The sequence below is a fragment of the Mangifera indica genome, chromosome 10, assembly GCF_011075055.1.
Source record: "Mangifera indica cultivar Alphonso chromosome 10, CATAS_Mindica_2.1, whole genome shotgun sequence".
Taxonomy (NCBI): domain Eukaryota; kingdom Viridiplantae; phylum Streptophyta; class Magnoliopsida; order Sapindales; family Anacardiaceae; genus Mangifera; species Mangifera indica.
Genome location: NC_058146.1, coordinates 14,004,285 through 14,076,373, shown reverse-complemented (window position 1 = coordinate 14,076,373; position 72,089 = coordinate 14,004,285). Strand labels below are relative to the sequence as shown.

At 29.8% G+C, this 72,089-nt stretch overlaps 2 protein-coding genes across 2 annotated transcripts; one reads left to right on the top strand and one right to left on the bottom strand.

Annotated features, from left to right (window-relative positions):
* The first annotated feature begins 32,124 nt into the window (after positions 1-32,124).
* On the top strand, positions 32,125-33,786 carry LOC123227369 (berberine bridge enzyme-like 8). The gene has a single exon (XM_044652142.1). It carries the CDS (start codon positions 32,125-32,127, stop codon positions 33,712-33,714), a length of 1,590 nt encoding a protein of 529 aa, XP_044508077.1. The 3' UTR covers positions 33,715-33,786.
* Positions 33,787-35,969: 2,183 nt separating this feature from the next.
* LOC123227414 (berberine bridge enzyme-like 8) lies at positions 35,970-37,614 on the bottom strand. Its single transcript, XM_044652204.1, has one exon. The coding sequence runs from the start codon at positions 37,612-37,614 to the stop codon at positions 36,025-36,027; it is 1,590 nt and encodes a 529-aa protein (XP_044508139.1). The 3' UTR covers positions 35,970-36,024.
* Positions 37,615-72,089: the final 34,475 nt, after the last annotated feature.

The following is a 72,089-nucleotide window of genomic DNA, read 5'->3' as shown; positions in this document are numbered from 1 at the left end:
CGGCTATCTACTTGAAAATATAGCTAAAGTTGGCTTTTTAAGAGTTTCGAAGTGGTTAATCCTAAATGCCTTTATCATCTTAATGCATGAATTCAAAAAAATGTGGTCTCGAAATGCATAACAGAGCAGATTCTAGAATAACAAGCCATGTTTGATAAACACTCAACAAAGAAGATAATTAGAGCAAAGTGTAATGAAATGCTCATGGGCTCAAAAGCTCACATTGGTGTTCAACTTGTAGCAAACCTTGCACATTTTCATTCAATTCAATCATTAAAATCAATGAGACACTCGAAACATTTGAAGCAAAATCACTAATCATACTTGTCTCTTTCATGCATTCAAACTCGAACCAATAATGCATACTAACTTAGAGCAAATTCTAGGATAGCTTTCAAGAGAGTCAAAGGTTCCAAAGAGATTGAAAATTATACATTCTCTCCTCCACACCTGATCTTTACATTGTCCTCAATGTAGAAAAATTGAAGCTCACATATAAAAGAAAGAATGAAAGCAAAGTTAAGATGACTTCCCTGAATAAGAGTGTTAGCGCAGTGGAGGAGTGATTGAAGCTGTCGGCGTTTGATTTGGGCCTGTAGAGATGAAAAGAAATTGAACAGGGAGGAAAAGAGATTAGAAAAATAAAAGAGAAGACACAAAAATGAAATTTGCTCTCTTTTTTTTTTTATTGTTTTGTTTTGGTTTTAATTTAAACCTTAATTAAAGACAAAAAATGATTAAAAATAATGAAAAATAAGATCGATTGGGTTGCCTCCCAATAAGTGCCTTTCTTTAACTTCTTTGGCTAGACGCAGCGAATTTGTCAATTCAGAGGAGCCAAAGATATTTCCTCTACATTGTAGGCCTGAAATCCCTCATAATAAGGTTTTAGACGATGTCCATTAACCTTAAAAATTTTATTGGTAGAGGTACTTTGAATTTCAACTGCACCATAAAAAAAGACATTAGTGACAACGAAAGGACCAATCCAACAAGATCATAATTTTCCCAGAAACAATTTAAGTTTAGAATGATATAGGAGTAATTTTTGTCCAACATGAAAGGTTTTCCTAGAAATCATTTTATCATTAAAAAGTTTAGTCTTTTCTTTATAAATCTGGGAATTTTCATAGGATTCATTTCTGATTTCCTCCAATTCTTGAAGTTGTAACTTTCTATGATTACTTGCCTTGTTCAAGTTTGTATTGCATTGCTTGATTGCCCAATAAGCCCTGTGTTCCAATTCAACTAGGAGATGACAAGATTTACCAAATATTAAGTGATAAGGAGACATACCTATCGAAGTCTTGTATGCAGTTCTATAAGCCCATAAGGCATCATCCAAGCGAAGGCTTCAATCTTTTCTATTTGGATTTACCCTTTTCTCAAGTATAGACTTAATCTCCTTATTTGAAACTTCGACTTGTCCACTTGTTTGTGGATGGTATGCGATGGAGACTCGATGAGTGACATTGTACTTCTTAAGTAATGCCTCCATGACTCGATTGCAAAAATAGATTCCACAATCACTTATAATGGCTCTTGGTGTTCCATACTTGGAAAAAAATGTAAGTCTTGACAAATCCTACAACAGTTTTAGCATCATCAATTCTTGTTGTCTTAGCTTCAATCCATTTAGAAACATAATCAATAGCTAAAAGAATATAGGAGTTACCAAAAGATAATGGAAAATGACCCATAAAATCAATTCTCCGAATATCAAAAATTTCACAAACCAAAATTGGGGTTAGTGGTATTTGATCCCTATGTCCTAAATTCCCACTCCTTTGATACTTAGCATAAGACTTACATAACATGTATGCATCTCGAACAAAGTAGACCAATATAGCCCACATTCTAGAACCTTTCATGTTGTTCTTTTCAGGCCAAAGTGACCTCCACATGCATATGAGTGGCAAAACTCCAAGAATTAATTGGTCAGAACATTGCTTCCATAAATACGGATCATCCCATATATAGTACTTAGAATCACTTTTAATTTTTTCCTTTTGGGCTCTAGTGAGATCATTCAACAATGACTTAGTGACCACATAATTAACAATATCAACATACCAAGGTGTAATACTATCTAAGTGAAAGAGATTCTCATCTAGAAAAGCATCTTAGAGAGACATGGGGTCTTCGTTTGTCACCAATCGACTTAGATGATCAGCCACAAAATTTTCGGCTCTTTTTCTATCTCGAATCTCCAAATCAAATTCTTGCAGCAATAGTATCCATCTAATTAGCCTCAACTTTGATTCTCTCTTAGAAAGCAAATACTTTAAAGTTGCATAATAAGAATAAACAATTATCTTAGTGCCTAATAAATAAGAGCGAAACTTTTCTAAAGCAAAAACTACTGCCAACAATTCTTTTTTAGTTGTGGAATAATTTTTTTGAGTATTATCAAGAGTTCTTAAAGCATAATAAATCACATAAGAAAGTTTTCCACTTTTCTGGCCTAAAACGGCCCTTATAGCATAATTGCTCAGATCACATATAATCTCGAAGGGTAATTCCCAATTGGGTGGTTGAACAATTGACGCAAAAATTAGATGTTCCTTCAGCTGATCAAATGCTTTCTTGCACTCTCTATCAAACTCGAATTGGACATCCCTTTGTAGTAGTCTTGAAAGTGGTTGGGTAATTTTTGAAAAATCCTTGATAAATCTCCTGTAAAAACCTGCATGTCTAAGAAAAGAATGCACTTCCCAAACACAAGTTGGGTAAGGTAAGGATTTAATCAAATCAATTTTTGACTTATCTACCTCTATCCCTTTAGAAGACACTATATGCCCTAATATCAAACCTTGATCAACCATAAAGTGACATTTTTCATAGTTTAGCACAAGGTTTGTTTCAATACACCTTTACAGAATATTAATTAGATTATTTAGACAAGATTTGAATAAATTATTGTAAATAGTAAAGTCATCCATAAATAACTTATTGATATTCTCCATATAATCTGAAAATATACTAACCATACATCTCTAAAAAGTGGTCGGGACATTGCAAAGTCCAAAAGGCATGCATCTATATGCAAAAGTACCAAAGGGAAGTGAATGTCATCTTCTCTTGATCTTCGAGAACAATCGGAATTTGGTTAAAACCTAAATATCCATCAAGACAACAATAGTGAGATTGACCAGCTAATCTTTCTAACATTTGATCAATAAAAGGTATAGGGAAGTGATCTCTTCTAGTAAAAATATTCAATTTTCTATAGTTAATACAAACCCTCCATCCATTTTGAACTCTAACAGGAACATACTCACCATTATCGTTCTTTTGAACAGTGAAACCGATTTTCTTAGGTACTACTGTACTGGACTTATCCAATCACTATCTAAAATAGGATAGATCATATTGACGTTCAAGAGCTTTATTATTTCTTTCTTCACAACTTCTATCATTGGAGAATTCAACCTTCTTTGAGCTTCCCTTGAAGTCTTAATGTTCTCCTTCAGCAAGATTCTATGCATACAAAGTGATGGGCTCAAACCCTTGATGTTTGCGATAGTCCATCCGATGGCTTCCTTGTAATCTCTAATGACTCTAATGAGTTTTTCTTCCTCAAGAAGAGTGAGTTTGTTAGAAATTATCACATGAAGGGTTTCATTATCTTCCAAATATACATATTTGAGATGGCTTGGCAAAAAGGCCTAAGTTCCAATTCAGGTACCTGCATAATTGATGGAAGTAATTTTGAGTTAGTACGGGTAATGAAATATAAGAAACATCATACCTGGTTGTTTTGAATGGTTCTAACTCATAAACCGTATCACTTAATCCGTCATCTACCACAAGTTTCTACTTAATTCTTGGCAATGTTCTTGTGTTAAGTCCTTTATTAAGGACAACCTTCAAATTATCATAATTTTGTAACTCAAAAATTTGTTGAGCTAGGAATCGATTACATCAACAACAAAAACTGAATTGACATCACTAAGGAATCTCATGGCTTCATAAATATTGAATCTAATTACTTCACCATTAAATTTCATAGTTAAAGTACCTTTCGAAACATCATTTTTGTTCTAGATGTCTTAAGAAAAGGCCTTCCTAGCAAAATTGAGACTGATTTAGATGAGTTATCATCTTCCATGTCAAGCACATAAAAGTCAGCAGGAAAAATCAGTTCATTAACTTGAACAAAAACATCTTCTAACACCCTTTTGGGATATGCATTGGACCTATCAATTAATTGGATTATTACACTGGTAGGTTTTAAAGGTCTTACATTTAAAGAATGATAAAATTGAGCTAGGCATGACATTAATAGATCCTTCTAGATCTATCATAGCTTTCTCAACTTTAACATTACCAATCTTGTAAGGGATTGTGAACATACTTGGATCCTTACACTTTTGAGGCAATTTTCTTTGGAGAACGGTTGAAACATTCTCACTAACATGCATTTTTTCATCTCCTTTTAGTTTTCTTTTTGACGTGCATAATTCCTTAAGGAATTTAGCATATCTAGGAACTTGTTTAATAGCATCTAAAAGGGGAATATTTACCTCAACCTTGCGGAAGACCTCAAGGATCTCTTGTTCTTGTTGTTCCTTTTTGTTCTTTGTAAGTCAACTCAAGAAAGGAGGTGGAATGACCATAAAAGGTGGCATGCACTTCTCTACAGGAGGGGATAAATTTTGGGCTTCTTTTGGCTCAATTTTGCATTCGTTCTCATTTTCTTTTGCATATTTTGGGATTTTCTTTTTAGGATCCTTTAACTCTTTACCACTCCGCAGGGTGATTGCATTGATATTCTCAGTAAAATTTATATTTTTCTTTGGATTTACCACAATATAAGATGACAATCTACCAGAATTATGAGTTTCCAATCTTCCTACAGTAGTAACCAATTAGCTTACTTGATTTTCTAGATTCTGAATGCTAGCCCTTGTCTCCTAGTGAAATTGTTGTGTATTATTAGCAAGTGCAGTAACAATTTGTTCAAAAGACATACCTTTCGACTAAGGTAGGGTGTTGGATTAAAAGCTTAAAGAGGGAGAGGCCTATTTTGGTATCCGAACTGCTGGAAGTTGTTATTCTTTTGGCCATAACTAAAGTTCGGGTGATCTCTCCATCCCATATTATAGGTATTCAAGTACGAATCATACCTCTTTTGGTTCTAATAACCCTCTATGGCATTAACATCCTTTTGTGTGTCCTCCTGAAGTGTGAGGCATGCGTCTGTAGAGTGCTCTATGTTCGAATAGATCCTACAAGCCTTCATTTGTTGGTGATTCACTACAAATTTTTCTAACAAGAAGGTGAGTTTATCAAGTCTTTGCTTAAGAGGATTATTATTGCTTACCTTATTAACCCTTCTCACAGTTACATCTTGTCCAACGCCAAATTGTTGAGTATTGGCGATAATTGTTGAGATCAATCTTTTTGCTTCTGTTAAAGTTTTATTAACCAAGCTCCACCACTTGCTGCATCGATCAAATTCCTGTCAGACAACCATAAACCTTCATAAAAATATTGAATTAATAGCTGATTAGAAATTTAATGATAGGAACAACTGGCACAGAGCTAATTAAACCTCTCCCAATACTCATAAAGTATCTCCCCACTATATTGTCTAATCCCACATATTTCCTTTCTAATTGAGGTGGCCCTAGAAGCAAGAAAGAATTTTTCTAAGAATTGTCTTTTAAGCTCATCCCAACTATTGATAGAACATGATGGTAAATAATATAGCCAATCCTTAGCCTTATCAGTTAAAGAGAAAGAAAAAGCACGCAGTTTAATTTTCTCTTCACTTACCCCTTGTGGTTTCATAGTGGAACAAACAACATGAAATTCTTTCAATTGTTTATGAGGGTCCTCACCTGATAATCCTTGAAAAGTACGCAATAAATGGATCAAACTTGATTTGAGTTCAAAATTGGCATCGATCTTTGGATAGGCAATGCACAGAGGTTGTTGATTGATGATAAGTATAGCCATCTCTTTCAAAGTAAGCTCTCGTTCGACTATTGCTGCTACTCTCATATTTGTTAAATTCTCTCCTAAATTAATTCCAGAAGATGAAGATGAAAAAGCTTTACTTAATTTAGTTTTCTTGCAGAGTTGTCTCGCAGTCTTCTCGATTTCAGGATCAAACTGAAGTTATCCTACAAGGTTCAAACGGGTCATAAAAAAAATTAAAAAAAATTTCAGACAAATTATCAACACCAATCCCCGGCAACGGCGCCAAAATTTGATGGGTGTCAAATCCACCAAAAATAAAATTTTCTACTATCTCAATAAAAACTTATAGATAGGGTAAGTAGAGTCGTATCCATAGAGATTAGACTATTTATCTGAAATCTAACAAAATAAAGCAAGAGGGATTTTGTTATTTCGAATTCTACTAATAAACAAAAATAATTTAATTCAAAATTAAATAATCAAAGCAATCAGGAAACTAGATTGAAACAATAATAAGACAACTTCTAGCCAAGTAATTCAAGTATAATTCAATTCAATTGATCATCGATAAAAAAATTAATCTTTCCTTTTAAATAATCTGGTTATGAAACATCAAGACGCTTGTTGTTCTGCTTTTCCTTGGGTGTCGGTAATTAAGAAACATTCTTTAATTACTTCTTTTGTTTTTCAATCAGTTCTAGATACGATCTTAAAATTAAAATTAAAAACAGAATTAAGAATTAGAAAAGCCACCGATTCTAACTAACAAAACACAGACGTTGTTTTTGTTTAAATTAGATTAACTTATTCCACTAACATACAATAGTTATTCTACTTCACCAAGCATGCTAGTTAGCCACTTATGATTAAACCATCAAACAATTACGGATTTAATAATTTAATCTAGCAAAGTTGTATTTAATCCAAAGTAAATAAGACGTCTCCTATTTAATTGAACAAGATAACAATAAATAAAATTAGGAATAGATTAAATATTTAAAAGAAAAGAACAGGTACAGAAGATCTCACAATTGTTGTAGAATCATGATCCCGATTACTTGACTAAATAAAAGAGTTAGCCACTCATGTTCATGTTCATGGCTTTATAGAAAAATAAAATAAAAATCCTATCCTAATTGAAGAAAAACCAGCGAAAGGTTGTGACTGTGTTTATTTTTGAAAGAAAAAAATGCTAAAAAAAACCAGTCTCTAAAATAGAGAGCAATTTTCCTTTTTATAGTGTCAGGTCTGTTTTAGTCATTGAGAAATTTTTTGTGCCAAATATCATCCAAAAGACCTAAACTTCCTCAAAATGTCAATTAAGTCTCCAACTGTGAATTTCTTAATAAATAGTGGGATTCTATCCTTTCCACAATCAGCCATTTCCTATGTATTTTGCTGTCTTTCCGTCTTGATATATGACAACTCTAAATTCCTTTTATTTCGCTTATTTTCTCATAATAATGCAATTAATGCCTAATTTCCTAAAACAAGAAATTAATCGAATAATTAATGAATTAAATACCACAAATCAAGGAAATTAGATGCCAAAAAATATGGAATTTCACACATTAACACATGTCCACATACTTACCAACAGAATGAACGTAACTATGGCATAAAGTAGAGTTGGGACTAGTGTTATTATGTCAAGTTAGTATGCCTTTAGGTTTTTAGTGGGAGTCTTTCCAAACTACTATTTTTCTAATAAATAGAATGCCAACTCTTGTCTTAGGAAATAACAATCCTTATCAATTGTTGTTTCACAAATTCCCTGGCTATTCATTCTGAACTGTGTTTAGTTGTGTTTGCGACCCTTTCCTTCACCCATACAATAAACATAAATTTGATTATCATACTAAAAATGTGTCTTTATAGGTTATAGCTTAATTCACAAAGGGTATAAATGTCTAAGTAAGTTTGGGGGAGTTTAAATTTCAATATCAGGAAAGTTTAATGAGATAGATTTCCCTTTTCAAACATATAAAGATTTTCTTAACCTTTTTAAATCTGCTTCTACATAGGTAAATTCTTTTTCAACACTTACTTTTACCTGCTACCGTGTTAAGTGATCTTGTTCTTGAAGTTAGTTTTGGTTCAATAGCTTAGACAAACTCAAACATTAGACAACCCTTAAATGTTAATCCTGGCCATATAAGTCTTTTACCACACACAAACACTACACCATTTGTTTCAAATTTCATCCTTAAATCCACAAACCTTTTGCCCTTGCCAAACATTTTCCCTTCTTCTCAACACAATCCTAAAAAATGTCCAAGTTATCCATTGTGTTGTCTTGTCTATCACTAAAGCTAAATCTATAATTGTAATTGGAATTGGTTAGGTTTGAATCAAGATGAGTATGTGGTTGATTATAATAGTCAGAGTGCTTTGGATTTGAGCAAGAATGTTACATAACATAGTCGCACCAAACATATTGATGTGAGATACCATTGGATTTGTGAAGTAGTGAACAATCGAGAGATTTTATTGAAAAAGTTCACACTGATAAAATCTGGTTGACATGTTGACTAAAATAATGACCTAAGACAAACACCAATTCTACACTAAAATGGCGGGACAAAGCTCCAAGTGATGTTGAGGAGCTAACACTCTTCCATGTGTTGAAGGGGAAGATTGTTGGCTCAATGGGCTTGAAGGTCTAACCCACATTATTAAATAATAATAATAAATTTACATTGATGCCCTCATTATAATGATATGTAAATATGTCTCTTTTAGGTTTTTTATAGTGACACTAAGACGAAGCAAGAATAACATATTAGAGATTTTGTTTTTCTTACATATGTAGATCAAAGATAGAAAATGTTAAATTTTTCCTTGGTTTTTAATTCATCACTGGATATTATCAAAATCACTAGGGTTTATTTCAAGAATTATTTGAAGGTTAATTTTTTTTGTATTGATCCATAATCACTGAGTATTGTGGAATTTTGGCTAAGGAAATAATTTGGGTACGCATTTCTTGATTGTTGATGTCAAGTTCATAGAAACTTGAGAATGATTGTACTTGTTTTTCTTGAACAGTAGATTTTATTCAAAATTTGGCCTATGGTTTTTTCCCTTTCACAGTGGAAAGTTTTCCACCTAAATCCTATGTTCTTGTTTGTGGTTGATTTGTTTTATTTCCTGCATGCAATTGATATTTTCTATGATTAATTGACTTAATTAATTTGCACAATTAGATATAAGGTTTGTGGCCCCAAAACAAAGGACAGTATTTGAAGTTGCTATACATGTGAAACAAATATTAGCTTAATGTTTTTTATCATTCAAGTGCTTTATTTTTACTAAATTCAGGTAATAATTACATATTACCCTTGAAAAAACAGTTGCTACATTATAAAATATTAAAAGTTTAACTTGTTAGCTAGTAAGAGAGAGGAGTAAAATGAATTTTGAAACAATTATGTTTATATAATTTTATAGTTCAAGGAAGATAGTTTTATGTAGTTTATGTGTTTAGAGTATAGAAGTATTAGAGTTAATGGAAGAGTTGTGTGATTGAAGTTAAAAAGGAAGGAGTTGTAGTTAAGGGAAAATTATTATTGCTTTATATATTAGATGGTGAAAAGTGAGTCATTGATTGTTGGTTTTCCAATGCAAATCAAAACATTGCATATTTGATTTAAGAGAAGATGTGAAAACCAACTCTCAAAATAGTGTGTTTTTTGTTTAAGTAAAATAGTACGATTTAGGGATTATTCATGTGATATTGTTTTGATGGAATAAAGGCACTGAAAAATGAACAGAAGAAATGGAAAATGAGTCGATTGTCTGGGCAACTGTTTCATTATCTTCAACTCACTAAGAAGTAGAGGTAAATATCTTACCTCAGCGGTGAATAGAGAAATCATTGTCAAGAGGGATGTTTACCGAGAAGAAATGAGAATAACAATTCTTGTGTAATTTTTCTAGAAATCTAATAAAAGTTTAGAGGTATTTTTTTGTAGTGTCTTTTGTCCTTGCATGTAAACAATTTTCACTTTGGAAGTGCTAATATTTATCATAACTAAGCTCGAAGAATGTGTGAATTGTTATTGAATAAAAAACAACATATTCAAATATTTTTTAAAGGATGAATTGAGTATCGAATTGGTTTAAATGCTACAGTTGATTGTGTTCGTTTTCTTCTAAGACAAGCACTAGCATTTTATGGTCATGATGAATCCGACAATTCAAACAATCAGGGGAATTTTCTTGAGCTTCAACAATTTCTTACTAATCATAATGAAGATGTCTGTGATGTTGCTTTCAAGAATTATCTTGATAATCTGAAACAATTTAAAAAGACATTCTAAGTGCTATCTTTAGAGATTTAGGAGATTATTTATTCTCAATATTGATTGATGAATCTCAAGATAACTCTACAAAGGAACAAATGGCTATTGTCTTGTGTTATGTTAATAAGAATGAGCTTGTTGTAGAGCTTCTTCTAGGTGTTGAACATGTTATCAGTACTACAAATCTCTCACTCAAGACAACACTTAACAATTTTTTTTCTAGGCATGGGTTGAATTTTTCTAAAGTTTGAGGACAAAATTATGATAAAGCTAGTAATATGGAAGAGAATTCAATAGTTTAAAGACATTAAACTTGAAGCATAGTAGATGTGCTTATTATATTCATTGTTTTGCCCATCAACTCTAGTTGGCTCTTGTAGCTTTAGTAAAGAACCAAGATGATGTTAATGATCTCTTTAATATCGTAGCAATTATAATTAATATTATTGGTGCTTTATCAAAACCTTGTGATATTTTTAGACATAAGCAAACTTATAAAGTTGTTGAAGCTTTTTCTGATGGTGAACTTTCAAGTGGAAGAGGTCTTAATTAATAGACAAATTTGAAACGTGTCAGTGATACTTATTGGGGCTTGCATTATGGTTCATTAATAAGCATAACTTTGTTATTTACATCTGTTATCGATGTTCTTGAAACTGTGGTAAAAGATGGGGCAAACTTTAGCAAAGATTCTAAGCAAAAAAAATACTGAAATTGATGCAATCATTTTACTTTGTGTTTAGTCTATTTATGATGAAGGATATACTTGGCTTTACAAATAAACTTTTTCAAACAGCACAAAGAAAATGCCAAGATATTGTAAATGCTATGAATTTAATTGAAGCATGTAAGCAAGTTTTGCAAGTGATAAGAGATAATATATGAGAGATTTTACTTAACAAAGTCTGTTCTTTTTGTGTCAATCATGACATTGATGTTCCAAATATGGATGACAAATTTTTTATCTAAGAGCAATTGCAACATAAGATTCAAGGTATCACAAATGCTAATCATTACCGCATTGATGTATTTTATATAGTCATAAATATGTAACTTCAAGAGTTGAATAATCGTTTTAATAAAGTAAAGATGAAGTTTATTTATTTGGCATGTTTATGTCTAAATGAAAATTGGGTTGCTTTTAATAATAAAAACTTAATTTGTCTTACTAAATTTTATCTTGAAGTATTTTCTGACTTATATCTCATTGCACTTGATTCTCAATTTGATGTTTACATTTTGAATATACTCTCTAATGTCAAATTTATAGGACTGAAGATCTTACAAGAGTGATGGTTGAAACTAAGAAGGATAAAGTGTTTCCATTAGTTTTTTTGTTAATGAAATTAGCATTGATTTTACCAATTACCACTGCTAGTGTAGAAAGAACTTTTTCAGCAATGAATTTTATGAAAAATCCATTGCAAAATAGAATAAGTGATTAATAGTTAAATGATAGTGTAGTTGTATATATAGAAAATGATATATTTGATAGTATTAATAATAAAATCATTATACAATATTTTCAAAAGATGAAATCACATAAAAAACAATTATAAATGTATTAGTTCATGAATATTTTATTAATATAAATGTTTGTTTTTGTTTTATTTTAAAACATATTTATATTATTATAATATTGACCCCCCTAAGATTTATTTCTAGGTTTGTTACACAATAGTCAATATTATTATTAGTGAAAACTACAGACAAAATCTCAAATTTTTATTAGTATGATTGACATATAATAAAATTATGTATACTTATAATAAGTAATAATTTCAGTATCAATTATGATATGAAATCGTGATTAAGTATTTATTATAAGACCAATCACATGGTAGTACATCTTCATTAAGATTCAAATTTATATAATCATGTGGCATGTAAATTTAATTATAAAACTGTACAAACAAACAAATTATACATTTTTTTTGTACAAATTGAGGTAACAGTTTGTAATTGAGTGATATGATTGTTTGTTTTTTTCTCTTATTTTACAATTATTTCACAATCATCTAATCAGATGCAGACACATTTGGTTATATACAAAAGTTTGTATAATTTATTTGTATACATAATATTAATCCTAAATTTAAAAAAAAATGTTTATATAAGTAGTCTCTTTATATCATTTTAATGTAATGATAAAATTTTCTAATAATACAGTAACATCTGTATAATGTTAAATTCTATCTTTCATTCAATTTGTCATCAAAATTAAAATTTATATTCAGTAATTACAACCATGATAAATAGTTTTGAAAATTAAAATTTAATTTATTAATAAAACCTTGCATATATATTTTTGATATATAATTTAAATACATAAATGACCTATCATTATATAGTTGGATGATTTTTAATTAAAAATAAAATAATATTCACTCATATGATAACACGTCATTTGTATATCTAAATTATATATATAAAATATGTACACATAACATTGTTCTTAACTTATTAAGTGACATCATCGTATTAATAAATAAGATATTGATACAATCTTATATGCAAGAAATACTTCTATAAGATGTTTCTTTAATACAAATTTCAATTATTAATAAGTCTTCAATTTTAAAAAATTCATAAAAATACCCATATTGAACAATTGAAATTTAACTAATCAATTTATTATCCACTAATATTTAATTTACCGATGTATCCTCTAATAATTATAATTTATTATTTTCCCTTTTTCTAAAAAAAAATATTTTTTCCTATTTAATCTTTTTTCTTTTATCATGTTCAATTCTTTACCACTAACTGTTGGTTATCATTTTTCTCCTCTCTTCATTCACCAACATTTAATACCACCATTAACCATCTTTTTCTCCTCTTGTTATCTTCACCACTAATTATCAGTCATCCTCTTTCTCCTCTCGTCATCTTCACTGGCCACACCACTTTCAACCGTCCTTCTTCTATAGAAATCTTCACCACCAACAAGAGTAGTCATCCTTCTCTTTCATTCATTCTTACCATTGATCATCCTTCTGCTTCTATCTTCTTCACCACCACTTTTCACTCTTCAATTTTCTAGGACAATCTGACAATAACCCTTTATTTATATTTACTTGAACAGAAGAATCAGCTAGATCAAAATTTAGTGAAAAGAAATGAGTGGGAGAAAAAGGAAGAGGAAATCAAAGGTAGAACCAAAATTTTCGCTAAGGGGGGCCTCCATGCTCAATCATTGTTCACTAATCAACATATATTTTACCTTATAGTAACACTCAATCTAATATTAAATCTATAAAAAAAATGATGAATATGTTAAACCCAAAATATCAAAATATATCTAAGAAATTAATAACTAGTTACACCGAAGTTAAGAACAAAAAGAGGGATTTGAATTATTCAATTTCAATAGAAAATATAAATGTCAATTCTCATATCTCAATTGCAGCAATAAACTTTCTTTAAATCCCTCACTATCAAAATTTAATTTACAGGCGAGACAACAAAAAGCAAAATTGAGTAACTCCCAGGTCCCATCTCTATTTGACCTCTTAAGTTTCTACAAAATCTCAAGAAATTAACAAGCCTAGCCCAGACAAGATGAAAAAACAATCGGATATAAATATTTTAGGGTAGCATTTGTGCTATAACAAATGATATAAAGAGACTATTTATATAAACATTTTTTTTAAATTTATGATTAATATTACGTATACAAATAAATTATACAAACTTTCGTATATAACCAAATGTGTTTGCAGATGATTGTGAAATAAAAGAAAAAAAAAAACAATCATATCACTCAATCACAAACTGTTACCTCAATTTGTACAAAAAAATATGTATAATTTGTTTGTTCGTACAGTTTTATTCTTAAATTTAGATGCCACACAATTATTTTGTCACTGAACAATGCAGTGTGTATTTGTAATAAATATAAATTTGAATCTTAATGAAAGATATACTACCATGTAATTGGTCTTATAATAAATACTTAATCACGATATCATATCATAATTGATACTCAAATTATTACTTATTATAAGTATACATAGTTTTATTATATGTCAATCATACTAATAAAAATTTGAGATTTTTTCTGTAGCTTTCACTAATAATAATATTGACTATTGTGTGACGAACCCAGAATTAAATCGTAGGGGGTCAATATTATAATAATATAAATATGTTTTAAATTAAAACAAAAACAAACATTTGTATTAATAAAATATTCATGAACTAATACATTTATAATTGTTTTTTATGTGATTTCATCTTTTGAAAATGTTGTATAATGACTTATTAATACTATCAAATATATCGTTTTTTATATATACAATTACACTATCATTCAACTATTGATCACTTATTCTATTTCACAATGGATTTTTCATAAAATTCATTGCTAAAAAAATTCTTTCTACACTAGCAGTGATAACTAGTAAAATCAATGTTAATTTCATTAAGAAAAAAAACTAATGGAATATTTTATCCTTCTTAGTTTCAACTATCACTCTTACAAGATCTTTAGTCCCATAAATTTGACATTAAAGAGTATATTCAAAATGTAAACGTCAATTTGAGAATTAAGTGCAATGAGATATAAGTCAAAAAATTCTTCAAGATAAAATTTAATAAGACAAATTAATTTTTGATTATTAAAAGCAACCCAATTTTCATTTAGACATAAACATGCCAAATAAATAAACTTCATCTTTACTTTATTAAAACGATTATTCAACTCTTGAAGTTACATATTTATGACTATATAAAATACATCAATGTGGTAATGATTAACATTTATGATACCTGGAATCTTGTGTTGCAATTGCTCTTGGATAAAAAATTTGTCATCCAAATTTGGAACATCAATGTCATGATTGACACAAAAAGAATAGACTTTGTTAAGTAAAGTCTCTCATCCACTATCTCTTATCACTTGTAAAACTTGGTTATACGCTTCAATTAAATTCGTAGCATTAACAATATCTTGGTCTTTTCTTTGTGCTATTTGAAAAAGTTCATTTGTAAAGCCAAGTATATCCTTCATCATAAATAGACTACACACAAAGTAAAATGATTGCATCAATTTCAATATATTATTTTGCTTAGAATCTTTGCTCAAAGTTTGTCTCATCTTTTGCCACAGTTTCAAGAACATCGATAACAGATGAAAATAACAAAGTTATGCTTATTAATGAACTATAATACAAGCCCTAACGAGTATCACCGACACATTTCAAATTTGTCTATTAATTAAGACCTCTTCCACTTGAAAGTTCACCATCATAAATAGCTTCAACAACTTTATAAGCTTGCTTATGTCTAAAAATATCACAAAGTTTTGATAAAGCACCAATAATATTAATTATAATTGCTACGATATTAAATAGATCATTAACATTGTCTTGGTTCTTTGCTAAAGCTACAAGAGCCAATTAGAGTTGATGGGCAAAACAATGAATATAATAAGCACATCTACTATGCTTCAACACTAATGTCTTTAAACCATTGAATTCTCTTCCATATTACTAGCTCTATCATAACTTTGTCCTCGAACTTTAGAAAAATTCAACCCATGCCTAGAAAAAAAATAGTTAAGTGTTGTCTTGAGTGAGAGAGCTATAGTATTGGTAACATGTTCAACACCTAGAAAAAGCTCCACAACAAGCTCATTGTTGTTAACATAACACAAGACAATAACCATTTGTTCCTCTGTAGAGTTATCTTGAGATTCATCAATCAATATAGACAACAAATAATCTCCTAAATCTCTAATGATAGCACTTTAAATGTCTTTTTAAATTCTTTGAGATTATCAAGATAATTTTTGAAAGCAACATCACAGACATCTTTATTATGATTACTAAGAAATTGTTGAAGCTCAAGAAAATTTCTCAGATTGTTTGAATTGTCAGATTCATCATGATCATAAAATGCTAGTGCTTGTCTTAGAAGAAAACGAACACAATCAACTGTAGCATTTAAACTAGTTCTATACTTAATTCATCCTTTAAAAAACGTCTGAATATGTTGTTTTTGATTCAATAACAATTCACACATTCTTCAAGCTTAGTTATGAGAAATATTAGCACTTCCAAAGTGAACATTCAATTTTTCCTTTTTTTTTTTTTTTCCAATTTGAAACCTTTGGCCAACCAAGTGATCACCACCCTCTTTATCGCCAAAGTCTAGCTGAAAAAGATGAAACAACAAATTGCCTTGAAAATCTGCCAAAATCTTTAAAAGGAAATACTATTTTTGATTCAATAACAATTCACACATTCTTCGAGCTTAGTTATGAGAAATATTAGCACTTCCAAAGTGAACATTCAATTTTTTCTTTTTTTTTTTCCAATTTGAAATCCTTTGGCCAACCAAGTGATCACCACCCTTTTTATTACCAACATTTGGCTTAAAAAGATAAAACAACAAATTGCCTTGAAAATTTGCCAAAATCTTTAAAAGAAAATTGACGATCTTTAGGTTGATAAGAACCCCATTTTCACATATAATCTTCTTATTTGATCTCAAATAAGAGGATCATAATATGAAATTCGTGGTCATAAACCTGAATCTATAGGATGATCTTACAAATTGACATCCACTTTTTTATTTAAATCATTAATATTATCCTCTTGTTCAAAAATGAGATCATAGTTGACTTTGTTTTGAAAAATCTTTCCATACTATTTCAAAATAATAATATATTATAACTTGATAATGAAAATGCAATAAAAATATATTATAAATAAAACAAAAAATTTATTTGTCTTGATGAAACAATAAAATAAAACTCAAATTAAAATGAAATTCACACGAGTAAAAACACAAACACCTTAAGCACAAAACTACCACAAATTCATACAAGTCTTTCTTTAAACACCTTATAAACAATTAAGAAACAATAAACAAGTCTTCTTCAAAATAATCACTCCCAAAACTAACCAAACAATCGAACAAACTTTATAAACAATCCATTAATTATAGCAATTTAGGCGTTTATTCATGTAAATCTGAAAAACGTAATAGTGAATATTATTGGCCAAAGGATTATTTCCCACCCAAGTTTTAATATAAAGACAAATACACACTCACAGAGTTTTAAAAACCCAAACACTCACTCATGGATTAACATCTGCTAAACTTTTCTGTTAGAAGTAAGGGTAAAACCATCATTTTACCTTTCATATTAAAAAATATATAATTAATCTCATTTTGCCCTCCAAGTTTTGAAAAGTAACATTTCACCTTGACTTCAAACTTTGAAAAAGTGACACTTCACCCCAACAAACCCTTGGTTTTCTTCTCTTTGGCAACGATGACCACACAATAACAAAGACAACACCATTCTCTTCCCTTTTCTCTCTGTTATGACTAACAATGTCTTATAATAGATGAAGATCGATCGATGATGAAAATCGAAGTTGAAGCCTTAATTCTTTAACGACGAAAGCATCAGCATGATGAAGCCTCAATTCTCTAGCACTAGCTTTGTTTCTATTGATTGGGCTTCAAATAAAGATGAATCGCACTACTAAACCTTCATCTGGAGTCAATTTGATGGATCTGAGAATTGGTCCAATCTTCTTCCTCTTCGATTTTCATCATTGACTAATCTTTGTTTGTTGTGGGACATCGTTGACCATGGCAAAGAGAGAAAAGAGGAGAATGGTGGCCATCTTCATCACCACAAAATTATTATTGTTGAAGAGAAGAAAACCAATGGTTTGTAGGGGTGAAGTGTCACTTTTTCAAAGTTTGAGGTTGGGATAAAATGTTACTTTTCAAAACTTAGGGGGAAATGAGATTAATTATATATTTTTTGATATGAATGGTAAAATGATGATTTTACCCTTGTCTATAATAGAACATTCTAACAAATGTTTGTCTATGGGTAGGTGTTTAGGTTTTTGAAACCCCGTGGATGGATATCTGTCTTTACATTAAAACTTGGGTGGTAAATAGTCCTTTGGCCAATATTATTATACTATGTTAAAATTTTCAATTTGTATTTGAATGTATAATGAATTGAAGGGACCACAAACTCATCAAAAACTAACTACTTATGCAAACATTTATGGCTCATTATTGAACATATAATAATGAAAAGAATAAACATGAAGCTGGAAATTAATTGGATACTAAATGCGATTAAAATTACATAACTTAGTTGAAATTAATAAGGGGGGAAAATAAATCAAATTAACATAACATAATAAAACTTAGTCAAAATGGAATACTAAATCAAATTCAAACAAAACTTTAGCAACCCAATATAACCTAAACTCTAATTTAAACAATCAAATAATCATAATAATAAGAGGGATGAAATTGATACCTGAAAAGAATACCCTAAGAGTGATTAATGATATGAAATAAAGATAGAGCTTGGAGAAGAGTTGATAATGATATGAAATAAAGATGAAGCTTGAAGAAAAGTTGATAATTTGATGAACAAGCGAAGAAGGGAAGGATTGAGCAAAGGATAGGAGAGAAAACTCAAATGGACTAAAGAGAAGAAAAGTTGAAGAAAATAATGAGTTTATAATGTTATGAGTGTGTGAAGAAAAGAATGGATTTTATTTAATAAAATATTAAAATTGAATATTTAATGTCATGGCATTATTGTAAATATATATAAAGTTTCAGTTTTTTTTTTAAGTCACGGAGGGTCAATTCACCTTGTTGACCCCAGTTCCCTCCGCATTGAATTTGATCTAAGTTAGAATAATATCTAGTTTGAGAATAGTTTAAACTCAAAAGAATAAGTTTGAGATCAACTAAAAATTGATGAGTTGAGACTCAAGTTTCATTTGAAAATAATTTAATAGTTGATTTAATCTAGATCGACTTGAACTTTAACAAACAAAATGAAAATGTGAAAATTGTTTACATGCGAGGACAAAAGACACTACAAAAATATACCTCTAAACTTTTATTAGATTTTTAGAAAAATTACACAAGAACTGTCATTCTCATTTCTTATCGGTAAACATCCCTTTTGACAATGATTTCTCCATTCACCCCTGAGGTAAGATATTTACCTTTACTTCTTAGTAAGTTGAAGATAATGAAACAGTTGCCCAAACAATCGACTCACTTTCCATTTCTTCTGTTCATTTTTCAGTGCCTTTATTCCATCAAAACAATATCACACGAATAATCCCTGAATCGCACTATTTTACTTAAACAAAAAACACACTATTTTAAGAGTTGGTTTTCACATCTTCTCTTAAATCAAATATGCAATGTTTTGATTTGCATTGGAAAACCAACAATCAATGACTCACTTTTCACCATCTCATATATAAAGCAACAATAATTTTCCCTTAACTACAACTCCTTACTTTTTAACTTCAATCACACAACTCTTCCATTAACTCTAATACTCCTATACTCTAAACACATAAACTACATAACACTATCTTCCTTGAACTATAAAATTATATAAACATAATTGTTTCAAAATTCTTTTTACTCCTTTCTATTACTAGCTAACAAGTTAAACTTTTAATATTTTATAATGTAGCAATTGTTTTTTTGAGGGTGATATGTAATTATTATATGAATTTAGTAAGAATAAAGCACTAGAATGATAGAAAACATTAAGCTAATATTTGTTTCACATGTATAGCAACTTCAAATACTGTCATTTGTTTTGGGACCACAAACCTTATATCTGATTGTGCAAATTAATTAAGTCAGTTAATCATAGGAAATATCAATTGCATGCAGGAAATAAAACAAATCAACCACAAACAAGAATATAGGATTTATGTGGAAAACTTTCCACTGTGGAAGGGAAAAAACCACAGGCCAAATTTTGAATAAAATCTACTATTCAAGAAAAACAAGTACAATCATTCTTTAGTTTCTGTGAACTTGACATCAACAATAAAGAAATGTGTACCCAAATTATTTCCCTAGCCAAAATTCCATAATACTCTGTGATTATGGATCAATACAAGAAAAATAAACCTTCAAATAATTCTTGAAATAAACCCTAGTGATCTTGATAATATCCAGTGATGAATTAAAGGGAAAAATTTAACATTTTCTATCTTTGATCTATATAGGTAAGAAAAAAAAAATCTCTAATATGTTATTCCTGCTTTGTCTCAGTGTCACCATAAAAAACCTAAAAGAGACATATTTACATATCATTATAATGAGGGCATCAATGTAAATTTATTATTATTGTTTAATAATATGGGTTAGACCTTCAGGCCTATTAAGCTAACAATCTTCCCCTCTAACACATAGAAGAGTGTTAGCTCATCAACATCACTTGGAGCTTTGTCCCGACTTTTTAGTGTAGAATTGGTATTTGTCCTAGGTCATTATTTTAGTCAACATGTCAACTGGATTTTTATCAGTGTGAACATTTTCAATAAAGTCTCTCGATTGTTCACTACTTCACAAATCCAATGGTATCTCACATCAATATATTTGGTTTGACTATGGTATGTAACATTCTTGCTCAAATCCAAAGCACTCTGACTATTATAATCAACCATATACTCATCTTGATTCAAACCCAACCAATTCCAAAGCATCTCTTTACCTGTTTCAATTGCAATTATATACTTAGCTTTAGTGGTAGACAAGACAACACAATGGATAACTTGGACATTTTTTAGGATTGTGCTGAGAAGAAGGGAAAATGTTTGGCAAGGGCGAAAGGTTTGTGGATTTAAAGATGAAATTTGAAACAAATGGTGTAGTGTTTGTGTGTGGTAACGGACTTATATGGCCAGGATTAACATTTAAGGGGTGTCTAATGTTTGAGTTTGTCTAAGCTATAGAACCAAAACTAACTTCAAGAACAAGATCACTTAACACGGTGGTAGGTAAAAGTAAGTGTTGAAAAAGAATTTACCTATGTAGAAGCAGATTTGAAAAGGTTAAGAAACTTTTTATATGTTTGAAAAGGGAAATCTGTCTCATTAAACTTTCCTGATACTGAAATTTAAACTCCCCCAAACTTACTTAAACATTTGTACCCTTTGTGAATTAATTATAACCTAAAAAGACACATTTTTAGTATGATAATCAAATTTGCGTTTATTGTATGGTTGAAGGAAAGGGTAGCAAACACAACTACACACATTTTGAAATGAATAGTCACAAAATTTATGAAACAACAATTGATAAGGATTGTTATTTCCTACGACAAGAGTTGGTATTCTATTTTTTAGAAAAATAGTAGTTTGGAAAGACTCCCACTAACAACCTAAAGGCATACTAGCTTGAGATAATAACACTAGTCCCAACTTTACTTTATGCCTATATTTGCGTTCATTTTGTTGGTAAGTATGTGAATATGAAAATCCAAAATTGATCTCATTATCTTGAAATTATGGAACAAATGTTCTATACTTACCTTCTCAATCAATTTGTTTGGTTTTAAGTTTTTTTTTAAGTTGCTTCCTTACAAACTTATGAAACTGTCTAAAAACATACACTACCTCAACTTTATTTCCTAAGGGAAATAGTTAGATAAACTTGGTATAAACATCTAGAAAGTGCAAATAATATTTAAATCCCTCTCTAGATATTATGGAAGTTGGTCCCCACAAATTACTATGAACTAATTCTAAGAATTTTGATACTCTAGTGTTAGAAACAAGAAAATACTATGCTTGTGTTTCCTAAAGTGTCAATTCTCATAGAAAAAGAGATCAAACAAATAAAACTTAAGATTCAAAGTTTTAAAACATATTTCATAGTTTTCTCCCATGGATGATTGAATCTTTTATGCCTAACATAATAGCAATTTTATTAACTTGTAAAATAACTTGTATGTAATTCAACAATTTTATCATGATTCGAAACCAAATTTTCATATGCTTTGTTAACAATAAAATTCTCAGTTTTGTCAAAAAACAAATAAAATACATCATTAATTTGAAAATTTACTATATCGTACTTATCAACAAGAAATTACAATTGATATAACCTATTTTTAAGTGTCATTTCTAGCAGCATAATCCTGATATCCTTATCCTCAACAAAGCAACAATCACTTAGGAACTCAATAATGACATTATTATCTTTAGTAAATTTTTATATGCAAGTTTTTAGTTATTCTAGTTACCAATAATACTTTTTTAAGATGTAGAAATCTATTGGAATATGAAGTAGGTATAAATTTTGAACCTTTATGAGAAATCCTTAAACACTCACCACTTCCCACATGTAGATGTTGATTTCCCACATACATTTTTTTGACAACAAGTTGATCCACCATGTGAGTGACATGGTCTAAGGCTCCTAAATCCATATACCACGTCATGTCTTGGCCTATAAAGCTTTTAGACTAGTTCTTGAATTTTGTCCATAGTATTAAGTGTAGGACATGCTATTTAATAAAGGTACTTAAGGCAACTGAGGGGTATAGGGTGATGTGTTTACTTAGGGAGTGTAAAGGGTGTTTTGCTAGTTGTGGTGATATGTTTGTTGTGAGACAAAGCCTTGTGGATTAGGTTGGTTATACTATGAAGAGTGATTTTATGTATTCATTGAAGGTTATTTGGTTGTAAGAGAGTATGTAGGCAAGTATGTTGTGCTTGGAACAGTATTAGCAATAGAATGTTGCCTTGGGGTAATATATGGGTTATCTAAGAAAGTGATATCAAATGTGTGATAACATTATAAGATGGCATGCCCTATCTTACCACAGAGTTGATACACAATTTAGGGTTTAAGGTTTTGTAAAGACTGTCAAGAAATAAAACGTTAATATTAGGCAAAATGTATGTGTCAAGAGACTATGACTCCACAAACATTTAATTCAAATTTAAAGTTGACCACTTTAGGTTTGAGGTAGAAAGCAAATTTCTTTGACATTTAGAAATAGTAAAATTTGGTTTATTGCGCTTTATATGATAAATTTGGACACTAGCATTAGGGTTTATTAATATTTTGATTTTTATATTTTCATTATTTATTAATTATTATAAAATTATGAATCATTACTAACTAGAGCGGGGTTTACAAAATAGAGTTAATAGAAGTGGACTTTGTATTATTATCCATACTAGTTAGATGAGGTTTATAAATAAGGTTGAATTCAGTTTAAGTTATTTGATTAAATTTGGTTCAAATTAATTAAGTTTGAATAGAGGATTTTAACCTTTGCAGTCAATTGATTAAAGGTAGAAAAGATTACACTTGTATATAAAATTCCCTTTAAGGTCATTTGACTTATTTAAAAACCCGTATATACTATGCATACAAGGTTCTTGTTGCACATGTCATACATCTCACCACTGATTTGATACGCACAACTAATGCAGAAAAATACTATATTACATACAACTCATACCTTTGACAATATATTATACTGTATCACATCCAACCATATATAACTATTGTGTGTACTATATATTTCAAAAGTTAATGTAAATAAGATATGTCTTGGAGTGCAAATATTATTTACATGGTATCAAAACCTTTCAAGGCTTAACAACTTTCTTTCTTTTTTGTTTCCACGGTTGACAGTAGGTTAATCAGGAATATAGCAAATTCTTTCACACCTTTTACTCCTCTTCTAGATATAACTCACCTTTTACCCCTGAACCTAACCTTCTCTAATTACCTATTATGGTAGACTTAACTCTTGCCTTTGTTCATGGAAATCACTTGGCTCACCATATTGACAACAGTTAATCTCCACCACCAAAATTAAATAATGAGACAGAAGTCAATCCCGTCTACACATCATGATTCAACCAAGATCAACTTGTTTTGAGCTGGATAATCAACTTATTCTCTTTGAAATAGTTTTTCCTTAGGTTGTTGTCATTTCCTTAGCAAGGGAGGCTTTAGAAAAACTTACACAAACATATGCATCTAGCTCTAGAGCATAGGTGTTACAATTGAAGACTCAAGTGAATAGTCTTCGCTAAGACAATGTTCCTATTCTAAAGTATATACGATGGCCTAAAACTCTTTTCAATCAATTGCATGCCCTCAATCATTCAGTAGATGACAAAGACTTTATTAATGTGAGATTATCAGGCCTTAGACCAACATATCATCTATTTGTTCTCAATGTTGAGTTGCATCTTACTGTTGTATCCTTCAATGATCTCTACGGTTTGTTACTAAGTGAAGAATCTTAATTGGTGAAAGACTATGCAATCTAACATCATTCCTTCAGCTCAACACATTTCTTGTCAGTCCAATAATAGAGATAGAGGTTATGGACACAATAAGCAAATCTCATATAGACAAGTTTATAAGGGTCGATCCTCATTTGGTATGCCCATTCAATTTTTCCAATTAGTTTTCAGGTGGCAGTGCTTACCATGATTTTTCGCTCATGTGCTATAATTGTGATGGTGTTGAACATGTTTCAAAACGATGTCCTTCCCTATGCATACAAGATACCCATGCTTCTAATACATTTTTAAACTACAACTCGACCTCACCACGTCTTCCACTGTCTACAAACCATGGGTTATTGATTCTGATGTCACTCATCACTTAACCAATAACATGGAAAATCTAGCCATTAATCTAAGAATACTAGACTAAAAAACGTTTTATTAGCAGTAGTAAAACACTTCTAATCACTCATATTGGTTCTAATGCATTCTCTCTTAATTCCAAGCCCTATTTTTTTCAAGATATTCTTTATATTTCATTTGCTTGTCAAAATTTACTTTTTGTAAATGCATTTACCCATACTAACTGTGTTTCTCATGAATTTTTTCTTAACTATTTTTTTATTAAGGATTCGACATTTCGAGCAATCCTATACAAAGGCTTGAGTGACAAGGGGTTATATTCTTTTTCATTAGAGTTGTTTCAGTCTTTTTCTAGTGGTCACAAAGCCTTTTCTTTTGTCTTGTCAGTCTGGCATGTGTGCCTTGGGCATGCTTCAATCCTAACTGGTAAACACGTCTTACGACACTCTAATATTAATTTTGTTAATAATATCAATATTCATTGTCATGTTTGTAGCATCAATAAATCCTTTAAATTACTTTTCTAATCCTCTAATTTTAATGTTTTCGCTCCTTTAAACTAGTCTTGCACTTTTAAATCATATTAATTTGCCAATGCAATTCTAGAACTATGATTTTGAAACAACCGTTTACACTATAAATCATCTTCCCATACCACATCTTGGTTAACTTTCTTTATACCAAAAATTATTTCATGAAAAATCAAATTATGCAGAAGCTAAAATCTTTGGTTGTGCTTGTTACCCTTGAATGCGTCTATATACCACAAACAAATTATCTCCTCATTCCAAATAGTGTTTTTCTTGTTTATAGTAAAGTTTATAAGAGATATCTTTGTTTTGACACTTTTGATAACGAAATCTACTACTCACAACATGTTCTCTTTGATGAACCAGTATTTCCATTCAAAGGATCAACTGATAGTGGCGATAAAATCAACAACTCAACCATTCCCAATTAAATCAGTCTACCTTCAATTAGTCCTTTTAATTTCCCTTTGCCTATAACAAACACCACACTCTAACATTGCCCCAAGCCTTTGATCGCCATAATCTAAGCCCATCAAGTCTTTCACCACTGGCATGGTTATACTTGAATCACCAAAGCTTTCAAACACAAAATCTGGCATGATGCAATGAGTAAAGAAATTGAAATTTTTTTATCCCCAAGGCACATAAGACTTGGTCCTTTAAGAGGAAGCATTTAATATAGTTGTCAACAAATAGGTGTTTCAAGCTAAGAAGAATCCTGATGGTACTATTAATCGTTATAAGGCACAACTTGTTGCAAAAGGGTTTCATCAAGGGCATGGTATCAACTACTTTGAGACATTTAGTCTGGTAATTAAGCCATCCATAATCCAACTCATTCTCTCACTTGCAATATCCATTGGCTAGAATATCATGCAGTTAGATGTTTCTAACTCTTTTTTACATGGTCAACTTGATGAAACCATATACATGGTGCAACCTCAAGGCTATGTTAATCCACTAAAACATTATCATGTCTGCTGCTTCCACAAGTCTCTTTATGGCCTTAAACAATAACCAAGGGCATGGTTGTCCTATATTACCACTTTCTTACACCGGTTTTGCTTCATTAGTTCCAAAGTTGATACTTCACTTTACTGCTATAGACAAAGGCACAATATGACATATTGTCTCATCTATGTGGATGATCTTATTCTCACTGGTAGAAATTCCATTTTATCAGTCTCATGTCATCAAGCAGCTTCAACAAGACATTGCTCTTAAAGACCTTCGTTTGTTGAATTATTTTCTTGGTGTTGAGGCTAGTTGGTTGTACCATGGGCTTTTGTTATCTTAAGAGAAATACATTAAAGATCTTCTTAGTAAAGCCAACATGAGCATTGCCAAATTTGTTTTTACTCCTTCATGTTCTACCATTAAATTTGCTCATAAAGATTTTGAAGCCTTTGATGATCCAACATTGTATCAGTAAATGGTTGATAGCTTGCAATGCTTATGTATCAAAGACCTAAAATTGCCTTCTCTGTTAATCCAATGGCATAATACATGCATCGGCCTTGTAAATCTCACAAGCAAGGTGTTAGGAAAATCTTGCATTATTTACATGACATTATCGATCATTGCTTGCTTCTTTGTACACTAAGCAATTTTGATCTTGTTGGTTATTGTGATGCCAACTGGGGTGACAATCTAGATGATAGAAAAGTACCACTGGGTTTGTAATTTACTTCGGCTCTAATTTAATTTCATGGAGTTGTTAGAAACAACAAATAGTTGCTTGGTCCTCAACAAAGGTTAAGTATGAGGCAGTTGCAACATGTGCCTTGGAAATTATATGGTTCAAATCTCTTCTTCATGAAATTGGTTTTCCTATTACATCGGCTCTTATTATTTAGTGTGATAATTTATCGATTACATATCTCACCTTGAATCTTATTTTCCATTCAGAGTCTAAGCACTTTGAGATGGACTTTCATTTTGCTATAAATCAAGTCTAACAAGGGCTCCTCAAGTTGTGATATTTTTCCTCCACCAAATTGCAAATGTTCTCACTAAGTCGATGTCCAAAACTAGATTTCAACTATTAACGGACAAGTTAACAGTTTTTGCAAAAATCTATAAGACTTGAGAGAAGGTGATATACACAACTCATGCAAATAGATATAATATCATATATTCTATTGTAAATTATACTGTATCACATAAAACTCATAACTTTAACCATATATTATACTGTATCACATCCAACCATATATAGCTCTTATATGTACTATATATTTTAAAAGTTAATGTAAATAAGATATGTCTTAGAACACCAATATTATTTACATGATTTAAAGGTTGTGTAATTAATTGATAAAAAGGTAGTGCATTGTTTATTTCCATCTTTTATTGTTTAACGGATGTAAAAATTTACTTGTATTTGTATTGATAAGGGAGATGTTAGAGATATACATTTAAAGATTTTTTGTTCTACAATTTATTTGTGAAATAGATTATGATTTCGTTTAATTGTATAAGTGTTATTGTGATTAAAGAGGATTAGAATCTAACAATAGAAAAATTGAACATGAATTTCATTGATTTTTTATAAAATTTTACCATATGCGATTTGCATCCCATACGTGTAGTCATACATGATGCAAGTCGAAGCTATTTGATGGATTTCTTCTTATTTTCGGTGGAATGAAAAGATTACATTTTCTATATTGAACAATTGACCACATAAATATTATTCATGCATGTGCCCTAATATGAGATGAGAATCAAATCAAAATCCAGGTTAAGATTATATTATATTTCTTGGTCAAATAAAAACCAACATATATAATTAACCGACTTTATTTTTCTTTTGATAAAAGCTTACACATTTCTAACTTGTGGTTACATCAATAACCGAATTTATTTTTCTGTTGATAGCAATTTTAAAATAAAATGAAATTATATGGAGAAACAATAATTTATTTATATAAATTAAAATAATATTTTATAATTAAGTAATATGATTTTTTTATTTCAAAATTATTAAATCAGATCTTACTGCAGAATGTATACATGAATATGATTGTATAATTAATTTGTATATATTTCTCAATAATAATTTAAAATAAAATAAAAATTATCTATAACTTATTTATATAAATTGAAGTGATTTTTTATAATTAGATAATATAATTATTTATTTTATTTTTCACTATAAAATCATTAAATTAGATACTATCACATAACATATATATATGAATATAACTATATAATTAATTTACATACATAAAGATGGACCCATTGAAAACACCATATATAATATTATCTCAAAAAGTGGTTACTTTTCATGTTTGTATGTAAAGTTGGAAAAAAATAGTGAAAGTTGAAATTGTTCTTTTGTGTACGTTTTTATCATATTACTAAAAAAAATATGATAAAAAATATTTAATTAACACATGCACTGACATTTAATTAACACAAACTAAAAAAAATAAAAAATATTTAAAATATATAATTTTTTTCAATCCACAATATTTTTTTATTTATTCTTTTTTATTTCTCATTTCCCGTTAGTATTTCTGCGTCTTCTTCTCCTTCTGGTAAGCATTTCTTTAATTTTAGAGTTATTATCATTTGATTCGATATTATAATGAGTAATATTATATATATATATATATATATATTTTAAATATATAAAATAAATATATAAATAATATGTTATTATATAAAGTATTATTTTATTTTTAATTTAAAATCACCTAATTATATAATAACATATTATTTATATACTCATTTTGTGTATTCAAAATATGTACACATATTTTTGTTGTTTAATAAGTACCCAATCACGATGATACATTATTATTGATACTCAAATTAGTGTTCATTATAAGTATGCATAGTTTTATTATATGTTAAACCTAACAAAATTTGATATGATTCGTTAACCTGATATGATACGCCATGAAAAAATTGGGTTAGTGTTTTGATTTTCAACATGAAAAATAGTTTGAGTTAGATTCGGGTTGAGTTCCATAAAGTTAGATCGTGTTCAAATTGATATGAAGTGAACCCGAATTCACTCAAACTATTCTGAAAATTTTAAATAAAATATTACATAACATCATAACAGTAAAAAATCTCCAATATTTTTATTTTCTTAATTTGATAGAAAGAATATCAATCCACAAAATCTTTATTCTCTAATTCGAATCAACAAAAAAATCAATATTGTATTACCAAATACTAAATTAGCATTACCTAAAGACATTCATTTTAATTTAATAACTTTTTTGTAGACTTGTAAAAAACATATTTGTAGTTTTTTTGTTGAAATTATTACATTAGATGTGTCATATTCATATATATTGACTTATTTTTATATTTATGACAATCACATTCATCAAATGGATTGAAATTAAATTTCTTAAATATTTGACAATTAATCATTAAATTCATTGGGTATCAATCGTATAATTTTGAAGCTAAAGTTATAGACTTATTTAGGGTTTCTATTATGATATTTTGTTATTTTATCCCTATAGTTGATCATATAAAAAGATAATACGCAAACTATTAATATTAATTTGAAATAAAGTAGTTTTATTTTGATAAAATATCAATTCGTGTATTATTTTGTAACAAATCATGTTATTCTTTGAAATTTGACAAAGTGTATTGTTTCATAATAAATCGTTCATCATATGTAATATTTTGACACGATTTTGTTTATTATATAGTTTGGGTTAATTAGACTTAAGTCAACTAAAAAATATTTCAATACCGTTTTAGGTTAAAAAAAATTTAATACGATTCTATTTCAAATCGGGTTAGGGTTTAGACTATTTGATATGATATGAACACAGCTCAATGATATGAATTATCAAGTTTATTATATACTAATAACATTAATTAAGGTATAAGATTATATTTGTAACTTCCAATAATAAAAATATTGACTATTGTGTAGAATTGAATTTAATCTAAATTAAATTTGAAGAAAATTCTAATTCGAGAATAGTTTAAATTTAAAAGCATAAATTCAATGTCAGCTCAAGGTTAATGAATTAAATTTAAATTGCATTTAAATATAATATAATATTTGATTATCACATGTTGCACGATGTCAAAGACTAATAAAATACGGCTCTTCGTAGTTTGTAGACAGATATTCATTAGACATTTCTTGGTCAATTTGGGCGGAGATGACTTGCGCCGTCTTTCGTAGTTTGGGCGGATATTCATTAGACATTTCGTAGTTTCCGTATTATTATTAAAATGCAACATCAAACAGCTACAAGATAAAATTCCGGGTAATCAATTCTGAATATTTAAAATAATATATTATATTTGATTAAATAATTTTTAAATTAATAATTTAATTTAATTTAATCATATAATAATATAGTATAGGAGTATTTAATTAATAGTTAAAATTGAATATATATAATAGACTTAATAATTCATGTTATTAGATCATATTTATGACGTGTCAGTTTAGTTTTTAGATTGAAAACTTTGCTCCTTAACTCAGAAACAAAATCGTATCAAAATCTTTCAATCTTAAATTGATTCCAAATATTTACAAGTTAACCTGACTTGACCCAAATTAACTTAAACTATGTAAAAAGTAAAGTTATATTATAACACAATATGTAACGACATAATTTATTACGAAATAATACATTTTATCAAATGTCAAAGAATCACTCAATTTATTACATTTTGACATGAAACTATATTTGGTCAAAACAAAAATATTCTATTTTAAGTTAATACTAATAATTTACTTATTGTCTCTTTATATGACAATTGTAAGGATAAAAATAGAATATTATAATTAAGTATTCAAATAAGTCTATCATTAATGTAATTGATAATTAATGAGACTAGTAAGACTTATCAAACATTTAAGAAATTTAATTTTTATTATATATGATGAAGGTAAGTGTTACAAATATTAATATCATTAATAAGTAAATAAATATAATACACCAAATATAATTAGTTTAATTTAGTAGTATCTATAATAAACCAAAGAAAAAAAACTACAAATAGTTTTTACAAGTTATTAAATTAGAATGAATGTCTCTAGTAGAATGATGATAAGATTTTGGCAAAAACCCTAAGAGTAACTCCTCCATGTAGATATCCAAAATTTATCAAAAAAATAATAAACATCTAGCTAACCTATACAATATTTCAAGCAATGAATGAATGATGCAGATTTGATGTTTAGTGATGCAATATCAACTTCTTTGTTGATTTGAATTAGAAAATATAGATTATATATTTAAACTTTTTCTGTCAAATAAAGAAAATAAATAGTATTGGAGATTTTTTCATGATATCATGTTATGCAATAATTTGTTCAAAATATTTGGGTTAGTTCAAATTAATTCGAGTTGGTCTTGTATCAATCTAAACTTGATTCAACTTTTTAAGGGCCAACCATAACCTAACTTGAACTATTATTCATGTGAAAAAATCGTAACATTAATCTAATTATTTTTGTATCATGCCGTATCGGGGTTAATAGATCGCGTTAAATTTTGTCAATTCTAATACATTATTTCTCGTAACTCTAGGATGTATTTGATTTAAGTAATATTTTTTCACAAAAATAAAAGATTACCATACTATCAGATTAATGCATAAATTACTATTATATTTAATGAAAATTAATAAATATAAATAATTATTATATATAAATAAGTATAGTAAAAGAATACTAAAATATATAATATTAATTATTTCAATAACTCAAAATAAGTATATTTTAATTTTAATGTTATCCTAAAATATTAATAAATAATTATCAAAATTATAATTAATTTATTAATTTTTTAATATATAACGTGAATGTGCTAATATGATTTATTCACGGTCAAACCAAAAGAAAAGTACAATATATGAACCATACGCAGCCTATATATACAAGACAAGAACCCATGAACAAAACACCCATGCATAATATCTACAATGAAAAATTTTACAAATACTCCGAAACTTTCATTATTTTCGATAATTCTCATTCTCTTTTCATCTTTTTCATGGCGAGCAACTTCTGATTCTGTCCATGAAAACTTCCTCCATTGTCTTTTCAACCATTCTCAGCCTTCCCATCCAATCTCCCCCGCCATTTTCATCCCACAAAATACCTCCTCCTCCTCCATATTGCAATCTTACATTCGGAATCTCCGTTTCAACTCAACTTCAACTCCCAAACCTTTCCTCATCATCACTGCATTGCATGAATCCCACGTCCAGGTTGCGGTTATTTGTGCCCGGAAACATGGCCTGCAGATGAAAATCAGAAGCGGCGGCCACGACTACGAGGGCTTATCTTATGTCTCCCAAGTCCCTTTCTTCGTCCTTGACATGTTTAATCTTCGCGCTGTTGATGTTGACATTGAAACCAACACTGCCTGGGTTCAGGCGGGGGCGATTCTTGGAGAAGTTTATTATAAAATTGCGGAGAAAAGTAAAACTCATGGCTTCCCGGCCGGGATTTGTCCCACAGTGGGTGTTGGTGGACACATGAGCGGCGGAGGATATGGTAACATGATGAGAAAATACGGGCTCACTGTCGATAATATCGTCGATGCAAGGCTTGTTGATGCTGATGGAAGGCTTCTGGATAGAAAATCCATGGGGGAAGATTTGTTTTGGGCTATCAGAGGAGGAGGAGGAGCCAGTTTCGGAGCCATTATTGCTTATAAAATCAATCTTGTTCCAGTTCCAGAAACAGTGACTTCGTTTCTGGTTAGAAGAACTTTAGAATCACACAATCTAACTGAGATTGTGGATCAATGGCAACATGTCGCGTACAAACTTCCTAAAGAGCTCTTCGTCCGACTCACATTAGACGTGGTTAATAAGACTGTGAGGGGAAACTTCTGGGGTTTTTATCTCGGTGGCTCTGAGAAACTTCTTTCAATCATGGAAAAGAGCTTTCCTCAACTGGGGTTAACTCAGTCTGACTGCGTCGAATCGAGCTGGCTTGAATCAGTTGTTTTCTGGAGAGGTTTTCCCTCCGGAACATCAACAAATGTTTTACTAAATCGTGCGCCGGCGCTGAGTTTCCTGAAGAGAAAGTCGGATTATGTGAGGAAGCCGATTCCTAAAGACGGCCTGGAAGGAATATGGAAGAAAATGATTGAACTAGAGACGCCAATGCTGACATTCAATCCTTACGGGGGTCGAATGGAGGAGATTGCCGCGACGGCGACGCCATTTCCGCATAGAGCTGGAAACTTATGGAAGATTCAGTACTTAGTGGACTGGAATGAATCGGGGACTGAGGCGGCAAACTTTTATTTGGGGTTGATTCGAGAGCTTTATAATCACATGACTCCATTTGTGTCCAAGAATCCGAGGCAGGCGTTTCTGAATTATAGAGATATTGATTTGGGGATCAATCACAATGGAAATGGGAGCTACTTGGAAGGAAGAGTTTATGGAATCAAGTATTTCAAGGGTAATTTCGAGCGGTTGGTGAAGATTAAGACTAAGGTTGATCCTGATAACTTCTTCAAGAATGAACAAAGCATTCCAGTTCTTCCACACTAGTTTAATATTAATTATTCCAGGTATAATATGAGTATCAATAAAATCATGAGCCCTCAAGAGTTAAGTATTCAATTATATATTTAAGTAATATGTAATTATGTGATTGAATAATTAAATTAAAAATAAATATTTAAACATATGAAAATAGATCATATGAATATTTAATTAAGTATTCAAAATTTGGTGTATAAAAAATTATTGTGATATTTTAATGGTTATAAAATTAAACGTAAGTTGATTCTTGCGATCTTTTTGTTGGAATCTAATAAATAAATGAACTTGTTTTTTATAATTATATGAGTTTCCAAGTGTTAATGAGAATATGTATCACTATACGTCATTGTTGTATCGCTCTCTTCATGCAAATTGTTCATGTTCATACAACTCTGCACGGCGTTGTAAGATCAATGATATTCCAGCAAAATGATGTCGTGGCAGTACAAGACTCGGATTTCCAATGTTGATACGCAATTAAAATTTGAATTTAGTAAGGATATAGCATTTGAATGATCAAAAGCATGAGGCTAATATTAATTTGTTTTCACATCTGCAGCAACCTTTGATAATATCCTTTGTTGTTTGGAAATTTGGAACACTAGTGCTGTTTTCCCCTTCTACGTATGAGAAATATTGAATAATCCTTGATAATATCCATGTGTACGGCTCGTCCATACTTTTCTGCATGCTCTTAATCCAACCGACATTAAATTGTAAAGACGACAAAATTTCAACAATAACTAGTTTTAAATTGTTGGATGATTATCTCTATATATTAACTAGTTGAAAATATTAAACAGTGATATCTAAAATTCTATTTAGATTTTTATCTTTGAAATTGTGACCATTTGCCTTTTTATAATACATAATTTTCTCTTTTTTTCCTTTATAATTAAAGGTATATAAAAAGGGAACAACAAACCCTCAATAGAGGAAATTTAAGAACAACCTAAGCATCTCTTTCTTATTCTTCTATCTTTCACTTATTTTTTTCCATTATCCCATCTTAGGAAAGGCCTAGGCCCACCCTTAACTCCAATTTTTCTTTTGAAAATTTTAATGAAGACCCACCCTTATTTGTTTCATTAGGCCACCCTTACTAAGTTTTTCTTTTTCAAAATATAAACAAGGCCAAAAACTCAATTTCCAAACCCTAACCTATTCAGCAAATCCCATTCTTCCAATTCTGTCGCTTCCAAGAATTCTTAGGCCCAAGTTGCAATCCCATTCTTCACTAAGTCTCCCTCGTTTCTCATTTGATAAGTGGCTGCTCTATTGCTCCTAGTTACAGCTTCCAAGTAATTTTTTTTTAAATTTTTTATATAACAATTTTATGTTGGAGCATCTTGAATGGTTCAGTGTTTTTGGAATTAATGAGGAAATGCTGGACATACTTGTAGTTTTTGTGCCTATGAATTCTGATGAAATTTCACCGGTTGATTGTCCTTTATTATTAATAGGATTTTGCGAATGGAAAGCTTTTGTATTGGATGTTTTTTCTTGCTGTGAACGAATATACATGAACCTTAATAAGAGTGCAATTGGACAACTTATTGAAAAGAGCACGTGGTTCATGGCATATTGATTTGGCACTTAATATAATGATGAATGAGGATATGCATAACTGTGAATAATATAATTGTCTATGGACTTTTTGTTAAGATGTAGCTCAATGAAACACCATGAGTTGCAGTTTAAAGTTCTAACACACTCAAACTCAGCATTTGTTCATGCATATGTTATGATTCCTTATGTATGCATATATAACCATAATATGAAATATGCTCATTCATTATTTTCACTTATTTCTTTACTCCTTATCAAACATCATATTATTTTCTCATGTATTAAATTAATTTCAAATATACAATATAAGCTTAATATAAGGGCTATTCCACATATCATTTACATAATTAAGCAAAAATTAACTTACATCACATTCAATGACACTTTTGCCCTTATGGATAAAATTACATACTTACCCTTAATGCAAATTCTTTCATCAATTCATCATTTCTCATATATTCAACACACAAAATCCATTAAGCTAACCCTAGGAATATGAAATGTCTAAAATACCCTTATGGCCAAAAATTACATCATGAATCCTAATGAATTTTTTTATCCTTTTAAACATAAATCACCTTAATTCTAATACCTTACACACTTATATAAGTAAAGGTTATTTAAATAACCTAACTTAAATTACTTCAAGTATGTAAAGTATGAAATTCTATATAATTGAATACTTAACTCTTGAGGGCTCATGATTTTATTGATACTCATATTATACCTGGAATAGTTAATATTAAACTAGAGTGGAAGAACTGGAATGCTTTGTTCATTCCTGAAGAAGTTATCAGGATCAACCTTAGTCTTAATCTTCACCAACCGCTCGAAATTACCCTTGAAATACTTGATTCCATGAACTCTTCCTTCCAAGTAGCTCCCATTTCCATTGTGATTGATCCCCAAATCAATATCTCTATAATTCAGAAACGCCTGCCTCGGATTCTTGGACACAAATGGAGTCATGCGGTTATAAAGCTCTCGAATCAACCCCAAATAAAAGTTTGCCGCCTCAGTCCCCGATTCATTCCAGTCCACTAAGTACTGAATCTTCCATAAGTTTCCAGCTCTATGCGGAAATGGCGTCGCCGTCGCGGCAATCTCCTCCATTCGACCCCCGTAAGGATTGAATGTCAGCATTGGCGTCTCTAGTTCAATCATTTTCTTCCATATTCCTTCCAGGCCGTCTTTAGGAATCGGCTTCCTCACATAATCCGACTTTCTCTTCAGGAAACTCAGCGCCGGCGCACGATTTAGTAAAACATTTGTTGATGTTCCGGAGGGAAAACCTCTCCAGAAAACAACTGATTCAAGCCAGCTTGATTCGAGGCAGTCAGACTGAGTTAACCCCAGTTGAGGAAAGCCCTTTTCCATGATTGAAAGAAGTTTCTCAGAGCCACCGAGATAAAAACCCCAGAAGTTTCCCCTGACTGTCTTATTAACCACGTCTAATGTGAGTCGGACGAAGAGCTCTTTAGGAAGTTTGTACGCGACATGTTGCCATTGATCCACAATCTCAGTTAGATTGTGTGATTCTAAAGTTCTTCTAACCAGAAACGAAGTCACTGTTTCTGGAACTGGAACAAGATTGATTTTATAAGCAATAATGGCTCCGAAACTGGCTCCTCCTCCTCCTCTGATAGCCCAAAACAAATCTTCCCCCATGGATTTTCTATCCAGAAGCCTTCCATTAGCATCAACAAGCCTTGCATCGACGATATTATCGACAGTGAGCCCGTATTTTCTCATCATGTTACCATATCCTCCGCCGCTCATGTGTCCACCAACACCTACTGTGGGACAAATCCCGGCCGGGAAGCCATGAGTTTTACTTTTCTCCGCAATTTTATAATAAACTTCTCCAAGAATCGCCCCCGCCTGAACCCAGGCAGTGTTGTTTTCAATGTCGACATCAACAGCGCGAAGATTAAACATGTCAAGGACGAAGAAAGGGGCTTGGGAGACATAAGATAAGCCCTCGTAGTCATGGCCGCCGCTTCTGATTTTCATCTGCAGGCCATGTTTCCGGGCACAAATAACCGCAACCTGGACGTGGGATTCATGCAATGCAGTGATGATAAGGAAAGGTTTGGGAGTTGAAGTTGAGTTGAAACGGAGATTCCGAATGTAGGATTGCAATATGGAGGAGAAGGAGGTATTTTGTGGGATGAAAATGGCGGGGGAGATTGGATGGGAAGGCTGAGAATGGTTGAAAAGACAATGGAGGAAGTTTTCATGGACAGAATCAGAAGTTGCTCGCCATGAAAAAGATGAAAAGAGAATGAGAATTATAGAAAACAATGAAAGTTTCGGAGTATTTGTAAAATTTTTCATTGTAGATATTATGCATGGGCGTTTTGTTCATGGGTTCTTGTCTTGTATATATAGGCTGCGTATGGTTCACATAATGTACTTTTCTTTTGGTTTGACCGTGAATAAATCTTATTAGCACATTCACGTTATATATTAAAAATTAAAAAATTAATTATAATTTTGATAATTATTTATTAATATTTTAGGATAAAATTAAAATAAAAATATACTTATTTTGAGTTATTAAAATAATTAATATTATATATTTTAGTATTCTTTTACTATACTCAGTTATATACAATAATTATTTATATTTATTAATTTTCATTAAATATAATAGTAATTTATGCATTAATCTTTTAGTATGGTAATCTTTTATTTTTGTGAAAAAATATTACTTAAATCAAATATATCCTAGAGTTACGAGAAATAATATGTTAGAATTGACAAAATTTGATGTGATCTATTAACCCCGATACAACACGATACGAAAATAATTAGATTAGTGTTATGATTTTTTTACATGAATAATAGTTCAAATTAGGTTATTGTTGACCCTTAAAAAGTTGAATCAAGTTCAGATTGATACAAGGCCAACTCGAGTTAATCCGAACTAACCCAAATATTTTGAACTAATTATTGCATAACATGATATCATGAAAAAGTCTCCAATACTATTTATTTTCTTTATTTGACAGAAAGAGTTTAAATATTTTCTAATTCAAATCAATAAAGAAATTGATATTGCATCACTAAACATCAAATCTGCATCACTCATTCATTAATTCTTGAAATATTGTATAGGTTAGCTAGATGTTTATTATTTTTTTGATAAATTTTGAATATCTACTTGGAGTTACTCTTAGGGCTTTTGCCAAAATCTTATCATCATTCTACTAGAGACATTCATTCTAATTTAATAATTTGTAAAAACTATTTGTAGTTTTTTTTCTTTGGTTTGTTATAGATACTACTAAATTAAACTTATTATATTTGGTGTATTATATTTATTTACTTATTAATGATATTAATATTTGTAACACTTACATTCATCATATATAATAAAAAATAAATTTCTTAAATATTATTTTGACGTTGAAATTACAATTACATTATTTTAAAGTTGAAATTATAGACTTATTTGAATACTTAATTATAATATTCTATTTGTATCCCTACAATTGACCATATAAAGAGACAATAAGTAAATTATTAGTTTTAACTTAAAATAGAGTATTTTTGTTTTGACAAAATATCGTTTCATGTCAAAATGTATTTTTGTGTGTTATTTTGTAATAAATTGAGTGATTCTTTGACATTTGATAAAATGTATTATTTCGTAATAAATTATGTAGTTACATATTGTGTTTTGATATGACTTTACTTTTTACATAGTTTAGGTTAATTTGGGTCAGGTCAGGTTAACCTGTAAATATTTGGAGTCAATTTAAGATTGAAAAATTTTGATACGATTTTGTTTCAAATTGAGTTGGAGAGCAAAGTTTTCAATTTAAAACTTAAACTGACACGACATAAATATGATCTAATAACATGAATTATTAAGTCTATTATATACATCCAATTTTAATATTAATTAAATACTTATATAATATATTATTATATTATATAAATTTAATTTAATTATTAATTTAAAAATTATTTAATCAAATATAATATATTATTTTAAATATTCAGAATTGATTACCCGGAGTTTTATCTTGTAGCTGTTGGATGTTGCATTTTAATAATAATATTGTTATTAAAAAGATAGTGGAAAGACGGCGCAAGTCATCTCCTCCCAAATTGACCAAGAAATGTCTAATGAATATCTGTCCACAAACTAATAATATTTTATTAGTCTTTGACATTATGCAAAATGTGATAATCAAATCAAGTTTCAGGTGATCCATTTAAGCTGAGTTGATTTAGATTGACTCAAATATTATATTATATTTAAATGCAATTTGAATTTGAATTCATTAATCTTAAGCTGACATTGAATTAGAATTTGTTCAAATTTAATTTAGATTAAATTCAATTCTACACAATAGTCAATATTTTTATTATTGGAAGTTACAAATATAATCTCATACCTTAATTAATATTGTTAGTATATAATAAACTTGATAATTCATGTCATTGAGTTGTGTTCATATCATATCAATTCAGGCTTCGTATCAAAGAGCCTAAACCTTAACCCGATTTGAAATAGAATCATGTTAAAAATTTTTTAACCTAAAACTGTATTGAAATATTTTTTAGTTGACTTAAGTCTAATTAACCCAAAATATGTAACAAGTAAAGTCGTGTCAAAATATTATATACGATGAATGATTTATTATGAAACAATACACTTTGTCAAATTTCAAAGAATAACATGATTTGTTACAAAATAATACACAAATTGATATTTTATCAAAATAAAATTATTTTATTTCAAATTAATATTAATAGTTTGCGTATTGTCTTTTTATATAATCAACTGTAGGGATAAAATAACAAAATATCATAATAGAAACCCTAAATAAGTCTATAACTTCAACTTCGAAATTATACGATTGATACCCAATGAATTTAATGATTAATTGTCAAATATTTAAGAAATTTAATTTCAATCCATTTGATGAATGTGATTATCATAAATATAAAAAGAAGTCAATGTATATGAATATGACACATCTAATGTAATAATTTCAAAAAAAAAACTACAAATATTTTTTTTACAAGTCTACCAAAAAAAAGTTATTAAATTAAAATGAATGTCTTTGGGTAATGCAAATTTAGTATTTGGTAATACAATATTGATTTTTTTGTTGATTCGAATTAGAAAATAAAGATTTTGTGGATTGATATTTTTTCTATCAAATTAAGAAAATAAAAATATTGGAGATTTTTTATTGTTATGATGTTATGTAATATTTTATTTAAAATTTTCAGATTAGTTTAAGTGAATTCGGGTTCACTTCATATCACTTTGAACACGATCTGATTTTATGGAACTCAACCCGAATCTAACTCAAACTATTTTTCATGTTGAAAATCATAACGTTAACCCAATTTTTTCATGGTGTATAGTATCAGGTTAACAAATCGTATCAAATTTTGTCAGATTTAACATATAATAAACTATGCATACTTATAACGAACACTAATTTGAGTATCAATAATAATGTATCATCGTGATTGGATACTTATTAAACAACAAAAATATGTGTACATATTTTGAGTACACAAAATAAGTATATAAATAATATGTTATTATATAATTAGGTGATTTTAAATTAAAAATAAAATAATACTTTATATAATAACATATTATTTATATATTTATTTTATATATTTAAAATATATATATATATATATATATATATATAATATTACTCGTTATAATATCGAATCAAATGATAATAAATCTAAATTTAAAGAAATGCTTACGAGAAGGAGAAGAAGACGCAGAAATACTAACGGGAAATGAGAAATAAAAAAGAATAAATAAAAAAATATTGTGGATTGGAAAAAATTATATATTTTAAATATTTTTTATTTTTTTAGTTTGTGTTAATTAAATGTCAGTGCATGTGTTAATTAAATATTTTTTATCATATTTTTTTTTAGTAATATGATAAAAACGTACACAAAAGAACAATTTCAACTTTCACTTTTCGATAAGCTATTTTCCAACTTTACCTACAAACATGAAAAGTAACCACCTTTTGAGATAATATTATATATGGTGTTTTCAATGGGTTCATCTTTATATATGTAAATTAATTATATAGTTATATTCATATATATGTTATGTGATAGTATCAAATTTAATGATTATATAGTGAAAAATAAAATAAATAATTATATTATCTAATTATAAAAAATCACTTCAATTTATATAAATAAGCTATAGATAATTTTTATTTTATTTTAAATTATTATTGAGAAATATATACAAATTAATTATACAATCATATTCATGTATACATTCTGCGTAAAATCTGATTTAACAATTTTGAAATAAAAAAATCATATTACTTAATTATAAAATATTATTTTAATTTATATAAATAAATTATTGTTTCTCTCATCTCATATTAGGGCACATGCATGAATAATATTTATGTGGTCAATTGTTCAATATAGAAAATGTCAATCTTTTCATTCCACCGAAAATAAGAAGAAATCCATCAAATAGCTTCGACTTGCATCATGTATGACGACATGTACGGGATGCAAATCGCATATGGTAAAAATTTTATAAAAAATCAATGAAATTCATGTTCAATTTTTCTATTGTTAGATTCTAATCCTCTTTAATCACAATAATACTTATACAATTAAACGAATTCATAATCTATTTCACAAATAAATTGTAGGACAAAAAATCTTTAAATGTATATCTCTAAAATCTCCCTTATCGATACAAATACAAGTAAATCTTTACATCCGCTAAACAATAAAAGATAGAAATAAACAATGTACTACCTTTTTATCAATTAATTACACAAACTTTAAATCATGTAAATAATATTGGTGTTCTAAGACATATCTTATTTACATTAACTTTTGAAATATATAGTACATATAAGAGCTATATATGGTTGGATGTGATACAGTATAATATATGGTTAAAGTTATGAGTTTTATGTGATACAATATAATTTACAGCAGAATATATGGTGTTATATCTATTTGCATGAGTTGTGCATATCACCCTCTCTCAAGCCTTACAAATTTTTGCAAAAACTGTTAACTTGTCCGTTAAGAGTTGAAATCTAGTTTTGGACATAGACTTAGTGAGAACATTTGCAATTTGGTGGAGGAAAAATATCACAACTTGAGGAGCCCTTGTTAGACTTGATCTCTAACAAAATGAAAGTCCATCTCAAAGTGTTTAGACTGTGAATGGAAAATAAGATTCAAGGTGAGATATGTAGTTGATAAATTATCACACTAAATAATAGGAGCCAATGTAATAGGAAAACCAATTTCACAAAGAAGAGATTTGAACCATATAATTTCCAAGGCACATGTTGCAACTGCCTCATACTTAACCTCTGTTGAGGACCAAGCAGCTATTTGTTGTTTCTAACAACTCCATGAAATTAAATTAGAGCTGAAGTAAATTGCAAGCCCAGTGGTACTTTTTCTGTCATCTAGATTGTCACCCCAGTTGGCATCACAATAACCAACAAGATCAAAATTGCTTAGTTTACAAAGAAGCAAGCAATGATCGATAATGTCATGTAAATAATGCAAGATTCACCTAACACCTTGCTTGTAAGATTTACAAGGCCGATGCATGTATTATGCCATTGGATTTATAGAGAAGGCAATTTTAGGTCTTTGATACACAAACATTGCAAGCTATCAACCATCTACCGATACAATGTTGGATCATCGAAGGCTTCAAAATCTTTATGAGCAAATTTGATGGTAGAACAAGGAGTAAAAACAAATTTGGCCATGCTCATGTTGGCTTTACTAAGAAGATCTTTAATGTATTTCTCTTGAGATAACAAAAGCCCATGGTACAACCAACTAGCCTCAACACCAATAAAATAATTCAACAAACGAAGGTCTTTAAGAGCAATGTTCTGTTGAAGCTGCTTGATGACATGAGACTGATAAAATGGAATTTCTACCAGTGAGAATAAGATCATCCACATAGATAAGACAATATGTCATATTGTGCCTTTGTTTATAGCAGTAAAGTGAAGTATCAACTTTGGAACTAATGAAGCAAAGCCGATGTAAGAAAGTGGTAATATAGGACAACCATGCCCTTGGTTCTTGTTTAAGGCCATAAAGAGACTTGTGGAAGCAGCATACATGATAATGTTTTAGTGGATTAACATAGCCTTGAGGTTGCACCATGTATATGGTTTCATCAAGTTAACCATGTAAAAAAGTGTTGGAAACATCTAACTGCATGATATTCTAGCCAATGGATACTGCAAGTGAGAGAATGAGTTAGATTATGGATGGCTTAATTACCAAACTAAATATGTCAAAGTAGTTGATACCATGCCCTTGATGAAACCCTTTTGCAACAAGTTTTGCCTTATAGCGATTAACAGTACCATCAAGATTTTTCTTAGCTTGAAACACCTATTTGTTGACAACTATATTAAATGCTTCGTCTTGAAGGACCAAGTCTTATGTGCCTTGGGGATAAAAAAATTTCAATTTCTTTACTCATTGCATCATGCCAGATTTTGTGTTTGAAAGCTTTGGTGATTCAAGTATAACCATGCCAGTGGTGAAAGATTTAGGTTTTGAGTTCCCTGATTTTGCTCTAGTAACCATAAGATGAATATTTTTCTCGGTTGGCTGAGGTGATGGAGAGGAATTGGGCAATTGATGTTAGGAATATTGAGAGAAATCCATAATTAAATCTAATGTTGGTAGGCTTAGATTATGGTGATTAGAGGCTTGGGGCAACGTCAGAGTGTGGTGTTTGTTATAGGCAAAGGGAAATTAAAAGGACTAATTGAAGGTAGACTGATTTAATTAGGAATGGTTGAGTTGTTGATTCTATAGCCACTATCAGTTGATCCTTTGAATGGAAATACTGGTTCACCAAAGAGAACATGTTGTGAGTAGTAGATTTCATTATCAAATGTGTCAAAACAAAGATATTCTTTACAAAATTTACTATAACAAAAAAAACACACTATTTGGAACGAGGAGATAATTTGGTCGTGGTATATGGACGCATTCAAGGGTAACAAGCACAACCAAAGATTTTAGGTTCTGCATAATTTGATTTTTCATGAAATAATTTTTGGTATAAAGAAAGTTAACCAAGACGTGGTGTGGGAAGATGATTTATAGTGTAAACTGTAGTTTCAAAATCATACTCCCAGAATTGCATTGGCAAATTAGTATGATTTAAGAGTGCAAGACTAGTTTAAAGGAGCAAAATCGTTAAAATTAGAGGATTGGAAAAGTAATTTAAAGGATTTATTGATGCTACAAGCATGACAACGAATATTGATATTATTGACAAAATTAATATTAGAGTGCTGCAAAACATGTATACCAGTTAGGATTGAGGCATGCCCAAGGCACACATGCCAGACTGACAAGGCAAAAGAAAAGGCTATGTAACCATTAGAAAAAGATTGAAACAGCTCTAATGAAAAAGAATATAACCCCTTGTCACTCAAGCCTTTGTATAGGATTGCTCGAAATGTTGAATTCTTAATAAAAAAATAGTTAAGAAAAAATTCAAGAGAAACACAGTTAGTATGGGTAAATGCATTTACAAAAAGTAAATTTTGACAAGCAAATGAAATATAAAAAATATCTTTAAAAAAATAGGGCTTGGAATTAAGAGAGAATGTATTGGAACCAATATGAGTGATTAGAAGTGTTTTACTACTGCTAATAAAAAGGTTTTTTAGTCTAGTATTCTTAGAATTAATGGCTAGATTTTCCATGTTATTGGTTAAGTGATGAGTGACATCGAAATCAATAACCCATGGTTTGTAGACAATGGAAGACATGGTGAGGTCGAGTTATAGTTTAAAAATGTATTAGAAACATGGGTATCTTGTATGCATGGGGAAGGACATCGTTTTGAAACATGTTCAACACCATCACAATTATAGCACATGAGCGAAAAATCATGGTAAGCACTGCCACTTGAAAACTAATTGGAAAAATTGAATGGGCATGATAAGGATCGACCCTTATAAACTTGTCATAATGATATTTGCCTATTGCGTCCATGACTTCTATCTATATTATTGGACTGACAAGAAGTGTATTGAGTTGAAGGAATGATGTTAGATTGCATAGTCTTTCACCAATTAAGATTCTTCACTTAGTAACAAACCGTAAAGATCATTGAAGGACACAACAGTAAGATGCAACTTAACATTACGAACAAATAGATGATATGTTGGTCTAAGGCTCGATAATCTCAAATTAACAAAGTCTTTGCCATCTACTAAATGATTGAGGGCATGCAATTGATTGAAAAAAATTTTAGCCCATTGTATATACTTTAGAATGGGAACATTGTCTTAGCGAAGATTATTCACTTGATTCTTCAATTGTGACACCTATTCTCTAGAGCTAGATGTATATGTTTGTGTAAGTTTTTCTAAAGCCTCCCTTGCTAAGGAAATGCCAACAACCTAAGGCAGAACTATTTCAGAGAGAATAAGTTGATTATCCAGCTCAAAACAAGTTGATCTTGGTTGAATCATGATGTGTAGACGGGATTGACTTCTGTCTCATTATTTAATTTTGGTGGTGGAGATTGACTGTTGTCAATATGGTAAGCCAAGTGATTTCTATGAACAAAGGCAAGAGTTAAGTCTACCATAATAGGTAATTAGAGAAGGTTAGGTTCAGGGGTAAAAGGTGAGCTATATTTAGAAGAGGAGTAGAAGGTGTGAAAGAATTTGCTATATTCCTGATTAACCTACTGTCAACTGTGGAAACAAAAAAGAAAGAAAGTTGTTAAGCCTTGAAAGGTTTTGATACCATGTAAATAATATTTGCACTCCAAGACATATCTTATTTACATTAACTTTTGAAATATATAGTACACACAATAGTTATATATGGTTGGATGTGATATAGTATAATATATTGTCAAAGGTATGAGTTGTATGTAATATAGTATTTTTCTGCATTAGTTGTGCGTATCAAATCAGTGGTGAGATATATGACATGTGCAACAAAAACCTTGTATGCATAGTATATATGGGTTTTTAAATAAGTCAAATGACCTTAAAGGGAATTTTACATACAAGTGTAACCTTTTCTACCCTTAATCAATTGACTACAAAGGTTAAAATCCTCTATTCAAACTCAATTAATTTGAACCAAATTCAATCAAATAACTTAAACTGAATTCAACCTTATTTATAAATCTCATCTAACTAGTATGGATAATAATACAAAGTCCACTTCTATTAGCTCTATTTTGTAAACCCGTTCTAGTTAGTAATGATTCATAATTTTATAATAATTAATAAATAATGAAAATATAAAAATCAAAATATTAATAAACCCTAATGCTAGTGTCCAAATTTATCATATAAAGTGCAATAAACCAAATTTTACTATTTCTAAATGTCAAAGAAATTTGCTTTCTACCTCAAACCTAAAGTGGTCAACTTTAAATTTTTATTAAATGTTTGTGGAGTCATAGTCTCTTTACACATACATTTTGGCTAATATTAACGTTTTATTTCTTGATAGTTTTTACAAAACCTTAAACCCTAAATTGTGTGTCAACTTTGTGGTAAGATAGGGCATGCCATCTTATAGTGTTATCACACATTTGATATCACTTTCTTAGATAACCCATTTATTACCCCAAGGCAACATTCTATTGCTAATATTGTTCCAAGCATAACATACTTGCCTACATACTCTCTTACAACCAAATAACCTTCAATGAATACATAAAATCACTCTTCATAGTATAACCAACCTAATCCACCAGGCTTTGTCTCACAACAAACATATCACCACAATTAGCAAAACACCCTTTACACTCCGTAAGTAAACACATCACCCTATACTCCTTAGTTGCCTTAAGTACCTTTATTAAATAGCATGTCCTATACTTAATACTATGGACAAAATTCAAGAACTAGTTTAAAAGCTGTATAGGCCAAGACATGATGTGGTATATGGATTTAGGAGTCTTAGACCATGTCACATGTCACTCTCATGGTGGATCAACTTGTTGTCAAAGAAATGTATGTGGGAAATCAACATCTACATGTGGGAAGTGGTGAGTGTTTGAGGATTTCTCATAAAGGTTCAAAATTTTTACCTACTTCATATTCCAATAGATTTCTACATCTTAAAAACGTATTATTGGTACCTAGAATAACTAAAAACTTGCATATAAAAATTTACTAAAGATAATAATGTCATTGTTGAGTTCCTAAGTGATTGTTGCTTTATTGAGGATAAGGATATCAGGATTATGCTGCTAGAAATGACACTTAAAAATAGGTTATATCAATTGTAGTTTCTTGTTGATAAGTACAATATAGTAAATTTTCAAATTAATGATGTATTTTATTTGTTTTTTGACAAAACTGAGAATTTTATTGTCAACAAAGCATATGAAAATTTGGTTTTGAATCCTGATAAAATTGTTGAATTACATACAAGTTATTTTACAAGTTAATAAAATTGATATTATGTTAGGCATAAAAGATTCAGTCATCCATGGGAGAAAACTATAAAATATGTTTTAAAACTTTGAATCTTAATTTTTATTTGTTTGATCTCTTTTTCTATGAGAATTGTCACTTTGGGAAACACAAGCATAGTATTTTCTTGTTTCTAACACTAGAGTATCAAAATTCTTAGAATTAGTTCATAGTAATTTGTGGGGACTAACTTCCATAATATCTGGAGAGGGATTAAATATTATTTGCACTTTCTAGATGTTTATACCAAGTTTATCTAACTATTTCCCTTAGGAAATAAAGTTGAGGTAGTATATGTTTTTAGACAGTTTCATAAGTTTGTAAGGAAGCCACTTAAATAAAAACTTAAAACCATACAAATTGATTGTGAAGGTAAGTATAAAACACTTGTTCCATATTTTCAAGATAATGAGATCAATTTTGGATTTTCATGTCCGCATACTTACCAACAGAATGAACGCAAATATAGGCGTAAAGTAGAGTTGGGACTAGTGTTATTATCTCAAGCTAGTATGCCTTTAGGTTGTTAGTGGGAGTCTTTCCAAACTACTATTTTTCTAATAAATAGAATGCCAACTCTTGTCTTAGGAAATAACAATCCTTATCAATTGTTGTTTCATAAATTCCCTGACTATTCATTTCGAAATGTGTTTAGTTGTGTTTGCTACCCTTTCCTTCATCCATACAATAAACAAAAATTTGATTATCATACTAAAAATGTGTCTTTTTAGGTTATAGCTTAATTCACAAAGGTTATAAATGTTTAAGTAAGTTTAAGGGAGTTTAAATTTCAGTATCAGGAAAGTTTAATGAGACATATTTCCCTTTTCAAACATATAAAAATTTTCTTAACCTTTTCAAATCTGCTTTTACATAGGTAAATTCTTTTTCAACACTTACTTTTACCTACCACCGTGTTAAGTGATCTTGTTCTTGAAGTTAGTTTTGGTTCTATAGCTTAGACAAACTCAAACATTAGACACCCCTTAAATATTAATCCTGGCCATATAAGTCCTTTACCACACACAAACACTACACCATTTGTTTCAAATTTCATCCTTAAATCCACAAACCTTTCGCCCTTGCCAAACATTTTCCCTTCTTCTCAACACAATCCTAAAAAATGTCTAAGTTATCCATTGTGTTGTCTTGTCTACCACTAAAGCTAAGTATATAATAGTAAGTGAAACAGGTAAAAAGATGCTTTGGAATTGGTTGGGTTTGAATCAAGATGAGTATATGGTTGATTATAATAGTCAAAGTGCTTTGGATTTGATCAAGAATGTTACACACCATAGTCACACCAAACATATTGATGTGAGATACCATTGGATTTGTGAAGTAGTGAACAATCAAGAGATTTTATTGAAAAAGTTCACATTGATAAAAATCCAGTTGACATGTTGACTAAAATAATGACCTAGGACAAACACCAATTCTACACTAAAATGGCGGGACAAAGCTCCAAGTGATGTTAAGGAGCTAATACTCTTCCATATGTTGGAGGGGAAGATTGTTGGCTCAATGAGCCTGAAGGTCTAACCCATATTATTAAACAATAATAATAAATTTACATTGATGCCCTCATTATAATGATATGTAAATATGTCTCTTTTAGGTTTTTTATAGTGACACTAAGACGAAGCAAGAATAACTTATTAGAGATTTTGTTTTTCTTACTTATGTAGATCAAAGATAGAAAATGTTAAATTTTTCCTTGGTCTTTAATTCATCACTGGATATTATCAAGATCACTAGGGTTTATTTCAAGAATTATTTGAAGGTTTATTTTTCTTGTATTGATCCATAATCACAGAGTATTGTGGAATTTTGGCTAGGGAAATAATTTGGGTACGCATTTCTTGATTGTTGATGTCAAGTTCACAGAAACTTGAGAATGATTGTACCTGTTTTTCTTGAATAGTAGATTTTATTCAAAATTTGGCTTGTGGTTTTTTCCCTTCCACAGTGGAAAGTTTTCCACATAAATCCTATGTTCTTGTTTGTGGTTGATTTGTTTTATTTCCTACAGGCAATTAATATTTCCTATGATTAACTGACTTAATTAATTTGCACAATCAGATATAAGGTTTGTGGCCCTAAAACAAAGGACAATATTTGAAGTTGCTATACATGTGAAACAAATATTAGCTTAATGTTTTCTATCATTCAAGTACTTTATTCTTACTAAATTCATATAACAATTACATATCACCCTCGAAAAAACAGTTGCTACATTATAAAATATTAAAAGTTTAACTTGTTAGCTAGTAAGAGAGAGGAGTAAAATGAATTTTGAAACAATTATGTTTATATAATTTTATAGTTCAAGGAAGATGGTGTTATGTAGTTTATGTGTTTAGAGTATAGGAGTATTAGCGTTAATGGAAGAGTTGTGTGATTGAAGTTAAAAAGTAAGGAGTTGTAGTTAAGGGAAAATTATTGTTGCTCTATATATTAGATGGTGAAAAGTGAGTTATTGATTATTGGTTTTCCAGTGCAAATCAAAACATTGCATATTTGATTTAAGAGAAGATGTGAAAACCAACTCTCAAAATAGTGTGTTTTTTGTTTAAGTAAAATAGTGCGATTCAGGGATTATTCGTGTGATATTGTTTTGATGGAATAAAGGCACTAAAAAATGAACAGAAGAAATGGAAAGTGAGTCAATTGTTTGGGTAATTGTTTCATTATCTTCAACTCACTAAGAAGTAAAGGTAAATATCTTACCTCAAGGGTGAATGGAGAAATCATTGTCAAGAGGGATGTTTACTGATAAGAAATGAGAGTGACAGTTCTTGTGTAATTTTTCTAGAAATCTAATAAAAGTTTAGAGGTATTTTTTTGTAGTGTCTTTTGTCCTCGCATGTAAACATTTTTCACATTTTCATTTTGTTTGTTAAAGTTCAAGTCGATCTAGATTAAATCAACTATTAAATTATTTTCAAATGAAACTTGAGCCTCAAATCATCAATTTTGAGTTGATCTCAAACTTATTCTTTTGAGTTTAAACTATTCTCAAACTAGATATTATTCTAACTTAGATCAAATTCAATGCGGAGGAAACTGGGGTCAACAAGGTGAATTGACCCTCCGTGACTTAAAAAAAAAATCGAAAATTTATATATATTTACAATAATGCCATGACATTAACTATTCAATTTTAATATTTTATTAAATAAAATCCATTCTTTTCTTCACACACTCACAACATTGTAAACTCATTATTTCATATCATTGTCAATTCTTCTCCAAGCTTCATCTTTATTTCATATCATTATCAACTCTTCTCCAAGCTTCATCTTTATTTCATATCATTATCAACTCTTCTCCAAGCTCTATCTTTATTTCATATCATTAATCCCTCTTAGGGTATTCTTTTCAGGTATTAATTTTATCCCTTTTATGATTATGATTATTTGACTGTTTAAATTAGAGTTTAGGTTATATTGGGTTGCTAAAGTTTTGTTTGAATTTGATTTAATATTCCATTTTGACTAAGTTTTATTATGTCATCTTAATTTGATTTATTTTTCCCTCTTATTAATTTCAACTAAGTTATGTAATTTTAATTGCATTTAGTATCCAATTAATTTCCAGCTTCATGTTTATTCTTTTCATTATTATATGTTCAATAATGAGCCATAAATGTTTGCATAAGTAGTTAGTTTTTGATAAGTTGGTGGTCCCTTAAATTCATTATACATTCAAATACAAATTGAAAATTTTGAACATAGTATAATAATATTGGCCAAAGGACTATTTACCACCCAAGTTTTAATGTAAAGACAGATATCCATCCATGAGGTTTCAAAAACCTAAACACCTACCCATAGACAAATATTTGTTAGAATGTTCTATTATAGGCAAGGGTAAAATCATCATTTTACCATTCTTATAAAAAAATATATTATTAATCTCATTTCCCCTTAAGTTTTGAAAAGTAACATGTTACCCCAACCTCAAACTTTGAAAAAGTGACACTTCACCTCCACAAACCATTGGTTTTCTTCTCTTCGACAACAGTAATTGTGTGGTGATGAAGATGGCCACCATTCTCTTCTTTTCTCTCTTTACCATGGTCAACGACGTCCCACAACAAACAAAAATCAGTCGACAATGAAAATCAAAGAGGAAGAAGATTGGACCAATTCTCAGATCCATCAAATTGACTCCAGATGAAGCTTCAGTTGTGCGATTCATCTTTATTGGAAGCCCAATCGATAGAAACAAAGCTAGTACTGGAGAATTGAGGCTTCATCATGCTGATGCTTTCGTCATTAAAGAATTAAGGCTTCATCTTCTATTTTCATCATCAATCGATCTTCATCTATTATGAGACATTGTTAGTCATAACAGAGAGAAAAGGGAAGAGAATGGTGTTGTCTTTGTTGTTGTGTGGTCATCGTTGCCAAAGAGAAGAAAACCAAGGTTTTGTTGGGGTGAAGTGTCACTTTTTCAAAGTTTGAAGTCAAGGTGAAATGTTACTTTTCAAAACTTGGAGGGGGGAATGAGATTAATTATATATTTTTTTATATGAAAGGTAAAATGATGGTTTTACCCTTACTTCTAACAAAAAATTTTAGCAGATGTTAATCCATGAGTGAGTGTTTGAATTTTTTCAACTCTGTGAGTATGTATTTGTCTCTACATTAAAACTTGGGTGGAAAATAGTCCTTTGGCCAAAATATTCACTATTGCTTTTTCCAGATTTACATGAATAAGCGCCTAAATTGCTATAATTAATAGATTGTTTATGAAGTTTGTTCGATTGTTTGGTTAGTTTTGCGAGTGATTATTTTGAAGAAGACTTGTTTATTGTTTCTTAATTGTTTATAAGGTGTTTAAAGAAAGACTTGTATGAATTTGTGGTAGTTTTGTGCTTAACGTGTTTGTGTATTTACTCGTGTGAATTTCATTTTAATTTGAGTTTTATTTTATTGTTTCATCAGGACAAATAAATTTTTTATTTTATTTATAATATATTTTTATTGCATTTTCATTATCAAGTTATAATATATTATTATTTTGAAATAGAATGGAAAGATTTTTCAAAAAAAAGTCAACAATGATCTCATTTCTGAACAAGAGGATAATATTAATGATTCAAATAAAAAAGTGGATGTCAATTTGTAAGATTATCCTATAGATTCAGGTTTATGACCATGAATTTTTTATTATGATCCTCTTATTTGAGATCAAATAAGAAGATTATATGTGAAAAGGGGTTTTTATCAACCTAAAGATCGCTAGTTTCCTTTTCAAGATTTTGACAAATTTTCAAGGCAATTTATTGTTTCATCTTTTTAAGCCAAATGTTGGCAATAAAGAGGGTGGTGATCACTTGGTTGGCCAAAGGATTTCAAATTGGAAAAAAAAAAAAGAAAAAATTGAATGTTCACTTTGGAAGTGCTAATATTTCTCATAACTAAGCTCGAAGAATGTGTGAATTGTTATTGAATCAAAAACAGTATTTCCTTTTAAAGATTTTGGCAGATTTTCAAGGCAATTTGTTGTTTCATTTGTTTCAGCTAGACTTTGACGATAAAAAGGGTGTGATCACTTGGTTGGCCAAAGGTTTCAAATTGGAAAAACAAAAAAAAGGGAAAATTGAATGTTCACTTTGGAAGTGCTAATATTTCTCATAACTAAGCTTGAAGAATGTGTGAATTGTTATTGAATCAAAAACAACATATTCAGACATTTTTTAAAGGATGAATTGAGTATTGAACTGGTTTAAATGCTATAGTTGATTGTGTTCGTTTTCTTCTAAGACAAGCATTAGCATTTTATGCCCATGATGCATATGACAATTCAAACAATCTGAGAAATTTTCTTGAGCTTCAACAATTTCTTACTAATCATAATGAAGATATCTGTGATGTTGCTTTCAAGAATTACCTTGATAATCTCAAACAATTTAAAAAGACATTCTAAGTGCTATCTTTAGAGATTTAAGAGATTATTTATTCTCTATATTGATTAATGAATCTTAAGATAACTCTACAAAGGAACAAATGGTTATTGTCTTGTGTTATGTTAACAACAATGAGCTTGTTGTGGAGCTTTTACTAGGTGTTGAACATGTTACCAATACTACAGCTCTCTCACTCAAGACAACACTTAACTATTTTTTTCTAGGCATGGGTTGAATTTTTCTAAAGTTCGAGGACAAAGTTATGATAGAGCTAGTAATATGGAAGAGAATTCAATGGTTTAAAGACATTAGTCTTGAAGCATAGTAGATGTGCTTATTATATTCATTGTTTTGCCCATCAACTCTAGTTGGCTTTTGTAGCTTTAGCAAAGAACCAAGACAATGTTAATGATCTCTTGAATATTGTAGCAATTATAACTAATATTATTTGTGCTTTATCAAAACTTTGTGATATTTTTAGACATAAGCAAGCTTATAAAGTTGTTGAAGTTATTTCTGATGGTGAACTTTCAAGTGGAAGAGGTCTCAATTAATAGACAAATTTGAAACGTGTCGGTGATACTCGTTGGGGCTTGCATTATAGTTCATTAATAAGCATAACTTTGTTATTTTCATCTGTTATCGATGTTCTTGAAACTGTGGCAAAAGATGGGACAAACTTTGAGCAAAGATTCTAAGCAAAATAATATACTGAAATTGATGCAATCATTTTACTTTGTGTTTAGTCTATTTATGATGAAGGATATACTTGGCTTTACAAATGAACTTTTTCAAACAACACAAAGAAAAGACCAAGATATTGTAAATGCTATGAATTTAATTGAAGTGTGTAACCAAGTTTTATAAGTGATAAAAGATAGTGGATGAGAGACTTTACTTAACAAAGTCTATTCTTTTTGTGTCAATCATGACATTGATGTTCCAAATATGGATGACAAATTTTTATCCAAGAGCAATTGCAACACAAGATTCAAGGTATCACAAATGCTAATCATTACCACATTGATGTATTTTATATAGTCATAACTATGTAACTTCAAGAGTTGAATAATCATTTTAATAAAGTAAAGATGAAGTTGTTTATTTATTTGGCATGTTTATGTCTAAATGAAAATTGGGTTGCTTTTAATAATAAAAAATTAATTTGTCTTATTAAATTTTATCTTGAAGAATTTTTTGACTTATATCTCATTGCACTTAATTCTCAATTTGATGTTTACATTTTGAATATATTCTTTAATGTCAAATTTATGGGACTGAAAATCTTGCAAGAGTGATAGTTGAAACTAAGAAGGATAAAGTGTTCCATTAATTTTTTTCTTAATGAAATTAACATTGATTTTACTAGTTACCACTGCTAGTGTAGAAAGAATTTTTTTTAATAATGAATTTTATGAAAAATCCATTGTGAAATAGAATAAGTGATCAATAGTTGAATGATAGTGTAATTGTATATATAAAAAATGATATATTTGATAGTAATAATAATAAAGTCATTATACAATATTTTCAAAAGATGAAATCACATAAAAAAACAATTATAAATGTATTAGTTCATGAATATTTTATTAATACAAATGTTTGTTTTTGTTTTAATTCAAAACATATTTATATTATTATAATATTGACCCCCTATGATTTAATTTTGGGTTCATCACACAATAGTCAATATTATTATTAGTGAAAGCTACAGACAAAATCTCAAATTTTTATTAGTATGATTGACATATAATAAAACTATGTATACTTATAATAATTAATAATTTGAGTATCAATTATGATATGACATCGTGATTAAGTATTTATTATAAGACCAATCACATGATAGTATATCTTTCATTAAGATTCAAATTTATATTTATTACAATTACACACTACATTGTTCAGTGACAAAATAATCATGTGACATCTAAATTTAAGAATAAAACTGTACGAACAAACAAAATATACATATTTTTTTTTGTACAAATTGAAATAACAGTTTGTGATTGAGTGATATGATTGTTTGTTTTTTCTCTTATTTCACAATTATCTAATTAGATGCAAACATATTTGGTTATATACGAAAGTTTGTATAATTTATTTGTATACGTAATATTAATCCTAAATTAAAAAAAAAAATGTTTATATAAATAGTTTCTTTGTATCATTTTAATGTAATGATAAAATTTTCTAATAATACAGTAAAATCTGTATAATGTTAAATTCTATCTTTCATTCAATTTGTCATCAAAATTAAAATTTATATTCAGTAATTACAACCATGATAAATGATTTTGAACATTAAAATTTAATTTATCAATAAAACTATGCATATATACTTTTAATACATAATTTAAATACATAAATGATGTGTCATTATATAGTTGGATAATTTTTAATTAAAAATAAAATAATATCCACTCATATGATAACACATCATTTGTATATCTAAATTGTACATATAAAATATGTACGCATAACATTGTTCTTAACTTATTAGGTGGTATCATCGTATTAATATATAAGATATTGAGACAATCTTATATACAAGAAATACTTATATAAGATGTTTCTTTAATACAAATTTCAATTATTAATAAGTCTTAAATTTTTAAAAATTCATAAAAATACCCATATTGAATAATTGAAATTTAACTAATCAATTTATTATCCACTAATATTTAATTTACTGATGTATCCTCTAATAATTATAATTTATTATTTTCCCTTTTTCTAAAAAAACTATTTTTTCTTATTTAATCATTTTTCTTTTATCATGTTCAATTCTTTACCACTAAATGTTTGTTATCATTTTTCTCCTCTCTTCATTCACCAACATTTAATTCCATCATTAACCATCTTTTTCTCCTCTTGTTATCTTCCCCACTAATTATCAGTCATCCTCTTTCTCCTCTTGTCATCTTCACTAGCAACACCACTTTCAACCGTCTTTCTCCTATAGAAATCTTCACCACCAACAAGAGTAACCATCCTTCTCCTTCATTCATTCTTACCATTGATCATCCTTCTGCTTCTATCTTCTTCACCACCACTTTTCACTCTCCAATTTTCTAGGACAATTTGACAATAACCCTTGATTTATATTTACTTAAATAGAAGAATCCGCTAGATCAAAATTTATTGAAAAGAAATGAGTGGGAGAAAAAGGAAGAGGAAATCAAAGGTAGAACCAAAATTTTCGCTAAAAGGGCCCTCCACGCTTATTAATGTTCACTAATCAACATATATTTTACCTTATAGTAACATTCAATCTAATATTTGTTGTGCAGCGGAAATATAAAACACAACTATGCTATTGAATATAATAAATAATTAAAGCAAAAAATAAAATGTAGAAAAATAACAGAAAGAGAACACAAGAATTTATGAGGCTCGGTAAATGTACCTACATCCTCAGCGCCGCTCACTACTTTCCACTATCTCCAAAGAATAGTTACAAAGGAAAAATAAACTGTTAGAGATCCCTAATAATAGGATTCTCTCAATACAATTGTGTTTGACTACAACTGTCTTAGGGATGATTTTTAACTAAAACCAAGGCCTCTATTTATAGCCTTTGGTAAAATACAAAGAGATTAAATTAATAGATGTGGGATATAAAGAGCCACTTATTTCAACAATCTCCACCTTGGCGATTTAGCGAGTCCCACCAAATTTCCTTTATACTTTCTTCTTCAGCGACGACTTCAAATGCGCCTTTCGACGCAATTTAAGCTTGCAGGATGTTGATCAAGTTTAAACAATGATTGAACTTGATCGTTGTTACCACCTTGGTTATCATTTCTATAGGATTCTCAGCAGTCTCAACATACAATAATAGATAAATGAAAAACCTATCTTGTAGCCTGCGAAAATATACACAATTATCATACTTGCTTCTTGTGTACCTATGCTCCATCATAAATTGATCAAAACACTTGTACCACTGTCTTGGTGACTGTTTCAGTCCATAAAGCGATCTCTTCAATTTGCAAACCTAATTCTCTTTATCAGCAATCTTAAATCCTTCAGGCTGCGTCATGTAGATTTCTTTTTCCAAATTACCATGTAGAAATACAGTTTTCACATCAAATTGAACTAGTTCAAGATTCAATTATGCTACCAAGGCTAACAAAATTCTAATAAAGGAATGCTTTACAACTGGAGAAAATACCTCATCAATCCCTTCCTTTTGAGCATAGCCTTTTGCTACCAACCTTGCCTTGTAGCGAATATCTTCTTTGTTAGGAAATCCATCTTTTCTTGCAAACACCCACTTGCACCCAATTGTCTTCTTGTGTTTTAGCAATTGAACTAACTGCCAAGTTTCATTCTTCTGAAGGGATTGTAATTCCTCATCCATGACTTTCTTCCACTTTTCAGCTTCTAGACTTTTGACTGCTTCTTTATAAGTGGGAGGAATATCATCATCTATAATTGGAAGTGCATAGGCCACTATATCAGCAAATCGAGCAGGCTTACGTATTTCTCGTTTTGGCCTATGTGATGCAATTGATTCTTATTGCTGTTGAGGTTCTTAGGTTGAAACGTCTTCATCTTCACTTTCCTCTTCTGCCACTTGAGTATCACTATCATTTTCAACAACTCTAACTGGGTTTATTATTGTAATTGTCTCAAACTCCACCTGTTGTGAAATACACTCCACTTACTGTTGAGTATCATCGGTCTTCTTTGTTACCTTCTTTAACATGGCAGATTCATCAAAGGTAACATCCCTACTGTGAATGATTTTCCTCAACTTTGGACACCAAAGACGATATCCTTTCACTCCAAAACTAATCCCCATAAAGATTGCTTTCTTAACTCTTGGATCTAATTTAAACTCCCTTGTATGATAATAGGCAGTCGAACCAAACACACATAAGGAATCATAGTCATTAACAGGTTTTCCAGACCATACCTTAAGGGGTGATTTCCCTTTCAATTGCAGTGGATGGTAAACGATTAATGAGATGACATGCATATGTAATAGCCTCAGCCCAAAATGGTTTGCCTAACCCAGCATTGGACAACATACATCTAACCTTCTTCAGCAAGGTTCGATTCATGCGTTCAGCCACCCCATTCTGTTGCGGTGTTCCTTTAACTGAGAAATGACATACAATACCTTCAGCCTGACAAACTTCAAAAAACGAATCACTAGTATACTCACCACTATTATCAGTTCTTAGTCGTTTGATCTTTCTGCCAGTCTGAGTTTCAACCATCTTTTTCCATTTCAGGAAAATATCTAATACGTCATTCTTCTTCTTTAAAGTGTACACCCACGTCCTTCTAGAAAAGTCATCAAAAAAAGTAACAAAGTAGTGTCTACCTCCCAAAGAAGCTATCTTAGTAGGTCCCCACATATCAGAGTGAACATAATCCAAAATACCTTCAGTATTATGAATTGCAGTACCAAATCTTACTTTTGTTTGTTCTCCCAAGACACAATGCTCACAAAAATCCAACTTGCAGGTTTTTGCTCCGTTCAATAAGCCTTGTTTCACTAAACTAAATAAGGTTTTTTTCCCCTGCATGTCCCAAATGCATATGCCAAAGTCTGGTTGTTTCATCATCTATATCTTTTTCAGATACTATAACTGCTAATCCAAAAACTGTACCACCATTATAATAATATAAGTTATTTCTTCTTGTACCTTTCATCAGTACAAGGGCACCAGAGATAACTTTCAAGACTTCATCTTGTATTGACACCTTGAAGCCTTTGGATTTTAAAACTCCCAAAGAAATAAGATTTTTCTTCAACTGTGGTACATGTTGAACGTCTGTCAGAACTCTAGTTGATCCATCATGATTCTTTAAATGGATTGAACCTATCCCCTCAGTTTTGCAAGGACTACCATTACCCATAAAAACAACTCCACCATTTAGTTTTTCATAATTGAAGAACCATTCCTTGTGTGGACACATATGATAAGTACAACCCAAATCTAGAAGTCATTCATCATACTGAGATGTCGTTGGTAGACTTACTAGAGCAAAATCTGACTCATCTTCTTCAATTTCAGCTACACATGAAGCAACTTTGGTCTTCCCTTTATCTTTCCTTTGTAACTTCGAACAATCTTTCTTCCAATGTCCTTTCTCTCGACAGAAAGCACATTTATCTTTACTAGGTTTTTTCTGAGATCTACCCCTTCTTTCTTGCTTTCGACTTTGACTTTGTCCTCTTGTAGTAAGGGCTTCAATAGTTGTCTCTCTATTCTCTTGTTGATCTTTCTTTCGAATTTCATTATTACTCAAAGCAGCACATACCTCATCGTAAGTCACTTTCTCCTTTCCATAAAGTAATGTAATGCTCAAATGATCCAATTCTTCAGGAAGAGATCCTAGTAGAAGCATTGCTTTATCTTCATCTTTGAAAGTTTCATCCAGGTTCAGTAAATCAACTATCAACTAGTTAAAAGTATCAATATGATCACTTATACTTGTACCAGGTTTTAGTTAAAGATGAAATAGTCTCTTCTTCAAATAAAGTCTATTCTCATTGCTCTTCTTTATATACTTGTTTTCTAACGTCTTCCATATTTTACTTGCAGACGTCTCTTTCATGAATGGATATTTCTGCTCTCTACAAAGACACATACGAATTGTACCACAAGCTTGACGGTTGATCCTCACCCATTCTTTGTCATCCATCTTCTCTGGTTTTTCCTCTTCCAAAGCTATATCAAGATTTTCTTGACACAGGGCGTCCATCACCTCACATTGCCATAAGCCAAAATTGTTGCGGCCATCAAATTTTTCCACATCAATTTTTGCGGTTGTCACAATTGTCTTTGTTGATGTCGATGTCATTTTCTGTTGACTACGATTTACTTAGTATATAGTTTTTCAAATAACCAAGTTTCACAAATTTATATTCAATATCTAAAACACAATTACTATGACCCAGGATAGTAGTAAGTGCCAACAAATGATAATATATGCACCAGGAAAGTACCCAGGAAAGATCGTTGGGGACAAAGCCTCCTTAAAAACCAATCTCCTTAGACAACATTTTCCTAGACATGCACATAACCATATAAATAACTACTCACTGTCTTAAACCTAGGCTCTGATACCACTTGTTGTACAGCGAAAATATAAAACACAACTATGCTATTGAATATAATAAATAATTAAAGCAGAAAATAAAATACAGAAAAATAACAGAAAGAGAACACAAGAATTTACGAGGTTCGGTAAATGTACCTACATCCTCGACGCCGCTGACTACTTTCCACTATCTCCAAGGAATAGTTATAAAGGAAAAATAAACTGTTAGAGATCCCTAATAATAGGATTCTCTCAATACAATTGTGTTTGACTACAATTGTCTTAGGGATGATTTTGAACTAAAACCAAGACCTCTATTTATAGCCTTTGGTAAAATACAAAGAGATTAAATTAATAGATGTGGGACCTAAAGAGCCACTTATTTCAACAATATTAAACCTACAAAAAAAATGATGAATATGTTAAACCTAAAATATCAAAATATATCTAAGAAATTAATAACTAATAACACCAAAGTTAAGAACAAAAAGAGGGATTTGCATTATTCAATTTCAATAGAAAATATAAATGTCAATTCTCATATCTCAATTGCAGCAATAAACTTTCTTTAAATCCCTCACTATCAAAATTTAATTTACAGGCGAGACAACAAAATGCAAAATTGGGTAACTCCTAGGTCCCATCTCTATTTGACCTCTTAAATTTCTACAAAATCTCAAGAAATTAACAAGCCTAACCCAGAAAAGATGAAAAAACAATCGGATGTAAATATTTATGGGTAGCATTTGTGCTATAACAAATGCTGAGTTTGAGTGTGTTAGAACTTTAAATTGCAACTCATGGTGTTTCATTGAGCTACACCTTAACAAAAAGTCCATAGACAATTATATTATTCACAATTATGCACATCCTCATTCATCATTATATTAAGTGCCAAATCAATATGCCATGAATCACGTGCTTCTTTCAATAAGTTGTCCAATTGCACTCTTATTAAGGTTCGTGTATATTCGTTCACAGCAAGAAAAAACATCCAATACAAAAGCTTTCCATTCACAAAATCCTATTCATAATAAAGGAAAATCAACCGATGAAATTTCATCAGAATTCATAGGCACAAAAACTACAATTATGACCAGCATTTCCTCATTAATTCCAAAAACACTGAACCATTCAAGATTCTCCAACATAAAATTGTTATATAAAAATTTAAAAAAAAAACTTGGAATCTATAACTAGGAGCAATAGAGCAGCCACTTATCAAATGAGTAACGAGGGAGACTTAGTGAAGAATGGGATTGCAACTTGGGCCTAAGAATCTTGGAAGCGACAGAATTGGAAGAATGGGATTTGGTGAATAGGTTAGGGTTTGGAAATTGAGTTTTTGGGCATGTTTATATTTTGAAAAAGAAAAACTTAGTAAGAAGGGTGGCCTAATGAAACAAATAAGGGTGGATCTTCATTAAAATTTTCAAAAAAAAAATTGGAGTTATAGATGGCCTAGGCCTTTCCTAGGGAAATTAATTAAAATAGGCATCGAATTTGCTACTTAAACATTTTTCGGCAAGATTTCTAAACTTCTACCTTTTTAAGCAAATAGTATTTTAAATTTCAAAAATACCCTTCATCATATTTCTTTTCATTTACAGTAGTTTTCATAGATTAAACTTTTATATTTCAGAGTATACGGATTAAGCTTAATTTTTTCTGTAATAAATAAGATTTACAAATGAAAACCAAATTAATTTAGGATGTAATAATTGATATTTATATACCTTTATACCTATACAAAATGATGAACATAAAATGGTGCGTTTTTTCGAGTGGGTGCAAAAATGTGCGAAAATGCAAAGGTGTACGTGAAAATATGAAGGGGTTGCATCAACTCTGAAAGGGTGCGTGAAATCGTAAAAGGGTGCGTCATTCTCTTAAGGGTGTGTGCATGCACAAAGGGGTGTGTGAAATCTTAAAAGGATGCATCAATTTCTGAAAGGGGTGCGTGAAAGGGTGTGTTTTTCTGAAAGGATGCAAAAATATACAAAAGTGTAAAAGGGTGCGTAAAAATGTGAAGGGTTGTATAAAACTATAAAGGAATGTATAAAAATATGAAGGGGTACGTAAAAATGTGAAGAGGTGCCTGAAACTGTGAAGGGGTGCGTGAAAATATGAAAGAGTGCATGAAACAGGTACATAAAAATATAAAATGATACATGAAAATACAAACGGGTGCATAAAAATATAAATGAGGGGGCGTAAAAATAAAAACGGTTGCGTAAAAATATAAAACAGGTGCATAAAAATATAAAACGTATGTATAAAAATAAAAATGGGTGTGTGAAAATACAAATGGATGTGTAAAAATACAAATGAGTGTGTGAAAATACAAACAGGTGCATGAAAATATAAACGGGTGCGTGAAAATATAAACGGGTGCGTGAAAATATAAACGAGTGCGTGAAAATATAAAAGAGGTGCATAGAATATAAAAGGGGTGCATAGATTATAGAAAGGGTGCGTGAGAATATAAAAAATATATATTATATTATATTATATTAATAATATAATATATAATATATTATATATATAAGGGTGCGGGGAAATGCAAAAAGGTGCATCCCTTCCCCTTTGTATTTCTACGTACCCCTTTATATATAATATATTAATAATATAATTATAATATATTTTATATATAAATATGTATTATATTTTATTATTATTATTATTACGCACTTGTTTATATTTTCACGTATTCCTTCACATTTTCACACACCTTTTTACATTTTTACACACCCCTTTATACTTTTATGCACCCCTTCACAATTTCATGCACCCTTTTATAATTTCAGGCACCCTTTCACAGTTTCATACACCCCTTTATATTTTCACACACCCTTTCAGCGTTGCCGCACCCTTTCACGCCTTCAGGTTATGACGCACCCTTTCAAAGTGCCACACCCTTTTACGCACCCTTTGACACACCCCTTTAGCGCACGTACCCTTTCAACGTTGTCGCACCCTTTCACGCACCCCTTCAGTGTTGCTACACCCTTTCACACACCCCTTCAGTGTTGTTGCACCCTTTCACACACCCCTTCAAGTTATGACACACCCTTTCAAAATGTCGCCCCCTTTTCACGCATCCCTTTAGCATTGTCGCACCTTTTCACGCACCCTTCAGTGTTGCCACACCCTTTCATGCAACCTTTCAGAGGCTAACGCACCCCTTTCAAAAGCTGATGCACCCTTTTAAGATTTCACACACCCCTTTATGCATGCACACACCTATTAAGAGAATGATGCGCGCTTTTACGATTTCACGTACCCCTTTGAAGTTGACGTACCCTTTTACGATTTTACGCACCCCTTCGGAGTTGACACGCCCCCTTCATATTTTTACACACCCCTTCAGATTTTCATGCACCCCTTTACATTTTCGCACATTTTTGCATCCGTTCAAAAAAATGCACCGTTTTATGTTCATTATTTTGTACAGGTATAAAAGTATATAAATATCAATTATTATATCCTAAATTAATCTGTTTTTCATCTATAAATTTTATTTATTACAGAAAAATTAAGCTTAATTTGTATACTCTGAAATATAAAAGTCTAATCTGTGAAAACTGCTTTAAATGAAAAGAAATAGGATGAAGAGTATTTTTTAAATAAAAAATCTCATTTGCTTAAAAAGGTAAAGTTGATAAATCTTGTCAAAAAAGGTTTAGGCAACAAATTCGGTGTCTATTTTAATTAATTTCCCCTTTTCCTAAGATGGGATAATGGAAAAAATAAGTGAAAGAAAGAAGAAGAAAAAAAAGATCAATATTTATTTAAAAAAATTGAGTAGGAGAAAAAACAAAAAGAGAAAGAATGATATTTATTAAAAAAAATGAATAAGAGAAAAATGAGAAAAGAGATAGCAACAGGAAAAAAAGTTGGATAAAAAGAAAAAAAGTAAAAGACTGACATTTATTAAAAAATTGAGGGGGAGAAGAAGTCGAAGAGACAATAATAAAAAAATAAAATAATGAAGAAGAATAAATAAGTAAATATGATAAATAAGAGAAAATTATGCATTCTAGAATTGCTTGGGCGGCCTATTCCTCTAGTGTGTGTCTCAAGATTAACACTCTGTATTTCTTTACAACTTACTTTACTATTAATTGAGTATGCTCGTTTTTATTTGTATTTTCAAAATTTAGTTATTATAAATTAGTTATTCTTCTCTTAAATTTTATCGCGATAGAAATCATAATAGATCTTCATGAGAAGAAATCTTAATCTCCTTATTGTTGCTTGGAAGCTTGGCTAGGTTTTGCTTGACTTTATCTTTTTGTACAGTCCTCTTTTAAAAAGACGTGCTTAGTTTGTTCTTAAATTTCCTCTATTGAGGGTTTGTTGTTCCCTTTTCATACACCTTTAATTATAGAGGAAAAAAAGAGAAAATTATGTATTTTAAAAAGGCAAATGGTCACAATTTCAAAGATAAAAATCTAAATAGAATTTTAGATGTCACTGTTTAATATTTTCAACTAGTTAATATATAGAGATAATCATCCAACAATTTAAAACTAGTTATTGTTGAAATTTCGTCGTCTTTACAATTTAATGTCGGTTGGATTAAGAGCATGCTGAAAAGTCTGAACGAGCCGTACACATGGATACTATCAAGGATTGTTCCAAATTTCCAAAAAACAATAGATATTATCAAAGGTTGCTGCAGATGTGAAAGCAAATTAATATTAGCCTCATGCTTTTGATCATTTAAATGCTATATCCTTACTAAATTCAAATGTTAATTACGTGTCAACATTGGAAATCCGAGTCTTGTACTGCCACGACATCATTTTGCTGGAATATCATTGATCTTACAACGCCGTGCAGAGTTGTATGAACATGAACAATTTGCATCAAGAGAGCGATACAACAATGACTATAGCACAATGCTTCAAGTTATTCTTATTGACGTATGGTGACACATATTCTCATTAATACTTGGAAACCCATATAATAAAAAAAACAACTTCATTTATTTATTAGATTCCAACAAAAAGATCGCAAGAACCAACTTATGTTTAATTTTACAACTATTAAAATATCACAATAATTTGTATTTAAGATCGCAAATATTTGAAATTAATTTAAGATTAAAATTTTTTGATATGATTCTTTTCAGATTGAGTTAGTGAGCAAAGTTTTTAATCTAAAATTTAAACTGACACGATATAAATATGATTTGATAATATGAATTATTAAATCTATTATATACATCTAATTTTAAGTATTAATTAGATATTCATATAATATATTATTATATAATTAAATTAAATTAAATGATTAATTTAAAATGATATAATCAAATATAATATATTATTTTAAATATTCAGAATTGAATATCCGGAATTTTATCTTGTAGCTGTTTGATGTTATTAAAAAGATAGTGGAAAGACGGCGCAAGTCATCTTCTCCCAAATTGACCAAGAAATGTCTAATGAATATCTGTCTACAAACTACGAAGAGCCGTATTTTATTAGTTTTTGACATAATGCAACATGTGATAATCAAATCAAGTTTCAGGTGATCCATTTAGATTGACTCAAATATTATATTATATTTAAATGCAATTTGAATTTTAATTCATTAATCTTGAGCTGACATTGAATTTATTCTTTTAAATTTAAACTATCCCCAAATTAAAATTTGTTCAAATTTAATTTAGATTAAATTCAATTCTACAAAATAGTCAATATTATTATTATTGGAAGTTACAAATAAAATCTCATACCTTAATTAACATTGTTAGTATATAATAAACTTGCTAGTTCATGTCATTGAGTCGTATTCATATCATATCAATTCAGGTTTTATATTAAAGAGTCTAAACCTTTACCTGATTTGAAATAAAATCATGTCAAAATTTTTTAACCTAAAACTGTATTGAAATATTTTTTAATTGACCTAAGTCTAATTAACCCAAACTATGTAACAAGTAAAGTCGTGTCAAAATATTACATATGATGAATGTTTTATTATGAAACAACACACTTTGTCAAATTTCAAAGAATAACACAATCTGTTACAAAATAATACGCAAATTGATATTTTGTCAAAATAAAATTACTTTATTTCAAATTAATATTAATGGTTTGCGTATTGTCTTTTTATATGATCAATTGTAAGGATAAAATAACAAAATATCATAATAAAAAACCTAAATAAGTCTATAACTTTAACTTCGAAATTATACGATTCATACCCAATGAATTTAATGATTTGTCAAATATTTAAGAAATTTAATTTCAATCCATATGATGAATGTAATTATCATAAATATAAAAAGAAGTCAAAGTATATGAATATGACACATCTAATATAATAATTTCAACACAAGTCTACAAAAAAAAGTTATTAAATTAAAATGAATGTCTTTGGGTAATGCAAATTTAATATTTGGTAATCAATATTGATTTTTTTGTCGATTCGAATTAGACAATAAAGATTTTGTGAATTGATATTCTTTCTATCAAATTAAGAAAATAAAAATATTAGAGATTTTTTACTGTTATGATGTTATGTAATATTTTATTTAAAATTTTCAGATTAGTTTGAGTGAATTCAGGTTCACTTCATATCAACTTGAACACAATCTGATTTTATGGAAGTCAACCCGAACCTAACTCAAACTATTTTTCATGTTGAAAATCATAACGCTAACCTAATTTTTTCATGGCGTATCTATCAGATTAACGAATCGTGTCAAATTTTATCAGGTTTAACATATCATAAAACTATGCATACTTATAATGAACACTAATTTAAGTATCAATAATAATGTATCATTGTGAATGGGTATTTATTAAACAACAAAATTATGGTACAAAAAGTGAGTATATAAATAATATGTTATTATATAATTAGGTGATTTTAAATTAAAAATAAAATAATATTTTATATAATAACATGTTATTTATATATTTATTTTATGTATTTAAAATATAAATATATAATATTACTCATTATAATATCGAATCAAATGATAATACATCAAAATTTAAAGAAATGCTTACTAGAAGGAGAAGAAGACGCAGAAATACTAATGGGAAATGAAAAATGAAAAAGAATAAATAAACAAATATTGTGGATTGGAACAAATTATATATTTTAAATATTTTTTATTTTTTTTAGTTTGTGTTAATTAAATGCCAGTGCATGTGTAACTTATTATAATTATTATTCTATAATCTAACAATATTTCATCGGGCTTCAACATTTTGAAGTTAATATATTAATCTTTGAATCAAATACGTTGATGGTTTTAATATAAGTCAAATATGATAAAAACGTGCACAAAAGAACAATTTCAACTTTATGTGCAAACATGAATAGTCCACCACCTTTTGATAAGCACGGATTGCTATTTTCCAACTTTACATACAAACATGAAAAGTAGCCACTTTTTGAGATAATATTATATGTGGTGTTTTCAATGGGTTCATCTTGTTTGAAAGAGTAATATTATATATGTAAATTAATTATATAGCTATATTCATATATATACTATGTGATAGTATCTAATTTAATAATTTTATAGTAAAAAATAAAATAAATAATTATATTACTTAATTATAAAAAATCACCTCAATTTATATAAATAAGTTATAGATAATTTTTTTTTTATTTTAAATTATTATTGAGAAGTATATACAAATAAATTATACAATCATATTCATGCATACATTCTGTGGTAAAATCTAATTTAATAATTTTGAAATAAAAAAATCATATTACTTAATTATAAAATATTATTTTAATTTATATAAATAAATTATTGTTTCTCCGTATAATTTTATTTTATTTTAAAATTGTTATCAACAGAAAAATAAAGTCGGTTAATTATATATGTTGGTTTTTATTTGACTAAGAAATATAATATAATCTTAACCTGGATTTTGATTTGATTCTCATCTCATATTAGGGCACATGCATGAATAATATTTATGTGGTCAATTGTTCAATATTGAAAATGTCAATCTTTTCATTCCACCGAAAATAAGAAGAAATCCATCAAATAGCTTCGACTTGCATCATGTATGACTATACGTGTGGGATGTAAATCACATATGGTAAAAATTTTATAAAAAATCAATGAAATTCATGTTCAATTTTCTATTGTTAGATTCTAATCTTCTTTAATCACAATAACACTACCACAATTAAATGAAATCACAATCTATTTTACAAATAAATCGTAGAATCAAAAATCTTTAAATATATATCTCTAACATCTTAGTTATCAATACAAATACAAGTAAATCTTTGCATCCCTTAAACAATAGAAGATGAAAATGAACAATGTACTACCTTTTTATCCATTAATTGCATGACCTTTGAATCATATAAATAATATTGGCACTCCAAGACATATCTTATTTACATTAACTTTTGAAATATATAGTACATTCAAGAGCTATATACGGCTAGATGTGAAACAGTATAATATATGGTCAAAATTATAAGTTGTATCTAATACAGTATAATATACAACAAAATATATGATGTTATATTTGTTTGCATGAGTTGTGCAAATCACCCTCCCTCAAGCCTAACAGGTTTTACAAAAACTGTTAACTTGTCCATTAAGAGTTGAAATCTAGTTTTGGATATCGACTTAGTGAGAACATTTGCAATTGGTGGAGGAAAAATATCGCACCTTGAGGAGCCCTTGTTGGGCTTGATCTCTAGCAAATTGGAAGTCAATCTCTAAGTGCTTAGACTGTGAATGGAAAATAGGATTCAGGGTGAGATATGTAATCGATAAATTATCACACTAAATAATAGGGGCCGATGTAATAGAAAAACTAATTTCATGAAAGACAGATTTGAGCCATATAATTTCTGAGGCACATGTTGCAACTACCTCATACTCAACCTCTGTTGAGGACCAAACAACTATCTGTTGTTTCTAACAACTCCATGAAATTAAATTAGAGCCGAAGTAAATTGCAAAGTCAGTGGTACTTTTTCTATCATATAGATTGTTGCCCTAGTTGGCATCACAATAACCAACAAGATAAAATTGCTTAGTTTATGAAGAAGCAAGCAATGACCGATAATGTCATGTAAATAATGCAAGATCTGCTTAACACCTTGCCAGTGAGATTTATAGGGCTGATGCATGTATTGCACCACTTGATTAATAGAGAAGGCAATTTCGGGTCTTATGATACACAAGTATTGCAAGCTATCAACCATCTACCACAACAATGTTGGATCATCAAAGGCTTCAGAATCTTTATGCACAAATTTGATGGTAGGCCACGAAGGAGTAGAAACAAATTTGGCAATGCTCATGTTGGCTTTATCAAGATGATCTTTAATGTATTTCTCTTGAGATAACAAGAGCCCGTGGTTTAGCCAACTAACCTCAACACCAAGAAAATAATTCAACAAACCAAGGTCTTTAAGAGTAAAGTCTTGTTGAAGCTGCTCGATGACATGAGACAAAAAAATGGAATTGCTATCAGTGAGAATAAGATCATCCACATAGATGAGACAATGCGTCATATTATGCCTTGTCTATAGCAGTAAAGTGAAGTATCAACTTTGGAACTAATGAAGCCAAACCATTGTAAGAGAGTGGTAATATAAGACAACCATGCCCTTGGTGCTTGTTTAAGGCCATAAAGAGACTTGTGGAGGCAGTAGACATGATGAGGTTTCAGTGGATCAACATAGCCTTAAGGTTGCACCATGCATATGGTTTCATCAAGTTGACCATGTAAAAAAGCATTAGAAACATCTAATTGTGTGATATTCTAGCCAAAGGATACTGCAAGTAAGAGAAAGAGTCGGATTATAGATGGCTTAATTACTAAACTAAATGTCTAAAAGTAGTTGATACCATGGCATTGATGAAACAATTTTTGGTATAAAGAAAGATGACTAGAACGTGGTGTGGAAAGACGATTTATAGTGCAAACGGTAGCTTCAAAAGCATAGTCCCAAAATTGCATTGACAAATTAGTATGATTTAAGAGAGCAAGATTAGTTTTAGCGATATGAGTATGCTTTTTTTTGACACAACCATTTTGTTCTAGCATGTATGGACATGATCATCGTTGAGAAATGTCATTGTCAGTAAGATAATTTTGCATGGCCTGAAATTCTCCACCCTAGTCAGATTGAAAACTTTTAATAGGACAACCGAAATACTTTTCAACAATACAATGAAATTTAATGAAACAACTAAGTGCCTCAAGCTTGTACTTAATAAAAAATATCCATGAATATTTGCTAAAATGATCATAAAATAGAACATAATAACTAGCACTATTTATTGAGAAAACTAGGGCAGGGCCCCAAATGTTTGAACAAACTAATTATATTGGAGCGGAAGCATTAAAATTAGAGGATGGGAAAGGTAATATGAAGGATTTACTGATGCTACAAGCATGACAACAAGTACTGATATCATTAACAAAATTAATATTAGAGTACCGCAAGACGTGATTAACAATTGGGATTGAAGCATGCCCAAGGTGCGACTGACAAGACAGAAGAAAAGGCTTTGTAACCACTAGAAGAGGACTAAAATAACTCTAATGAAAGAGAATATAACCTCTTGTCACTCCAGCCTTTGTATAGGATTGCTCAAAATGTCAAATCCTTAATTAAAAAACAGTAGTAAAAAATTCAAGAGAAACACAATTAACATGAGTAAATGCATTAACAAAAGTAAATTTTGACAAACAGATGAAACATAAAGAATATCTTGAAAAGAATAGGGTTTGGAATTAAGAGAGAATATATTGGAACTAATATGAGTGATTGGAAGTGTTTTACTATTACAAATAACAAGCTCTTTCAGTCTAATATTTTTACAATGAATGGGCAGGTTTTCATGTCATTAAAAAACGTTGGAGAAAAAAAACAAAAAAGTAAAAGATTGGAGAAGAAGACGAAGAGACAATAATAGGAAAATAAAATAATGAAGAAGAATAAAAAAGTAAATGTGATAAATAAAAGAAAATTATGTATTCTAGAATTGTTTGGGCGATCTATTCCTTTAGTGTGTGCCTCAAGATTGACACCCTACTTTTTTTTAACAACTATTTTACTGTTGATTGAGTCCATTCGCTTTTACCTGTATTTTCAGAATTTAGTTGTTGTGAAGATAATCATCTGGCAATTTAAAAACTAGTTATTGTTGAAATTTTGTCGTCTTTACAATTTAATGTCGGTTGGATTCAGAGCATGCAGAAAAGGCTGAACGAGCCGTACACATATAATTGCCAACATTATTCAATATTTGTCATACGTAGAAGGGGAAAACCGCACTAGTGTTCCAAATTTCCAAACAACAAAGGATA

What these genes read in the sequence shown, in the direction of transcription:
- LOC123227369 (XM_044652142.1), top strand. Translation starts at nt 32,125, where the DNA reads ATGAAAAATTTTACAAATACTCCGAAACTTTCATTATTTTCGATAATT.
- LOC123227414 (XM_044652204.1), bottom strand. Translation starts at nt 37,614, where the DNA reads ATGAAAAATTTTACAAATACTCCGAAACTTTCATTGTTTTCTATAATT.